The following is a 72,089-nucleotide window of genomic DNA, read 5'->3' as shown; positions in this document are numbered from 1 at the left end:
GAACACTTACAATTCTTCAAATATTTGAGAGAAAACTAGAGTGAGAAAGTAGAGAGAAGTGTGTGTGTGTGTGAAATCGAATGAAATGAGAATGAAATGAGCCTTAAAAAAAATAAAGTGATGGTGAGGGTGGTGATGGTGGCCGACGGTTTGGAGGGTGTGGGGGGGGGGAGACCATTTTGGCCTCATGTGGTGGTGGCATGGTGTGGTCCATTGGTGGTGGTACAAAGTTATGTTGGAATGTTGGGTGGCATGCAACAAAGGATAAGTATTAGTACATAAGCATGCATAATACTTGTCTCATTATTTCATGGACTTAATTATTAATTACATGGGCTAATTAACCCATTAAGTGGTCCACTAAGTTGAGTAGGTTGGGCCATGGAAGTCCATTAAGGTGTTAAGTCCATTAAGGTAACTAGTAAGTCTTAGTAAACACTTAAGCATAATTAAGGAACCATAAAACCAAGTAGTTGTCATTAATAAGTAACAATTATGTTTACGTTGTAGCGACCCGACAAAATCGTCATTGACGGCGCCGTCTACTTAGGTCCCGTTACGTGGTCATAAGTCTTTAAAATGACGTTTAACCAAAATATGTCGCATTCATTTCAAATGTAAAAGTGTTTCAAGTTTACAAAGGTAGTTCCACGACTAGTTACATTACAGTGTTTAACGTACAAATGAAACCTATGCGACACAATTTTGAAAGTAATCCAAAAGATGCTCCATGTATGCATATATACTCGACATCCAATCAAGTATCAAAAAGAGTGCGAAAGCATGTATCACATAGCGTTTAAGGACCTGAGAAAACATATAGAAAACTGTCAACGAAAAACGTTGGTGAAATCATAGGTGTATTAGTAACGTTTATTTTTGAACCACAAGATTTAATATAGTTGATTATCCAAATCGTTTGTATTCCAAAAGTATGTTCGCGAGCACCCAATTATCAAACTTAACTGTTTTGTACCCTGTTACGTAGTGTTAGAACATACACTATACTCGAAAATATATTTCATCTGCTAACGGTAGCGAACCGTCCGAATGAGGCTCGTCAAGCCCATGTGATCACATAATATAAGTTCTCGTTTACACCCGGCAAGTGTAACTAATGATAATTGAATTGAGGATTTTTGTTCAAACTCGCACGTGGAATGTTTGTTTTCATACTTGTGTTCAAAGCATAAAAGTATGATACGTATATGTTTCTCATCCCATAGTTTAAAAGTAAAAGTTGTTGAAAAGGTGGGACTATGATCTCACCTTGAGTGCAAGCGTATAAAAGTACTTCACAAGTAAACGTGTGCAAGAACGAATGCTAGTCTTGACCTAAACAAGTAGGTCGTATCAATAACGGTAAACAGATAGGTCAAAGTGTTCAATTAGTCCTATGGCTCGTTACGACTCGATTATAATAGCATGTGAATCAAATTGTCAAGTTTCATGCAAGGTACAAGTATAAAAGCATGTTAGAATGATTGCATAAGTATTTGGCTAAGTTTGGACAAAAGTCAACTTTGGTCAAGTCAAAGTCAACAAAAAAGTCAACATGTTCGGGTCGGGTCCCGAACTATTTTTCTGAGGTTTTTAATCATATATAAGCATGTTAGAACAAGTTACATGTGAATCGGAGGTGCGTAGCATAGCAAACATTTTTCGAAATTTGACAAAGTAGGTCAGAAGCCAGACACGGCAAATGCCGCACCGCGACCAAGGAGTGCCGCGCCGCGACACTTAACTTGGTCTGGTGCCTGGTCAGTCTCAATTGTTCAAGTCTAAATCAAATCTTCAATTTAGCACAATTCACAAACCGTAAACACTTACGACACGTATCTTATATCGTTGGAAAGGTAATTTGACAAGGAACACAACTAAACACGTTTCATCAATCAAAAACATCATTTGCAATAATTAAATTTTCCAAATTAAATGATCAATTAATGCTCATCATTAATGCTTCAATTTTATAAATGCACAATTATGATTCGGGAATTAAATGCACACATATGATACGCTGTTTCGTAGATAATTACGCATACAATGCAAATAAACATTTACAATTAACATTGCAAAGCATTCAATGCATCAAAGATCACATTTAAGGCCACCAAACCCTAACTAACAATCACAAATTTAACAATTTTGTTTATGAAGCTATTCCATGCCAACCTACATACCAAATTGAAGCTAGTGATGCTAGTAATACATTTAATACATGCACTTTTAACATCTAACAACATTTAAGCAACCAAAACTCAAGATCAAACACACTCATTTCAAGTTTAAGCTAGTTACATCCAAATGACAAGAACAAGCATATAAATCATATATTCATGTTAGACTTGAGCCATAGACACTAATTAACACTTTTATAAGTTAAAAACATCAAGAACAAAGAATCTAGTGATTTTAGAAAGTTACCCAAATGTAATGAAATCGGTATGGTATCGAAGAGGAAGATGCGAGGATTCCAAATATGTAATTTGTTTGGATTGATGCTTGCTCGATTTGAAATAGATGGTGATTCTTTGCTTGAGAGTTGAGAGAATTTGAAAGTATCAAAAGTAGAAAAGGGAGGATGAATGAGTGGATGGAGGAGAAGGGTTGACTAGTTGACCTAGTCACTAGTTTGACCCTTTGGCGACTTTAGTCCTTCGAGTTTAAATTGGGTGCGTGAATTACCTAAACGAAATATTTTAAAACGCGTATTAACGGAAGATGTTACAATTATATAACGGACTTTAAAATAGTTAAACGGAAAGTAAACGGAAAAAGGCGGGATGTTACATTACCTACTCCTTAAAAGAAATTTCGTCCCGAAATTTAAGTAGGCGTAGTAGTCGTTGCTTCATCCTCGAGATCTTGCGTTTCCGAATCCACGAATAAATGAGGGTATTTCTTTTGCATTTGATCTTGCCTTTCTCAAGTAAACTCGGGTCCCCTTTTGGTGTTCCAACGAACCTTGACAATCGGGATTCGGCTTTGTTTTAGCGTCTTGACGGAGGTGTCCACAATTTCAACCGGTTCCTCTACAAAATGAAGTTTGTCATCAATAGTAAGCTCCTCGAGAGGGATGACGACATCTGGTTTGACAAGACACTTCTTCAAGTTTGACACATGAAAGGTAGGGTGAACGGAGCTCAATTGAGGCGGGAGATCTAAACGATAAGCAACGGTGCCAACACGCTCTAAGATTTCGAAAGGACCGATATACCGTGGATTTAGCTTCCCGCGTTTCCCGAAACGGATTACACCTTTCCAAGGTGCGACTTTTAACATTACACGATCACCGAATTGGAATTCAAGGTCGTTGCGTCGTTTGTCGGTATAGCTCTTTTGACGACTTCGGACCGTCCTAAGCCTATCTCAGATTTGAACGATCTTCTCGGTTGTTTCATGAATGAGTTCGGGTCCGGTGATTTGTGTGTCGCCTACTTCGGCCCAACAAAGAGGTGAACGACATTGTCGGCCATATAAAGCTTCGAATGGTGCGGCGTTGATACTCGCGTGATAACTATTGTTGTAGGAGAATTCGGCGAGAGGCAAGTGCTTATCCTAAGCTTTTCCAAAGTCAATAACACAAGCTCGTAGCATGTCTTCCAAAGTTTGAATTGTGCGTTCGCTTTATCCGTCGATTTGTGGATGATATGCGGTGCTCATGTCTAAACGCGTTCCCAACGCTTCTTGTAAAGTACGCCAAAATCTAGAAACAAAACGGCCATCTCGGTCGGAAATAATCGATAAGGGCACACCGTGACGGGCTATGATCTCCTTAATGTAAAGTTGTGCAAGTTTTTCCATGTTGTCGGTTTCCTTCATACCTAGGAAGTGTGCGAATTTGGTGAGTCGGTCAACAATGACCCAAATAGTATCGTAACCGCCCAACGTCTTTGGTAGTTTGGTGATAAAATCCATCGTTATGCTTTCCCACTTCCATTACGGGATTTCGGGTTATTGAAGTAGTCCGAACAGTCTTTGATGTTCGGCTTTGACTTTGGAGCAAGTTAGGCATTTTCCAACATAAGTAGCAACGTCCCTTTTAATATTCGGCCACCAATATTGTTCCTTGAGGTCGTGGTACATCTTATTGGCACCGGGTGAATCGAATATCTTGACTTATGGGCTTCGTCTAAAATAAGGCTTCGTAGGTTCCCATAACTAGGTACCCAAATTCTTCCGGCGAAATATCGGAGTCCGGTTTCTTTAACTTCGAATCGAGAGGTGAGGACGTTCAAGCGTTCGAGAGAGATGTTTTCATCCTTGAGAGCCCCATCTTGGGCTACACGAATTTGACTATTGAGATTGGTGTGGATGGTGATGTTTAAAGCTCGGACGTGAAGAGGCACCGCTCTTTCTTTTCGACTTAAGGCGTCGGCCACTACATTTGCCTTCCCGAGATGGTAACGAAGCTCGCAATCGTAATCGTTTAAGGTTTCAATCCACCGTCGTTGCCTCATGTTTAGTTGCTTTTGGTCGAAGATGTGTTGGAGGCTTTTGTGATCGGTGAAGATAGTACTCTTGGTTCCATAAAGATAGTGTCTCCACATTTTAAGTGCAAAGACAACGGCTCCGAGTTCGAGATCATGTGTCGTGTAGTTCCGTTCATGAATTTTTAGTTGTCGAGAGGCATAAGCAATGAATTTCTTTCTTTGCATCAATACACACCCAAAACCATGTTTCGAGGCATCGCAATATACAACAAAATCATCATTGCCTTCGGGAAGAGACACGATAGGAGCTGTGGTTAGCTTTGTCTTCAAGACTTGAAACGCGGATTCTTGCTCGGTCGCCCAAGTGAGTTTCTTTCCCTTGTGAGTTAACGCGGTTAGAGGACGTGCAACCAAAGAGAAATTTTCGATGAATCTACGATAGTACACGGCGAGACCCAAAAATTGACTTATGTGAGTAGGAGTAGTAGGAGTCTCCTATTTGCTAATGGCTTCGATTTTCGATGGATCGACCTTAATACCTTGATCACTTACAACATGACCAAGAAATTGAACTTCCTTCAACCAAAATTCACACTTGGAGAATTTGGCGTAGAGTCATTCTTGTCTAAGGAGTTCGAGTACGAGTCGGAGGTGTTGTTTGTGTTCTTCTTCGCTTTTAGAATAGACCAAGATGTCATCGATGAACACAATAACGAATTTATCGAGATACGGTTTGCACACGCGGTCCATAAGGTCCATGAACACCGCCGGTGCATTAGTGAGACCAAATGGCACTACAAGAAATTCATAACTACCATAACGAATCCGGAAAGTGGTTTTGGAGACATCTTCTCCCTTAACCCTTAATTGATGATAACCCGAACGGAGATCGATTTTCGAATATACACGAGATTCTTGTAGTTGATCAAAGAGGTCATCAATGCGAGGAAGAGGATATCGGTTCTTAACCGTCAATTTATTTAGTTCACGATAATCGATGCACATTCGTAGGGATCCATCTTTCTTTTTAACAAACAAAATCTGAGCGCCCCATGGTGAATGGCTAGGTTGGATGAAACCACGGTCAAGTAGTTCTTGAATTTGACTTTGCAATTTTTGCATTTTGGATGGAGCAAGTCTATACGGCGCACGTGCTATGGGTGCGGCTCCCGGAATAAGATCGATTTAGAATTCAACCGGACGATGAGGTGGAAGACCCGGTAATTCGTCAGGAAATACATCGGAAAAGTCACTAACAATTGGCACATCATCGATATGCTTCTCATCAGACTCGACTTTCTTAACGTGGGCAAGGATCGCAAAACAACCCTTACGGAGTAGTTTTCTAACTTTAAGGCACGAGACGAGGTTGAGTCCGGTGCAACTCTTATCGCCATAGACAATCAAGGGTTCACCGTTCTTGATAGGAATCCGGATTGCATTAAGCTCGCAAAGAATGTGAGATTTTATTTTGACCATCCAATTCATACCGATTATTACATCGAAACTTCCTAGTTCTATGGGTATCAAGTCAATTTCAAACTCATTTCCCAAGATGTTTAACGTACACCCCCGGTAATATGTGTCGGCACTAAATAGGTTCCTGTTGGCTACCTCAATGGCATAAGTAGTATCTAGGGGGAGTGATGGAGTGGTAAGAGTATGTACCAAAGTCTTGGATATAAAACATTTATCGGCACCCGAATCGAATAAGCAAGAAACATAAGTTTTGTTGAGAAGAAACATACCCATGACTAGTTCATTGTCATCTCGGGCCTCTTGGGTGTTAATGTTGAAAGCTCGGCCGCGTGTGTTGGGGTTAGCTTTCTTCTTCGGACATGCATTTCTAAAATGACCCGTTTGGCCACATTCAAAACAAGCACCCAGTTTTGGTGCATTGGGCCCCTTTTGAGCGACGGGGGCGGCACTTCTACAATCGTTGGCCACATGACCACTTCTTTGGCACCGGTGGCAAAATGATTTGTCACATTCACCATAGTGATGTTTGTGGCATTTGTTGCAAAAGGGTTTATTTCCGCCATAACTTTTCTTGGCGTCAGAAGTGATCGGCTTTTTGGTGAAGTTGTTATTGTAGTTGCTTGATGGAGTGGCTTCCCATTTTCTTTTGTTGCTACCTGACTTATCCTCGGCTTTAGGTGCCGGTACTACGATTTTGTCCACCGTTTCTATCAATTTGCGGGCCATGTTCAAAGCTTCTTGATGATTAGTGGGTTTGGATGACATTACCCCATGTTTGATGCTCTTTGGAAGACCATCCATGTAAAGTTCAACCCTTGAAGACTCGGGGTTCACAAGGTTTGGGCACATCAAGGCTAATTCGGAAAATCGTTGATTATAAGCCTTGAGATCGTTTCCGACCGCTTTTAAAGTTCTTAGCTCTTGTTCGAGCTTTCGGGTTTCTTCACGAGGGAAATATTCGATGATCATCTTTTCCCTTAAATCGGCCCAAGAGAGGGCGTGGGCTTTATCGGTACCCACCGATTGTACGTAAGTGTTCCACCATGTGAGGGTGACACCAGCGAAAGTATGAGTGGAGTATTTAACCTTGTCTTGGTCCTGACAACCGCTTATGCTAAAGACGGCTTCCGTTTGCTCAAACCATCGGGTGAGCACAAACGGTCCCCCAGTTCCATCGAAGGTGTGAGGTTTGCATCCCATGAAAGCTTTATAGGAGCATCCCTCGTTTGAATTACCGGCTCCATTGTAGTTGTTGTTGTTGTGGTTGTTGTTATTGTTGTTGTTGTTGTATGAGTGTCCGGCCATGGCCGCATCCACGGCGGTGGCTATCATTCGTTGTAGAGCTTGTTTGGGTGTTTCATGGCATGGCACACGGCGAGGAGGCATTGTTCCTTCAAAATAGAAGAATATCGTTGATTAGTATTCTCAATAATACTAACCGTGATATGAAATGAGGATAAAGGTAATTTTTTTTCCTTGACTCGCCTTAAATTCTTTATGTCATAATGTCGGAACGTTCATATGAGTCACCGTAATATAATCCCGGAAATTATATTACCCTGATTCATATGTGCATTCGACATTATTTCATATAGTCAAGGTGGCGTGTCAATCAAATTAAACAACGTGAGATTTAGATGAAATAAGAGTAGTTATGAGTAGAAGCGTTCGAGTATAAATGCATAAGTAGTCAAGTAATTCCTACTTCAAGTCTATATGCCGGTTGTAGTCTAGACTCACTAATGTACCCTACTACTCGGGGTTGACACCAATGAACTCTAAATCCCTACAACCAACGCTCTGATACCATCTGTAGCGACCCGACAAAATCGTCATTGACGGCGCCGTCTACTTAGGTCCCGTTACGTGGTCATAAGTCTTTAAAATGACGTTTGACCAAAATATGTCGCATTCATTTCAAATGTAAAAGTGTTTCAAGTTTACAAAGGTAGTTCCACGACTAGTTACATTACAATGTTTAACGTACAAATGAAACCTATGCGACACAATTTTGAAAGTAATCCAAAAGATGCTCCATGTATGCATATATATTTGACATCCAAGCAAGTATCAAAAAGAGTGCGGAAGCATGTATTACATAGCGTTTAAGGACCTGAGAAAACATATAGAAAACTGTCAACGAAAAACGTTGGTGAAATCATAGGTGTATTAGTAACGTTTGTTTTTGAACCACAAGATTTAATATAGTTGATTATCCAAATCGTTTGTATTCCAAAAGTATGTTCGCGAGCACCCAATTATCAAACTTAACTGTTTTGTACCCTGTTACGTAGTGTTAGAACATACACTATACTCGAAAGTATATTTTATCCGCTAACGGTAGCGAACCGTCCGAATGAGGCTCGTCAAGCCCATGTGATCACATAATATAAGTTCTCGTTTACACCCGGCAAGTGTAACTAATGATAATTGAATTGAGGCTTTTTGTTCAAACTCGCACGTGGAATGTTTGTTTTCGTACTTGTGTTCAAAGCATAAAAGTATGATACGTATATGTTTCTCATCCCATAGTTTAAAAGTAAAAGTTGTTGAAAAGGTGGGACTATGATCTCACATTGAGTGCAAGCGTATAAAAGTACTTCACAAGTAAACGTGTGCAATAACGAATTCTAGTCTTGACCTAAACAAGTAGGTCGTATCAATAACGGTAAACACGATAGGTCAAAGTGTTCAATTAGTCATATAGCTCGTTACGACTCGATTATAATAGCATGTGAATCAAATTGTCAAGTTTCATGCAAGGTACATGTATAAAAGCATGTTAGAATGATTGCATAAGTATTTGGTTAAGTTTGGACAAAATTCAACTTTGGTCAAGTTAAAGTCAATGAAAAAGTCAACACATTCGGGTCGGGTCCCGAACTATTTTTCTGAGGTTTTTAATCATATATACGCATGTTAGAATAAGTTAAATGTGAATCGGAGGTGCGTAACATAGCAAACATTTTTGGAAATTTGAAAAAGTAGGTCAGAAGCCAAACACGGCAAATGCCGCGCCGCGACCAAGAAGTGCCGCGCCGCGACACTTAACGTGGTCTGGTGCCTGGTCAGTCTCAATTGTTCAAGTCTAAATCAAATCTTCAATTTAGCACAATTCACAAACCGTAAACACTTACGACACGTATCTTATATCGTTGGAAAGGTAATTTGACAAGGAACACAACTAAACACGTTTCATCAATCAAAAACATCATTTTCAATAATTGAATTTTCCAAATTAAATGACCAATTAATGCTCATCATTAATGCTTCAATTTCATAAATGCACAATTATGATTCGGGAACTAAATGCACACATATGATACGCCGTTTCGTAGATAATTACGCATACAATGCAACTAAACGTTTACAATTAACATTGCAAAGCATTCAATGCATCAAAGATCACATTTAAGGCCACCAAACCCTAACTAACAATCACAAATTTAACAATTTTGTTTATGAAGCTATTCCATGCCAACCTACATACCAAATTGAAGCTAGTGATGCTAGTAATACATTTAATACATGCGCTTTTAACATCTAACAACATTTAAGCAACCAAAACTCAAGATCAAACACACCCATTTCAAGTTTAAGCTAGCTACATCCAAATGACAAGAACAAGCATATAAATCATATATTCATGTTAGACTTGAGCCATAGACACTAATTAACACTTTTATAAGTTAAAAACATCAAGAACAAAAAATCTAGTGATTTTAGAAAGTTACCCAAATGTAATGAAATCGGTATGGAATCGAAGAGGAAGATGCGAGGATTCCAAATATGTAATTTGTTTGGATTGATGCTTGCTCGATTTGAAATAGATGGTGATTCTTTGCTTGAGAGTTGAGAGAATTTGAAAGTATCAAAAATAGAAAAGGGAGGATGAATGAGTGGATGGAGGAGAAGGGTTGACTAGTTGACCTAGTCACTAGTTTGACCCTTTGGCGACTTTAGTCCTTCGAGTTTAAATCGGGTTCGTGAATTACCTAAACGAAATATTTTAAAACGCGTATTAACGGAAGATGTTACAATTATATAACGGACTTTAAAATAGTTAAACGGAAAGTAAACGAAAAAAGATGGGATGTTACATACGTAGCCATAATATCCCAATTATGGCAAAAGTTTAACGTGTACTAAGTTCGTAGCTCGTTTTAATCAATAAGTGACACTAACGGTCGTAAATGAAATCAAGGATCACGTTAAGTAACTAAGTACTTAAAAACATGTTGTAAGGCATTAACGCAAGTAATTAACATAATTAATGATTCCAGAATATAATCTAACACAGTATACACAAATACGCAGTTTCGTGAAAGAAATAAATATAATTAAGAGTCAAAAAAATCGGGTCGTTACATACCGGCTCCTTGGTTCACACTTTGGTGTTACCGGCTATGTGGTTCACACCTCATTTTATAGTGCTACCGGCTCCTTGGTTCACACGTTGATGCTACCGGCTCCGTGGTTCACATCACAATACACGTACCATGATGCCACCGGCTCCGTTGTTCACATTATAGCACACTCGCACACACTATGGCACTTCCGGCTTCGTGGATCATGCCATAGCATACAAATAAATATACTGTATACATACATGCATAAATATCTCACTCACCTCTAGGTGATGATTATACAATCTGCAAGCTTCAAAGCGAAGTACCTAATATATTAAGTACACATTCAATACACCAAACTAGTTGGACTAGACACCAACATTTACCACTTGTGCATTTAATGACCTATTTACATCAAAATCGCCCATTCATGACCAAGACTTATCATTAACCACTAAAAGCTAGTGATTAAAGTCCCATAAGACCAATGATGTTTCGCGAGGTGTATATAAAATACTATTAAATTTTACAAGGAAATACTTATTAAATACGATACAATTTTACACAAGATATTTATTTATTTATAGAATGGATATACTTAAACCTTGCTACAACACTTATAGGCAGTGTACCTAATCGTAAAGTAGTGTAGTTTTTAGTAAGTCCGGTTCGTTCCACAGGGAAATCTTTAAACAAAGCTTAACGCTATATTAGTTTACTTTTATAAAAATACAAATATATATAAGTAATATTATTATTATAAAGGGGGGGGGGGGTTTACAGTTTAATGACCGGTTTGTCGATTTTAAAACTTTAGTCGCAGTTAAAACCAAATGTAAAATATTAAAAATAAATACAAGATTTAAATTAAAGCGTAAAGTAAATAACGATAATGAAATTGCAAATAATAAAAATGCGATAAAATAAACTTGCGATAATTAAAAAGTACGATAATTAAAAGTGCAATTAACTACAATAATAATAAAAATGTGATAATTAGAAGTGCAATTAAATATAAAATAAAGGAAATTAAATATGAAATAAAAGAATTATGCTTATTTAAACTTCCGTAATCATGATGTTTGACGTGTTGATTTTAGTTTTATGCCCATGGGTTAATTGTACTTTGTCCTGGATTATTTAATATGTCCGTCTGGTTTTTGTCCATAACAGTCCATCAGTCATAAATATAAAGTGCGAGTGTCCTCGTCAAATTATCCTTATACCCGAAGTTAAATATTCCAACTAATTGGGGACTTAAACTGTAACAAGATTTTAATACTTTGTTTAATAATTACACCAGGATGTCGACTGAGTGTAACCCAAGGTTTTAATATTTTGTTATCAATTATACCAAGTGTCCTGGTACATAATTTCACCCCTGTTTTAATTATTCTACTGGCTATTAATCCATTCCCGTGTCTGGTTAAATGAACGATTATTCGTACATATAAATACCCCGCCCATCGTGTCCGATCGAGTGTATATGGTAATATATAAATACGTCGAATTATAAGTTTGTATATTAAATTAACAAGGTATTGTTTAGTTAATATAACACCCATTAATAACCCATAGTCTAATTTCCACAAGTGTCGTTCTTTTATCCAAACCTAAATTATGGTACAAAGCCCAATTACCCAATTTTAGTAATTAGCCCAACATCATGATTACTTTGGATTAAATAAGCATAATAATAACTTAGCTACGAGACATTAATATAAAAAGGTTGAACATAACTTACAATGATTAAAAATAGCGTAGCGTTACACGGACAGAATTTTGACTTACACCTTTACAACATTCGCTAACATACCCTTATTATTAGAATTATAATTAAAATTAAAATATAAATTATAAATATATATATATATATATATATATATATATATATATTTTACGATATAGATAGAGAGATGGATGGATATATTGTGTTTTTTTTTTGCGATCAGAATTCGTTTGCTTTTATAGGGATTTTCAAAACTTGGGGCTCCGCGACTCGCGGCATTTTTGGCCTTCAAACTCCGCGAGTCGCGGAGATTGAAATTACAGCTCAGTCCCTTTTGGAGTCTTTCTTGCCGACGGTTTTAAATATAAATATAATATATTAAATAATTATAAGAATTATTTAAATATTATATTATATTTATGTGCATAGTTGACTTGTAATTTTTAGTCCGTTGCGTCGAGCATTGAGAGTTGACTCTGGTCCCGGTTCCGGATTTTCGAACGTCCTTGCGTACAATTTAATATCGTGTACTTTGCGTTTTGAATTTTGTACTCTTGTAATTTCGAGACGTTTCTTATCAATAATTGGAACCTCTTTGATTGTCTTTTGTACTTTTGAGCTTTTTGGTCGTTTGCGTCTTCAATTCGTCGAATCTGTCTTTTGTCTTCACCTTTTATTATTTAAACGAATATCACTTGTAAATAGAACAATTGCAACTAAAAGCTTGTCTTTCTTGAGGAATAATGCTATGAAATATATGTTCGTTTTTAGCATTATCAAATATTCCCACACTTAAGCGTTGCTTGTCCTCAAGCAATATCGTCTTGAAATACTAGAATCACTTCTTTATTCTTCACACTTTGTACATCAGTGATTTCTATACGGTGGTATAAACAATGGTAGTAACGATATGGTTTACAGTCCCACATGACTATAAAAATTTAGATCCATTAAGAAAATTGGATCTTTATGAAAACATTTGATCTTTTGAAAATTAAATCTAGTTTTTACCCTAGATAAGTTTTCCGGAATAACCCTTTACCGGTGTTTGCAAAATATTTTTGTGGGTTTGGTGGGTTTCAGATTTGAAAATTTTAGCTCAAAACTTGCGGTTTTGTGTCACCCACTTGCTAACCTTGTATTTGGAAAGCAACACGTCCAGTTTACTTGTCCCGTATATTACCTTTCGGTAAACTACCGTCCGGTTGTAAAGGAAAGCGTTGAACAAGCAACTGTTAAGGCAATGTCCCCTGACATGCTTTTAATTATGGTCTATAACGTGTCGGACGCAATTACTATCCTTGGTAGGAGCAATAGTAAAGCTCACCCTTATGATTTTTTGGTCTGGCACAAGGTCCTGTCTTTGACCACTATGCAACCACCGTTCTTACGGTTGACACCCAATTTAGTTCAGGTGACCTAATGAATTCCAGGTGAATTCCTAGGATTTTACGTTCAAAGGTAATGAACGCATTGAAAATAGGGTTTTCAGAAAACAAATCGGTTTGTAATTTTTGATCAAAATATTTTCTCGTTCAAGCTCGAGTTTTGATATCATTGAATTCCATGAGTTTGTAATTCTCAATCTTTAAGGTCAATCTCAAGGATTGAGTAATATCAGGCTTAAAAGCTGATTTTTGATCTTTTAAGGAGATTATCCTTTCTGGGGATCTGATTCATTAGTCTTATCCAGCTAATTTGCATGGTGCCCCCCATTGTACGAGATAAATCCTTCTCATGGTTAGGATAAATCTGACCACTTGGCGACCCTGTTTAATGCTGAGGTCCGTGGATTTCCTGCTGATTTTAGTGATGACTTTTCTCGATTTTTCGTCAACCTACAGCTGGTCTGGACGACAAATTCATGACCTAAATCAAGAAGCGCGTGTCTTTTTCGGAAGACTTTACTTCCTTTTAATGATGGAATTGATTCATCGTGTAGATCCATCTTTTCTTTTCTTTCATCGGGTAAAACAGTTTAGTTTAGTTCAAAGCAAAAGTATTTTCAGTTATTTGTTACAGATATATGTGACATATGTTTAAGATAACTTGGTAAATTTTCCCACACTTGGCTTTTATTTTCCTTTTTATCGTCCTCTATTCCATTTTAAATGAATTTTAACATTTTGGTTTGTTTCTCAATTTATGTCCTTTTTGAGGTAACAATAATTTCGGTGTTAAAACCTAGTTTTATCGTTCATAAATATGTATAAACATGATTTTGAGTTCATTTAATTGAAAATTTTGAAAAATTTTACTAGATTTGGGTAGTCAGTATATAAGACTAGGGCTGTTCTTTATTATCAGAGAGCACTAGATTTTAATACAACTACTGCTTTACTAGTATTTTTAATGGTAACCAAGTGTATAAAGTAAAAATTTTAAAATCCGAAAGAATTTAACCCCTTCCCACACTTAAGATCTTGCAATGCCCTCATTTGCAAGAAATCAGTAACAATTTAAATTATTGAGGGTGATTTGTGTGAAAATGATTAAATTTTACCAAAGTTTCCAAATATATTGGCGTTTGTTTGCTGAATGATAAATGGTGCACATCATTTGTTCATTCCGTCTTGTTGTTATTTCACATATATTTTGCATCTTGTCATCAAAATTAGTTGCTTTTGCTGAACTTAATGCCAGTCTTTGAAAATGCGTTGTTTTACCCTGTTGTGTACATAAGATAAACTGCAAACATATATACATATTTTTGAAGTTTGGTATATTACCCCACATTCAAAAATTATTAAAATCTAAGAATAAAAGTTAGACAATTATAAAAACTATTACAATATTAACAAAAGTATTAAACGTATCAATCATTACAAATTACAAAATAAAAAAAAATAAAAAATAATAAGTAGACTAGGGATGATATTGATACCAATAGGGGTTCCAGGCATAACCATAGGTGCTATAGAATGCTTCGGCAGGGTTATACGTAGGATACGGTGGCTGCATCTCTATAGACCAGGGAGGGAAGATGGGTTTCGGTGTAGGAATATAGTTTCTACCTATATGTTGGCAATGAGCTATGATTTGGTTCTGATGAACTTGCCAATCTTCAAATGCTCTCTGTCTAGCATTTTCGTACTCCTGAGAAGCTATAAACCTTTGCATTTCTTGCATCTCATTTCCCCCTCCTACATTACCTTGCTGTTGGTTTCTCTCAACCTGTGGATGTCTACCATGGTATTGTACTGCGGCGTTATTTCGCCTCTTCAAAACTTTCGCACCATGGTATACATTTAAACCTATAGTATCGCGGGGTTCTGGTTCTTCTACTAATAATCCCCCCCGACTTATATCCACACCGACATATTCACCAATCAAAGTAATAAAAATACCACCTCCTATTATGCTATGTGGTCTCATCCCCCTAACCATAGCTGATAAATAATAACCCACACAATATGGTATACTTACAGCGCTTTGTGGGTCTCGAATACACATATGGTAAAACAAATCCTGTTCATTTACCTTTTCCTTGTTCTTACCCCTTTGTGTAATCGAATTAGCTAAAAACCTATGAATTACTCTTAATTCAGCTCTATCTATATCCAAATAAGAGTAATTTCCCCCTTTGAAACGGTGATGGCTTGTCATTTGACTCCACACACCGTGTGTATCAAAATTTTCATCTATCTTTCTACCATTTAGTATCAACCCTCTACAATTGGCAGATGCTAACTCCTCAGGCGTATATATACGTAAAGCCTGAGCCATGTCTAGTAAAGACATGTGGCGCATCGAACCGCCTAACAAAAATCTAATAAAAGAACGATCAGTTAAACTAGCTACCCGATCATTCAACTCTATACTACACAACAATTCTTCACACCATACTTTATATACAGGTCTACGCATGGTGAATAAACGTACCCAGTCATTAAAAGTAGAACTACCATACCTCTGTACAAGTAATTCCCTAATTGGCCCGGCCAATTCTACAGCTTCTAAGGGTCCCCATTCTATGACCCTCGGTACCTCAACAACCTTAGAATGAAGAGTATGGAAACCCCTTTGATATTTTGGATAATCTATCCAAAGTCTGTCAAATCTCAGATTCGGGTGCAACTCTTCCAAGTGCATATCAGAAAAGGTCATGACTGGATGAGGTATATCCTGCTTGTAGTAGTTATCCACCTCCTGTTGTTCCGCATTCTCAGCATGAGCATTGCGAGCTTGGGATGAAGATTCACCCCTTTCAGTCTGCAAAACACATCAAACACAATTTTTGTGCATCCAAATATGCATTAGTGTCAGCAAAATCATCAATCAAAATAATTACAATGACATGATCAATTTATATCAAACTTAAGCTCATTTTCATATTTTCATCAAATCTACACTTTTTCAAATAAGCATATACGAAAATGTTCGCCAAGTTCATAAGCATTCAACTCAAATAACATGTCAAAATAATCATTACTAGCAATTAAACAAGTTTCAAATGGCATTATCTCTCAAAAATCAAGTTCATGAATTTTTAGACTTGAAAAAGTCCACTTTAATTCTCAAAATCATGTTTAGGCTCAAAGTTTGGATCATTTAACTACCTAGACATGTTACACTACTTAATTTAGCAACAATTCATGACAAAAATCGGTCATAACCTGTTTATATCAAAAAGCCCCAAATTTGCTCAAGAACACAAACCCTAGATTACTCTAAATTTGAAATTTAAGGCTTCTAATCATGTTAAATAGCATCAATCTAGGTTATACAAGCATAATACATAAACAATTTAAGCATAATTACACTAAAAAGCATCAAAATCAAATTGGGGAAAAAATGGCTCAAGAACACCAAATTTCGGATTAAATGGTGTTTAGGTGTAGAAATTTACCGTTTTTCTTGAGTAATTCCTAGATAGCATCCTTCTCAACATGATTTTCGTAAAAAATTTGGTGATTAACGGTCAAAAATTGTGATTTTGGGGTGTATTTTTCGTGTATTTTCGGGGTTTATTCGCTGTGTTCTTCGCAGTGTGTTTTTGTGGGGAGTGAACTGATCTGTTTTTACGTTTTATTTTTTTTCTGGGTTTTGGTCCCTCCGCGAGTCGCGGAGATTTCCCCTTCAAACTCCGCGAGTCGCGGAGTTTGCTTTTTTTTTTTTTTTTTATAATCTTTAACTTATAAAACAATTAAGTAATTAATTTTAAAATTTTGTTTCCCTTCTTATTTAGGACGAGGTCATTTCGGATCGATGTCCTAGTCCGTCCTTCGACAAAATTTTAAAATTTGTCTTTTTGTAGCGATTGTTTTAAAAGCTAAGATTTTTGGGGTTTTTTTAATGTTTTTGGCATACTTTAATTCAATAAGATTAAAAATAATGATAATAAAAGTTCTCGTCCCTCCCTCGGGTAAAGCAATTTCGGTTCAAAGACCTAATCTTCAACTTACGACGAATTTTAAAAATCATATTTTTAACTTAATGAGATAAAGTAAATTTTTGTTTTTAAATTCACACAATTTAATTATAAAATTCAAAATTAATATTAAAAATTCACACCAAACTTACAATTTAAAATGCATAAAATTAAAAATTCATATTTTAAAAATTAAAAATTCATATTATAAATTCACACCAAACTTATTTTAATTTTTCAAATATTTACAATTTTAAAAATATTGTTTTTACAAAGTTTACAATATTATTTTAAGATTTATATATTAATTTTAAAAACATGGTAAAAATAAAATTAAAAATCTTTTTGGCTTTTTATCCCACTAAATATTATCAAAAATATGCGCCCCTCTTTTCGGTAAAGTAATTTCGGTTCCAAGACCTAATTTAACTCATGACGAATTTTTGAAATATTTTGGGTTGATTGATTAAAGATATTTATACCTTAAGAATAAACGTTAAATTTCGCAGTGATGTAATAAATTTTTGAATGATATCAATAATTTCGGTCGCCAAACCTAATTTTATTCAATACCAATTTAATACTTTTTAGCGAACAAATTAGCGTTTATTATCAAAAGGTTAAAAATAAAAAAAAATAAAATAAAAACTGTACAGACATACCTGTGAAATAGATTTCTTAGTTATATGATCTATCCCATTCATAAGATAGTCGGTTTAATTGGTTTTCCATAGCTACATAGGCGTAACCTCGAGCATTCAGTGTCTTTTCTTCTAAACATATGAACGGTCCGTCTCTGCATAAAGTAACAAATTCGGTATTTGAATAGGTTTGATTATTTGAACATTTACCTCCATGTGACCATTTTCCGCATTTGTGACATCTTTCTAGGTGTCGTGCTCTTCTTTTCGCTGCGGATTTTGATTTTCCTTTACCAAATTGTAACTTATTATCTTCGCATCTGGATTCTTTTCTAACTCCGTCCATTCTTTCTATGATTACTGATACTAGTTCACTCGGTAGTATGTCATTATTACGTTTAGTGATCAAAGCGTGTAGCATTAGACCATGGTTTAGTTCACAGGCAGTCTTCATTTTGTAAAAACCTAAAAAAATAAAAATTCAGAATGGGGGAAGAAGACTAGTTCTTTAGGGTCTGCTAGGGAAAGACCATTCGGGTTCCATTTTCGAGAACTACATGAAAACAGACAATCTAACTCTAACAGAAATACATATTATCCTTTAAAGACTTGATTCTCCCCACACTTAGTTAGCTGTGGTGTCGAAATTGTGATTAACTTCGTTGTCAACTTCCATCGGATCATGTATGTAATGTTTAACTCTGTGACCATTAACTTTAAATTCATTCCCATTTGAATTTATCAATTCTACTGTTCTGTATGGGAAATCTCTTTTGACTATGAATGGTCCAGACCATCTTGATTTCAATTTTCCAGGAAATAGCTTGAATCGTGAATTGAAAAGAAGAACTCTGTCTCCTTCTTTAAATTCTTTTGAACTTCTGATTCTTTTATCATGCCATTTCTTCGTTCTTTCTTTATAGATTAACGAATTATCGTATGCTTCATGTCTTAATTCTTCTAATTCATTTAGTTGACTTAATCGTAAACGTCTGGCTTCATGTAAATCAAGATTACATGTCTTCAAAGCCCAAAATGCTTTGTGTTCAATTTCTACTGGAAGATGACATGCTTTTCCATAAACAAGTCTAAAAGGTGTAGTTCCAATTGGAGTTTTGTAGGCTGTTCTAAAAGCCCAGAGTGCATCCTCCAATTTAATGGACCATTCCTTTGGATTTGATCCTACGGTTTTCTCTAGAATACGTTTTAAAGCTCGGTTGGTATTTTCAACTTGTCCACTTGTTTGTGGATGATATGCGGTGGAGATTTTATGAGTTACTCCATATCTTTTAAGAACTTTCTCAAGTTGATTATTACAGAAATGAGTACCCCGATCACTTATTAAAGCTTTCGGTGTTCCAAACCTTGCAAAAAGACGTTTTAAAAAGTTGACTACAACTCGTGCATCGTTAGTTGGGAGAGCTTGTGCTTCTGCCCATTTAGATACATAATCAATGGCTACGAGTATATATAGATTATTATGAGATTTTGGAAATGGACCCATAAAGTCAATACCCCAAATGTCAAATACTTCACATACTTGGATGACATTTTGTGGCATTTCATCACGTTGACTTATTTTTCCGGCCCTTTGACATGCATCACAGGATTTGCAAAGAAGGTGTGCGTCTTTGTAAATTGTAGGCCAATAGAATCCAGCTTCATAAACTTTTCTTGCTGTTAGTTGAGGCCCATAATGCCCTCCTGTTGGTCCTGTGTGACAATGGTTTAATATTTTACTGGCTTCATCTCCAAATACACATCGGCGTATTATTCCATCGGGACAACTTTTAAACAGATGAGGATCTTCCCAGAAATAGTGTTTTATATCACTGAAGAATTTCTTTCGTCTTTGGTACGATAATCCTTTTTCAAGGAATCCACAAACTAAGTAGTTTGCATAGTCTGCAAACCATGGAATTTCTTTATAATCTATCTTCAATAGATATTCATCAGGAAAGTTGTCTTGTATGGCCGATTCATTCAGAACTTCTAATTCGGGATTTTCAAGACGAGAAAGATGATCAGCGGCGAGATTTTCTGCTCCTCTTTTATCTCGGATTTCAATATCAAACTCTTGTAAGAGTAAGATCCAACGGATTAATCTTGGTTTAGCATCTTGTTTTGAAAATAGGTATCTAAGAGCAGAATGGTCGGTATAGACCACCGTTTTTGCTAGAACGAGATATGATCGAAATTTGTCAAAAGCAAAGACAATAGCAAGGAGTTCTTTTTCAGTAGTTGTATAGTTCATTTGTGCTCCTTGTAACGTCTTACTAGCATAATATATAGGTTGAAATCGTTTTTCAATCCTTTGTCCTAAAACGGCTCCCATTGCAAAATCACTTGCATCGCACATTAGTTCAAATGGTAGATTCCAATTTGGTGTTATCATGATCGGCGCATTAGTTAGTTTTTCTTTAAGAATATTAAAAGATTTGATACACTCATCTGAAAAGATGAATGGAGCATCTTTTTCTATGAGTTTATTCATAGGAGTGGCCATTTTAGAAAAATCTTTTATGAAACGTCGGTAAAAACCGGCATGCCCTAGAAAACTCCTAACTCCTCTAACATTGGTGGGATGTGGAAGTTTAGCAATTACATCTACTTTAGCTCTATCCACTTCAATTCCTTCTTTTGAAATTTTATGTCCAAGAACGACGCCTTCTTTAACCATGAAATGGCATTTCTCCCAATTAAGTACTAGATTTGATTGTTCGCATCTAATTAGCATTCGTTCCAGATTAACTAGACATGATTCAAATGTATCACCGAAGATTGAAAAGTCATCCATGAAAACTTCCATGCATTCTTCTATCATGTCGTGAAAAATTGCCATCATGCACCTTTGGAAGGTTGCTGGGGCGTTGCAAAGTCCAAATGACATGCGTTTGTAAGCAAAAGTACCATAAGGGCACGTGAATGTGGTTTTCTCTTGGTCTTCGGGTGCTATTGGAATTTGAAAATATCCGGAAAATCCATCTAGAAAACAATAGTAACTATTTCCGGCTAATCTTTCCAACATTTGATCTATGAAAGGTAAGGGAAAGTGATCTTTTCTGGTGGCGTCATTTAATTTTCTATAATCAATACATACACGCCATCCTATTACAGTCCTAGTAGGAATAAGCTTATTTTTCTCATTTGTAATGACAGTCATGCCACCCTTCTTAGGCACGCATTGAACTGGGCTTACCCATGGACTATCAGAAATTGGATAAATTAAACCTGCATCTAGCAGTTTAATAATCTCTTTTTTTACTACATCTTGCATATTAGGATTTAGTCTTCGTTGGCGTTGCACATACGTTTTATGACCTTCTTCCATAAGGATTTTATGTGTGCAATACGAAGGACTTATTCCTTTAATATCATGAATCTTCCATGCAATGGCTAGTTTATGAGATTTCAACACAGAAATGAGTTGTGATTTCTTATTTTCAGTAAGAGAAGACGATATTATTACAGGTAATTCAGATTCACCATGTAAATAAGCGTATTCCAAATGGTTTGGAAGTGGCTTTAACTCTAATTTCGGAGGTTCTTCTATCGATGATTTGTATCGATATCTGTCTTCTTCTTTTAGCATTTGGATTTCTTCTATTGTTGGTTCATATCCATTAGCTATAAGTGTAGCTAACATTTCAGCTTCATCAATTGGTTCATTACCTTCTCCTAAAGAACATTCTCCTGTTCCTTGTAATTCTGGAAATTCTTCTAATAATTCTGCATGTGCATCTATAGTTTGAATATAATAACATGTATCATCTGCAGATTGTGGTTGTTGCATTGCTCTATCAACTGAAAAGGTAACACTCTCATCCTCTATACTTAGGGTCAATTTCTTACCGAACACGTCTATCATTGCTTTAGCCGTGTTTAAGAATGGTCTTCCTAATATGAGAGGAACTTGAGAATCTTCTTCCATGTCCAGAACAACAAAATCTACTGGAAATACTAAAGTACCAACTTTAACTAGCATGTTCTCCATTATCCCTCTAGGATATTTTATTGATCTATCGGCTAGTTGTATGCTTATTCTGGTTGGTTTTAATTCTCCAAGGTCTAGTTTAGCGTATAGTGAATACGGCATTAAATTTATACTAGCACCTAAGTCTGCCAATGCTTCTATTGAACTAAGACTACCCAGAAAACATGGAATTGTGAAACTTCCTGGATCAGATAGTTTTTCTGGTATCTTATTCAACAGTACTGCTGAACAATTAGCATTCATAGTAATAGCCGAGAGTTCTTCCATTTTCTTTCTATTTGAGATTAGATCTTTCAAGAATTTAGCATATCTAGGCATTCCTGAAATCACATCAATGAAAGGAAGATTTACATTTATCTGTTTAAACATATCCAAGAATTTGGATTGCTCGGCTTCAAGTTTCTCTTTCTTCATTTTACTCGGGTAAGGAAGTGGTGGTTGGTATAGTTTAACATAAGGTTTAGCCTTAACTGTGTTATCTTCATTAACCTTTTCAACTACCGGTTCTTTTTCCTTATCTTGATCAGGTTGTGGTTCTTGTGGAGTAGGAATAGTTTCATCAGAAGTTACAGGTATTTTCGGTGGTTTAAGTGTTGTACCACTTCTTGTGGTAATAGCTTTAGCTGTTTCATTCCGGGGGTTAGCATTTGTATCACTAGGTAGACTTCCCGGTTTTCTTTCACCTATTAACCTTGCTAGGTTACTTACTTCTTGTTCTAGATTTTGAATAGAAGCTTGTTGATTTCTAAATGCTTGAGCATTTTGTTCATTGGTTTGTTTCTGAGATGTGAAAAACTGCGTTTGAGTTTCAACTAGCTTCGTCATCATATCTTCTAAATTCGGCTTTTTATCATCGGTTTGTTGTGGTGGTTTGTTTTGAAAATTAGGTCTTTGCTGGTTGTAAGTATTATTGGATACTTGTTGATTGCTAGGACCTTGTTGGTTGTTGTATGGAATATTTCTGTTATAATTCTGGTTTTGATTGTAAATCGGTCTTGGCGGTTGATAATTATTCTGATAATTATTTCCAGGCCTTTGGTTTATGTATGAAATATTCTCTCTTTATTCCATTGTTAATTCAATACTGAGACAATCTTTTGTCAAATGTGGTCCTCCACACTGCTCACAACTAATTCGTATTGAGTGGATATATTTAGTCATCTTTTCCATTCGTCTCTCGACAGCATCTATCTTTGCGGAAATGGAATCTAAGTCATGGCTAGAATCGGCTCTAGCTGCTTTAGATGATCTAACGATATCTTTTTCTTGGTGCCACTCATGTGAGTGGGAAGCAGTGTTATCAATAATTTTGTAAGCATCAGTTTCGGTTTTCTTCATAATAGAACCACCAGCTGCTATATCTATGTCTTTTCTTGTAGTGATGTCGCATCCTTGGTAGAATATTTGTACTATTTGACAGGTGTCTAAACCATGTTGCGGACATCCTCTTAATAACTTTCCATATCTTGTCCACGCCTCATATAGAGTTTCATTCGGTTTCTGTGTGAACGTAACAATTTCTGCTTGAAGTCTTACCGCTTTAGATGCCGGAAAGAATTGTTTAAGAAATTTGTCAACTAAAACGTCCCAGGTATCGATCGCCCCTTCAGGTAATGATTCCAACCAATCTTTGGCTTCTCCCTTTAAAGTCCAGGGAAATAACATGAGATATATCTGTTCATCCTCCACTTCTCGGATTTTAAATAGTGTGCAGATCCTATTAAAGGTACGTAAATGTTCATTTGGATCTTCCTTCGGCGTACCACTAAATTGGCATTGATTAGTCACCATGTGTAGAATTTGTCCTTTGATTTCATAATCTGGCGCATTAATGTCTGGATGAGTAATTGCGTGACCTTGGCCAGTGCGTTTAGCTCTCATTCGGTCTTCCATACTTAAAGGTTCCAGATTCTCCATAATTGAATTTGTTGAATCGGTATCACTAGATGATTCTGATTTAATGGTTCGTTCCTCAACAATCTCTGTTTGAATGATTGGTGGTTCCGGAGGAAAGTTTAGTGGTTCAGGTTCTACGAATCGTTCCTGAATATTCTCCGGATTCTCAATTGTGAGGTCGGGTTCAAAAAATGGATTATCGGAAATTTGAACTGAAGTACTTGGTCGACTGGATGACGATTCTAAAGAGAAATCAACGGCAGTAATATTTGCTAAATGTCTTGATCTAGTTACAGGTGGTGAACGTACAAAAGGTGGTGAACGTCTTGCTCGGTGCATTCACTGAATATCCTATTAGTTTTTAAAAGGAAAGAAAAATTATAATAAGTTATCCAATCAATAGACTTTTCTGATTTTGCCCACGTTTCGAATAGCCAAAAGATGCAGCAGAGGGGCAGGATTCGTTTGGTCTCAATATAATTGAGGACTGTTTGGCTCCAATAACCCGGTCCACGTACAAATCCAACTATTACTACGAACCAGAAAATTTTGATGTCTATCAATTTAACCACTTAAAATAAATTTTCGTAATTTTAAGAAATTTAGATAAGAAGTAGAATAAAAATCTATGTCCTAAAACTAGAATAGCGAGAAATAAGAAAGAAAAAGAGTTCGTCGAAAAAGGTCGAAAAAGAAAAATGGTTGAAAAATAAAAGGTGACGGAAAAATAAAAGAAACTTATAAAAATTAAAAATACTTGACTAACTTAAAATTATAATCGCAAATTGAGATAACTAATTGGAATGATAATTGGTACATAGTAAAAGGTGTCTAAAAATATTAAAGCTTACAGGAAAAACTATATCCCAAATGGAAATAACTTAAAAAGAAACTAAAACTTAAAAAGGCGTCGCAAAATTCTAAAGCACCTAAATCTTAGTCTAAATAAAAAGCACTTAAGGGATTTTACGGCAAAGCCTAAAAATCTAGAAGTAAAAATAACTATGGCAAAAACTAAGTTTAAAACTAAATATGAGCTAAAAATACAAATATTACGTTAAAACGATTGAAAAGGGACAAAATATAAAAATATACAAAATAGAAGAATATCGTTGATTAGTATTCTCAATAATACTAACCGTGATATGAAATGAGGATAAAGATAATTTTTTTTTCCTTGACTCGCCTTAAATTCTTTATGTCATAATGTCGGAACGTTCATATGAGTCACCGTAATATAATCCCGGAAATTATATTACCCTGATTCATATGTGCATTCGACATTATTTCATATAGTCAAGGTGGCGTGTCAATCAAATTAAACAACGTGAGATTTAGATGAAATAAGAGTAGTTATGAGTAGAAGCGTTCGAGTATAAATGCATAAGTAGTCAAGTAATTCCTACTTCAAGTCTATATGCCGGTTGTAGTCTAGACTCACTAATGTACCCTACTACTCGGGGTTGACACCAATGAACTCTAAATCCCTACAACCAACGCTCTGATACCATCTGTAGCGACCCGACAAAATCGTCATTGACGGCGCCGTCTACTTAGGTCCCGTTACGTGGTCATAAGTCTTTAAAATGACGTTTGACCAAAATATGTCGCATTCATTTCAAATGTAAAAGTGTTTCAAGTTTACAAAGGTAGTTCCACGACTAGTAACATTACAATGTTTAACGTACAAATGAAACCTATGCGACACAATTTTGAAAGTAATCCAAAAGATGCTCCATGTATGCATATATATTCGACATCCAAGCAAGTATCAAAAAGAGTGCGGAAGCATGTATTACATAGCGTTTAAGGACCTGAGAAAACATATAGAAAACTGTCAACGAAAAACGTTGGTGAAATCATAGGTGTATTAGTAACGTTTGTTTTTGAACCACAAGATTTAATATAGTTGATTATCCAAATCGTTTGTATTCCAAAAGTATGTTCGCGAGCACCCAATTATCAAACTTAACTGTTTTGTACCCTGTTACGTAGTGTTAGAACATACACTATACTCGAAAGTATATTTTATCCGCTAACGGTAGCGAACCATCCGAATGAGGCTCGTCAAGCCCATGTGATCACATAATATAAGTTCTCGTTTACACCCGGCAAGTGTAACTAATGATAATTGAATTGAGGCTTTTTGTTCAAACTCGCACGTGGAATGTTTGTTTTCGTACTTGTGTTCAAAGCATAAAAGTATGATACGTATATGTTTCTCATCCCATAGTTTAAAAGTAAAAGTTGTTGAAAATGTGGGACTATGATCTCACATTGAGTGCAAGCGTATAAAAGTACTTCACAAGTAAACGTGTGCAATAACGAATTCTAGTCTTGACCTAAACAAGTAGGTCGTATCAATAACGGTAAACACGATAGGTCAAAGTGTTCAATTAGTCATATAGCTCGTTACGACTCGATTATAATAGCATGTGAATCAAATTGTCAAGTTTCATGCAAGGTACAAGTATAAAAGCATGTTAGAATGATTGCATAAGTATTTGGTTAAGTTTGGACAAAATTCAACTTTGGTCAAGTCAAAGTCAACGAAAAAGTCAACACGTTCGGGTCGGGTCCCGAACTATTTTTCTGAGGTTTTTAATCATATATACGCATGTTAGAATAAGTTAAATGTGAATCGGAGGTGGGTAGCATAGCAAACATTTTTCGAAATTTGAAAAAGTAGGTCAGAAGCCAAACACAGCAAATGCCGCGCCGCGACCAAGAAGTGCCGCGCCGCGACACTTAACGTGGTCTGGTGCCTGGTCAGTCTCAATTGTTCAAGTCTAAATCAAATCTTCAATTTAGCACAATTCACAAACCGTAAACACTTACGACACGTATCTTATATCGTTGGAAAGGTAATTTGACAAGGAACACAACTAAACACGTTTCATCAATCAAAAACATCATTTTCAATAATTGAATTTTCCAAATTAAATGACCAATTAATGCTCATCATTAATGCTTCAATTTCATAAATGCACAATTATGATTCAGGAACTAAATGCACACATATGATACGCCGTTTCGTAGATAATTACGCATACAATGCAACTAAACGTTTACAATTAACATTGCAAAGCATTCAATGCATCAAAGATCACATTTAAGGCCACCAAACCCTAACTAACAATCACAAATTTAACAATTTTGTTTATGAAGCTATTCCATGCCAACCTACATACCAAATTGAAGCTAGTGATGCTAGTAATACATTTAATACATGCGCTTTTAACATCTAACAACATTTAAGCAACTAAAACTCAAGATCAAACACACCCATTTCAAGTTTAAGCTAGTTACATCCAAATGACAAGAACAAGCATATAAATCATATATTCATGTTAGACTTGAGCCATAGACACTAATTAACACTTTTATAAGTTAAAAACATCAAGAACAAAAAATCTAGTGATTTTAGAAAGTTACCCAAATGTAATGAAATCGGTATGGAATCGAAGAGGAAGATGCGAGGATTCCAAATATGTAATTTGTTTGGATTGATGCTTGCTCTATTTGAAATAGATGGTGATTCTTTGCTTGAGAGTTGAGAGAATTTGAAAGTATCAAAAGTAGAAAAGGGAGGATGAATGAGTGGATGGAGGAGAAGGGTTGACTAGTTGACCTAGTCACTAGTTTGACCCTTTGGCGACTTTAGTCCTTCGAGTTTAAATCGGGTGCGTGAATTACCTAAACGAAATATTTTAAAACGCGTATTAACGGAAGATGTTACAATTATATAACGGACTTTAAAATAGTTAAACGGAAAGTAAACGGAAAAAGGCGGGATGTTACATACGTAGCCATAATATCCCAATTATGGCAAAAGTTTAACGTGTACTAAGTTCGTAGCTCGTTTTAATCAATAAGTGACACTAACGGTCGTAAATGAAATCAAGGATCACGTTAAGTAACTAAGTACTTAAAAACATGTTGTAAGGCATTAACGCAAGTAATTAACATAATTAATGATTCCAGAATATAATCTAACACAGTATACACAAATACGCAGTTTCGTGAAAGAAATAAATATAATTAAGAGTCAAAAAAATCGGGTCGTTACATACCGGCTCCTTGGTTCACACTTTGGTGTTACCGGCTCTGTGGTTCACACCTCATTTTATAGTGCTACCGGCTCCTTGGTTCACACGTTGATGCTACCGGCTCCGTGGTTCACATCACAATACACTTACCATGATGCCACCAGCTCCGTTGTTCACATTATAGCACACTCGCACACACTATGGCACTTCCGGCTCCGTGGATCATGCCATAGCATACAAATAAATATACTGTATACATACATGCATAAATATCTCACTCACCTCTAGGTGATGATTATACAATCTGCAAGCTTCAAAGCGAAGTACCTAATATATTAAGTACACATTCAATACACCAAACTAGTTGGACTAGACACCAACATTTACCACTTGTGCATTTAATGACCTATTTACATCAAAATCGCCCATTCATGACCAAGACTTATCATTAATCACTAAAAGCTAGTGATTAAAGTCCCATAACACCAATGATGTTTCGCGAGGTGTATATAAAATACTATTAAATTTTACAAGGAAATACTTATTAAATACGATACAATTTTACACAAGATATTTATTTATTTATAGAATGGATATACTTAAACCTTGCTACAACACTTATAGGCAGTGTACCTAATCGTAAAGTAGTGTAGTTTTTAGTAAGTCCGGTTCGTTCCACAGGGAAATCTTTAAACAAAGCTTAACGCTATATTAGTTTACTTTTATAAAAATACAAATATATATATATAAGTAATATTATTATTATAAGGGGGGGGTTTACCGTTTAATGACCGGTTTATCGATTTTAAAACTTTTGTCGCAGTTAAAACCAAATGTAAAATATTAAAAATAAATACAAGATTTAAATTAAAGCGTAAAGTAAATAACGATAATGAAATTGCAAATAATAAAAATGCGATAAAATAAACTTGCGATAATTAAAAAGTACGATAATTAAAAGTGCAATTAACTACAATAATAATAAAAATGTGATAATTAGAAGTGCAATTAAATATAAAATAAAGAAAATTAAATATGAAATAAAAGAATTATGCTTATTTAAACTTCCGTAATCATGATGTATGACGTGTTGATTTTAGTTTTATGCCCATGGGTTAATTGTCCTTTGTCCTGGATTATTTAATATGTCCGTCTGGTTTTTGTCCATAACAGTCCATCAGTCATAAATATAAAGTGCGAGTGTCCTCGTCAAATTATCCTTATACCTGAAGTTAAATATTCCAACTAATTGGGGACTTAAACTGTAACAAGATTTTAATACTTTGTTTAATAATTACACCAGGATGTCGACTGAGTGTAACCCAAGGTTTTAATATTTTGTTATCAATTATACCAAGTGTCCTGGTACATAATTTCACCCCTGTTTTAATTATTCTACTGGCTATTAATCCATTCCCGTGTCTGGTTAAATGAACGATTATTCGTACATATAAATACCCCGCCCATCGTGTCCGATCGAGTGTATATGGTAATATATAAATACGTCAAATTATAAGTTTGTATATTAAATTAACCAGGTATTGTTTAGTTAATATAAAACCCATTAATAACCTATAGTCTAATTTCCACAAGTGTCGTTCTTTTATCCAAACCTAAATTATGGTACAAAGCCCAATTACCCAATTTTAGTAATTAGCCCAACATCATGATTACTTCGGATTAAATAAGCATAATAATAACTTAGCTACGAGACATTAATATAAAAAGGTTGAATATAACTTACAATGATTAAAAATAGCGTAGCGTTACACGGACAGAATTTCGACTTACACCCTTACAACATTCGCTAACATACCCTTATTATTAGAATTATAATTAAAATTAAAATATAAATTATAAATATATATATATATATATATATATATATATATATATATATATATATATATATATATATATATATATATATATATATATATATATATATATATATATATTTACGATATAGATAGAGAGATGGATGGATATATTGTGTTTTTTTTTTGCGATCAGAATTCGTTTGCTTTTATAGGGATTTTCAAAACTTGGGGCTCCGCGACTCGCGGCATTTTTGGCCTTCAAACTCCGCGAGTCGCGGAGATTGAAATTACAGCTCAGTCCGTTTTGGAGTCTTTCTTGCCGACGGTTTTAAATATAAATATAATATATTAAATAATTATAAGAATTATTTAAATATTATATTATATTTATGTGCATAGTTGACTTGTAATTTTTAGTCCGTTGCGTCGAGCGTTGAGAGTTGACTCTGGTCCCGGTTCTGGATTTTCGAACGTCCTTGCGTACAATTTAATATCTTGTACTTTGCGTTTTGAATTTTGTACTCTTGTAATTTCGAGACGTTTCTTATCAATAATTGGAACCTCTTTGATTGTCTTTTGTACTTTTGAGCTTTTTGGTCATTTGCGTCTTCAATTCGTCGAATCTGTCTTTTGTCTTCACCTTTTATTATTTAAACGAATATCACTTGTAAATAGAACAATTGCAACTAAAAGCTTGTCTTTCTTGAGGAATAATGCTATGAAATATATGTTCGTTTTTAGCATTATCAACCAACTAACACAAACTTAGGGTATTTCATACCCTTCTTGCCCAATTAGGTCAACTATTACCCATTTGACCCATTTAAAGCCAAGACACACCATTTGGTCAAACTTGAACCCATTTACAAGTCTTTCACTAACACATATGTATGTTAGTGATCTAACAACATAATTAACACTTACAAATACCAAATCACATGACCAAACCCTAGATTACAAACCTTACGGTTTCCATACATCAATTTAACCCAAATTCAACCATTTAACCCCCAAATGGGTCTTACAAGCCTTAAATGAACAAACCCTAGCCATAAATCAAATTAAACTCAAAACTCGGAGTTAAAACTTACCAACACTATCACAACGTAGCTAGAGACGTATGGAACAACTTTAAAACTTGGACTCGGGTGAGATTTGGCCTTCTTCTTCCCCAAAGTGAGCTCTCTCACTCTAAAACTCTACTTTCTCTAGAATTCAATTTGGTGTAGGTGATAGAGTGTTTAATGAGTTAGGATAAGCTTGCATCAGTTTTTTAAGTCCCCAAACCGTTCACCAAGAAAAAAGACCAAAACACCCCAAAAGATCCCATTAAAACGGGTTAAATTTCTCACTTCAGCGACATAGTCGCGTTCCGCCACCCTATGTCGCGTTTCGCAATGACACATACGCGACAAATAGCTCCAAACGCGATGAGTGGCTCAGGTCATGGGGTTTTCATGTTGTCGCGTCCCAGCCATGTCCATCGCGTATCGCGATAAACCAAATCGCGATATAACACCCTAAAACGCGACAATTTACCAGTAGGATCCCTAAACTCGATTCTTAAGTCATTTAACCACATATGCAACCTGATGTTATGCGAGGTGTATATAAAATAGCTTAAATTTTAGCAGGAAATACTATTAAATACGATACAATTTTACACAGGATATTTATTTATTTAGAGAATGGATATACTTAAACCTTGCTACAACACTTATAGGCAGTGTACCTAATCGTACAGTAGTGTAGTTTTTAGTAAGTCCGGTTCGTTCCACAGGGAAAATCTTTAAACAAAGCTTAACGCTATATTAGTTTACTTTTATAAAAATACAAATATATATATAAGTAATATTATTATTATAAAGGGGGGTTTTTACCGTTTAATGACTGGTTTGTCGATTTTAAAACTTTAGTCGCAGTTAAAACCAAATGTAAAATAATAAATAAATACAAGACTTAATTTAAAGCGTAAAGTAAATAACGATAATGAAATTTCGATAAATGAAAGTGTGATAAAATAAACTTGCGATAATTAAAAAGTACGATAATTAAAAGTGCAATTAAATACAATAACAATAAAAATGCGATAATTAGAAGTGCAATTAAATATAAAATAAAGAAAATTAAATATGAAATAAAAGAATTATGCTTATTTAAACTTCCGTAATCATGATATTTGACGTGTTGATTTTAGTTTTATGCCCATGGGTTAATTGTCCTTTGTCCTGAATTATTTAATATGTCCGTCTAGTTTTTGTCCATAACAGTCCATCAGTCATAAATATAAAGTCCTCGTCAAATTATCCTTATACCCGAAGTTAAATATTCCAACTAATTGGGGACTTAAACTGTAACAAGATTTTAATACTTTGTTTAATAATTACACCAGGATGTCGACTGAGTGTAACCCAAGGTTTTAATACTTTATAACAATTATGCCAAGTGTCCTTGTACATAATTTCACCCCTGTTTTAATAATTCTCTTGGCTATTAATCCATTCCTGTGTCCGGTTAAATGAACGATTATTCGTACATATAAATACCCCGCCCATCGTGTCCGATCGAGTGTAAATGGTTATTTATAGGGACGCCCAATTGTAAATCTTTATATTAATATTAACAAATTATCATTTAGTTAAACAAATATAAAGCCCATTAATAGCCCATAGTCTAATTTCCACAAGTGTCGTTCTTTTGTCCAAACCCCAATTATGGTACAAAGCCCAATTACCCAATTTTAGTAATTAGCCCAACATCATGATTACTTCGGATTAAATAAGCATAATAATAACTTAGCTACGAGACATTAATGTAAAAAGGTTAAACATAACTTACAATGATTAAAAATAGCGTAGCGTTACACGGACAGAATTTCGACTTACACCCTTACAACATTCGCTAACATACCCTTATTATTAGGATTAAAATTAAAATTAAAATTAAAATATAAATTATAAATATAAATATTACGTATATAGATATAGAGAGATTGATATATTGGATGGTTTTTGCGATCAAACTGCATTTGCTTTTATAGGGAATTGAGTCCAGGGGAACTCCGCGACTCGCGGCATTTTTTGCCTTCAAACTCCGCGAGTCGCGGAGTTTGAAATTCCAGCTCACCAGCTTTGGCTTCTTTCTTGCCGACGATTTTAAATATTAATATAATATATATATAATTTTTAAAAATTATTTATATATTATATTATATTCATGTGCATAGTTGACTTGTAATTTTTAGTCCGTTGCGTCGAGCGTTGAGAGTTGACTCTGGTCCCGGTTCCGGATTTTCGAACGTCCTTGCGTACAATTTAATATCTTGTACTTTGCGTTTTGAATCTTGTACTCTTGTAATTTCGAGACGTTTCTTATCAATAATTGGAACCTCTTTGATTGTATTTTGTACTTTTGAGCTTTTTGGTCGTTTGCGTCTTCAATTCGTCGAATCTGTCTTTTGTCTTCACCTTTTAATATTTAAACGAATATCACTTTTAAATAGAACAATTGCAACTAAAAGCTTGTCTTTCTTGGGGAATAATGCTATGAAATATATGTTCGTTTTTAGCATTATCAAATATTCCCACACTTGAGCGTTGCTTGTCCTTAAGCAATATAGTCTTGAAATACTAGAATCACTTCTTTATTCTTCACACTTTGTACATCAGTGATTTCTTTACGGCGGTATAAACAATGGTAGTAACGATATGGTTTACAGTCCCACATGACTATAAAAATTTAGATCCATTAAGGAAATTGGATCTTTATGAAAACATTTGATCTTTTGAAAATTAAATCTAGTTTTTACCCTAGATAAGTTTTCCGGAATAACCCTTCACCGGTGTTTGCAAAATATTTTTGTGGGTTTGGTGGGTTTCAGATTTGAAAATTTTAGCTCAAAACTTATGGTTTTGTGTCACCCACTTGCTAACCTTGTATTAGGAAAGCAACACGTCCAGTTTACTTGTCCCGTATATTACCTTTCGGTAAACTACCGTCCGGTTGTAAAGGAAAGCGTTGAACAAGCAACTGTTAAGGCAATGTCCCTTGACATGCTTTTAATTATGGTCTATAACGTGTCGGACGCAATTACTATCCTTGGTAGGAGCAATAGTAAAGCTCACCTTATGATTTTTAGGTCTGGCACAAGGTCCTGTCTTTGACCATGCTATGCAACCACCGTTCTTATAGTTGACACCCGATTTAGTTCAGGTGACCTAATGAATTCCAGGTGAATTCCTAGGATTTTACGTTCAATGGTAATGAACGCATTGAAAATGGGTTTTCAGAAAACAAATCGGTTTATAATTTGATCAAAATATTTTCTCGTTCAAGCTCGAGTTTAAATATCATCGAATTCCATGAGTTTGTAATTCTCAATCTTTAAGGTCAATCTCAAGGATTGAGTAATATCAGGCTTAAAAGCTGATTTTTAATCTTTAAGGAGATTATCCTTTCTGGGGATCTGATTCATTAGTCTTATCAAGCTAATTTGCACGGTGCCCTCCCCATTTTACAAGATAGATCCTTCTCATGGTTAGGATAAATCTGACCACTTGACGACCCTGTTTGATGCCGAGGTCCGTGGATTTCCTGCTGATTTTAGTGATGACTTTTCTAGATTTTTCGTCAACCTACAGCTGGTCTGGACGACAACTTCCTGACCTAAATCAAGAAGCGCGTTTCTTTTTCGGAAGACTTTACTTCCTTTTAATGATGGAATTGATTCATCGTGTAGATCCATCTTTCTTACAGTAAATCAGGTAAAACTTTTTATTTTAGTCCAAAGCAAAAGTATTTTCAGTTATTTGTACAAAAATATGTGACATATGTTTTGAATAAATTGGAGAATTTTCCCACACTTGGCTTTTATTTTTCCTTTTTGTTCTCCTCCATTCCATTCTTAAATGAATTTTAACATTTTGATTTGTTTCTCAATTTATGTCCTTTCCGAGGTAACAATAATTTCAGTGTTAAAACCTAGTTTTATCATTCATAAATATGTATAAACATGATTTTGAGTTCATTTAATTGAAAATTTTGAAAAATTTTACTAGAATTGGGTAGTCAGTATATAAGACTAGGGCTGTTCTTTATTATCAGAGAGCACTAGATTCTAATACAACTACTACTTTACTAGTATTTCTAATGGTAACCAAGTGTATAAAGTAAAAATTTTAAAATCCGAAAGAATTTAACCCCTTCCCACACTTAAGATCTTGCAATGCCCTCATTTGCAAGAAATCAGTAACAATTTAAATTATTGAGGGTGATTTGTGTGAAAATGATTAAATTTTACCAAAGTTTCCAAACATATTTGTGTTTGCTTGCTGAATGATAAATGGTGCATATCATTTGTTCATTCCGTCTTGTTGTTATTTCACATATATTTTGCATCTTGTCGTCAAAATTAGTTGCTTTTGCTGAACTTAATGCCAGTCTTTGAAAATGCGTTGTTTTACCCTGTTGTGTACATGAGATAAACTGCAAACATATATACATATTTTTGAAGTTTGGTATATTACCCCACATTCAAAAATTATTAAAATCTAATAATAAAATTTAGAAAATAATAAAACTATTACAAATCCAACATAAGTATTAAATGTATCAACATTACAAATAATAAAATAAATAAAAAACTAAGTAGACTAGGGATGATACTGATACCAGTAGGGGTTCCATGCATAACCATAGGTGTTATAAAATGCTTCGGCTGGGTTATACGTAGGATACGGTGGTTGAATCTCTATAGACCAGGTAGGAAATATGGGCGATGGAGTAGGAATATAGTTTCTACCTATATGTTGGCAATAAGCTATGATTTGGTTTTGATGAACTTGCCAATCTTCAAATGCTCTATGTCTAGCATTTTCATACTCTTGTGAAGCTATAAACCTTTGCATTTCTGCCATTTCATTTCCCCCTCCTACATTACCTTGCTGTTGGTTTCTCTCAACCTGTGGATGTCTACCATTATATCGTACTGCGGCGTTATTTCGCCTCTTCAAAACTTTCGCACCATGGTATACATTTAAACCTATTGTATCTCGGGGTTCTGGTTCTTCGATTAGTAATCCCCCCGAGTTATATCCACACCGAGATATTCAGCAATCAAAGTAATAAATATACCACCTCCTATTATGCTATGCGGTCTCATCCCCCTAACCATAGCTGATAAATAATAACCCACACAATAAGGTATACTTACAGCGCTTTGTGGGTCTCGAATACACATATGGTAAAACAAATCATGTTCATTTACCTTTTCCTTGTTCTTACCTCGTTGTGTAATCGAATTGGCTAAAAACCTATGAATTAATCTTAATTCAACTCTATCTATATCCAAATAAGAGTAATTTCCCCCTTTAAATCGGTAATGGCTAGTCATTTGACTCCATACACCATGCGTATCAAAATTTTCGTCTATCTTTCTACCATTTAGTATCAACCCTCTACAATCGGCAGATGCTAACTCCTCGGGCGTATAGTAAAGACATGTGGCGCATCGAACCTCCTAACAAAAATCTAATAAAAGATCGATCGGTTAAACTAGCTACCCGATCATTTAATTCTATACTACACAACAATTCTTCACACCATACTTTATATACAGGTCTACGCATGTTGAATAACCGTACCCAATCGTTATAAGTAGAATTACCATACCTCTGTGCAAGTAATTCCCTTATTGGCCCGGCCAATTCTACAGCTTCTAATGGTCCCCATTCTATGACCCTAGGTACTTCAACAGCTTTAGAATGAAGAGTATGCAAGCCCCTTTGGTATTTTGGATAATCTATCCAAAGTCTGTCAAATCTCAGGTTCGGGTGCAAATCTTCCAAGTGCATATCAGAAAATGTCATGACTGGATGAGGTATATCTTGTTTGTAGTAGTTATCCACCTCCTGTTGTTCCGTATTCTCAGCAGGAGCATTGCGAGCTTGGGATGAAGATTCACCCCTTTCAGTCTGCAAAACACATCAAACACAATTTTTGTGCATCCAAATATGCATTAGTGTCAGCAAAATCATCAATCAAAATAATTACAATGACATGTTTAATTTATATCAAACTTAAGCTCATTTTCGTATTTTCATCAAATCTACAATTTTTCAAATAAGCATATACGAAAATGTTCGCCAAGTTCATAAGCATTCAACTCAAATAACATGTCAAAATAATCATTACTAGCAATTAAACAAGTTTCAAATGGCATTATCTCTCAAAAATCAAGTTCATGAATTTTAGACTTGAAAAAGTCCACTTTAATTCTCAAAATCATGTTTAGGCTTAAAGTTTGGATCATTTAACTACCTAAACATGTTACACTACTTAATTTAGCAACAATTCATGATAAAAATCGGCCATAACCTGTTTATATCAAAAAGCCCCAAATTTGCTCAAGAACACAAACCCTAGATTACTCAAAATTTGAAGTTTAAGGCTTCTAATCATGTTAAATAGCATCAATCTAGGTTATACAAGCATAATACATAAACAATTTAAGCATAATTACACTAAAAAGCATCAAAATCAAATTGGGTATAAAATTGCTCAAGAACACTAATTTTCGGATAAAATGGTGTTTAGGTGTAGAAATTTACTGTTTTTCTTGAGTAATTCCTTGATAGCATCCTTCTTAACATGATTTTAGTAAAAGATTTGATGATTAACGGTGAAAAATTGTGAATTTGGGAGGTCTTTTTCGTGTATTTTCGGGTTTTATTTCGCAGAATTTGTGGTGTGGGGATGGGGATACTGATCTGTTCGATCAATATATATTTTTTTTCTGGATTTTTCATCCTCCACGAGTCGCGGTGGATTTCCCTTTCAAACTCCGCGAGTCGCGGAGTTTTTTTTTTTTTTTAATATATATCTTATACTAATTAAAACAATTAAGTAATTAATTTTAAAATTTTGTTTCCCTTGTTATTTAGGACGAGGTCGTTTCGGATCGATGTCCTAGTCCGTCTCTCTACAAAATTTTAAAATTTGTCTTTTTGTAGCGATTGTTTTAAAAGGTAAGATTTTTGGGTTTTTTAATGTTTTTGGCATACTTTAATTCAATAAGATTAAAAATAATGATAATAAAAGTTCTCGTCCCTCCCTTGGGTAAAGCAATTCCGGTTCAACGACCTAGTCTTCAACTTACGACGAATTTTTAAAAATCATATTTTTAACTTAATGAGATAAAGTAAATTTTTGTTTTTAAATTCACACCAACTTAAATTAAAAATACATAAAATTCAAAATTAATATTAAAAATTCACACTAAACTTAAAATTTGAAATGCATAAAATTAAAAATTCATATTTTAAAAATTAAAAATTCACACCAAACTTAATTTAAAAATTCATATTATAAATTCACACCAAACTTATATTAATTTTTCGAATATTTAAAATTTTAAATATATTGTTTTTACAAAGTTTACAATATTAATTTAAGATTTATATATTAATTTTAAAAACATGGTAAAAATAAAATTAAAAATCTTTTTGGCTTTTTATCCCACTTTAATGAATCAAATATTATCCAAAATATGCGCCCCTCTTTTCGGTAAAGTAATTTCGGTTCCAAGACCTAATTTAACTTATGAAGAATTTTTGAAATATTTTGGGTTGATTGATTAAAGATATTTACACCTTAAGAATAAACGTTAAATTTCGCAGTGATGTAATAAATTTTTGAATGATATCAATAATTTCGGTCGCAAAACCTAATTTTATTCAATACCAATTTAATACTTTATAGCGAACAAATTAGCGTTTATTATCAAAAGGTTAAAAATAAAAAAAAACTGTACAGACTTACCTGTGAGATAGTATTCTTAGTTATATGATCTATCCCATTCATAAGATAGTCGGTTTAATTGGTTTTCCATGGCTACATAGGCGTAACCTCGAGCATTCAGTGTATTTTCTTCTAAACATATGAACGGTCCGTCTCTGCATAAAGTAACAAATTCAGTGTTTGAATAGGTTTGATTATTTGAACATTTACCTCCATGTGACAATTTTCCGCATTTGTGACATCTTTCTAGGTGTCGTGCTCTTCTTTTTGCTGCGGATTTTGATTTTCCTTTAACAAATTGTAACTTATTATCTTCGCATCTGGATTCTTTTCTTACTCCGTCCAATCTTTCTCTGATTACTGATACTATTTCACTCGGAAGTGTGTCATTATTACGTTTAGTGATCAAAGTGTGTAGCATTAGACCATGGTTTAGTTCACAGGCAGTCTTCATTTCGTAAAAATCTAAAAAAAATAAAAATTCAGAATGGGGGGAGAAGACTAGTTCTTTAGGGTCTGCTAGGGAAATACCATTCGGGTTCTATTTTCGAGAACTACACGAAAACAGACAATCTAACTCTAACAGAAATACATATTATCCTTTAAAGACTTGATTCTCCCCACACTTAGTTAGTTGTGGTATCGAAATTGTGATTAACTTCATTGTCGAATTCCATCGGACTATCTATGTAGTGTTTAACTCTGTGACCATTAACTTTAAATTCAATCCCATTTGAATTTATTAATTCTATCGTTCCGTATGGGAAAACTCTTTTGACTATGAATGGTCCAGACCATCTTGATTTCAATTTTCCAGGAAATAGCTTGAATCATGAATTGAAAAGAAGAACTCTGTCTCCTTCTTTAAATTCTTTTAAACTTCTGATTCTTTTATCATGCCATTTCTTTGTTCTTTCCTTATAGATTAACGAATTTTCGTATGCTTCATGTCTTAATTCTTCTAATTCGTTTAGTTGACTTAATCATAGACGTCCAGCTTCATGCATATCAAGATTACATGTCTTCAAAGCCCAAAATGCTTTGTGTTCAATTTCTACTGGAAGATGACATGCTTTTCCATAAACAAGTCTAAAAGGTGTGGTTCCAATTGGAGTTTTGTAGGCTGTTCTAAAAGCCCAGAGTGCATCCTCCAATTTAATGGACCATTCCTTCAGATTTGATCCTACGGTTTTCTCTAGAATACGTTTTAAAGCTCGGTTGGTATTTTCAACTTGTCCACTTGTTTGTGGATGATATGCGGTGGAGATTTTATGAGTTACTCCATATCTTTTAAGAACTTTCTCAAGTTGATTATTACAGAAATGAGTTCCCCGATCACTTATTAAAGCTTTCGGTGTTCCAAACCTTGCAAAAAGACGTTTTAAAAAGTTGACTACAACTCGTGCATCATTAGTTGGGAGAGCTTGTGCTTCCGCCCATTTAGATACATAATCAATGGCAACGAGAATGTAGAGATTATTATGAGATTTTGGAAATGGACCCATAAAGTCAATACCCCAAATGTCAAATACTTCACATACTTAGATGACATTTTGTGGCATTTCATCACGTTGACTTATTTTTTCGGCCCTTTGACACGCATCACAGGATTTGCAAAGAAAGTGTGCGTCTTTGTAAATTGTAGGCCAATAGAATCCAGCTTCATAGACTTTTCTTGCTGTTAATTGAGGCCCATAATGCCCTCCTGTTGGTCCTGTGTGACAATGGTTTAAAATTTTACTAGCTTCATCTCCAAATACACATCGGCGTATTATTCCATCTGGACAACTTTTAAACAGATGTGGATCTTCCCAAAAATAGTGTTTTATATCACTGAAGAATTTCTTTCATTTTTGGTACGATAATCCTTTTTCAAGGAATCCACAAACTAAGTAGTTTGCATAGTCTGCAAACCATGGTATTTCATTATAATCTATCTTCAATAGATATTCATCAGGAAAGTTGTCTTGTATGGCCGATTCATTTAGAACTTCTAATTCGGGATTTTCAAGACGAGAAAGATGATCAGCGGCGAGATTTTCTGCTCCTCTTTTATCTCGGATTTCAATATCAAACTCTTGTAAGAGTAAGATCCAACGGATTAATCTTGGTTTAGCATCTTGTTTCGAAAATAGGTATCTAAGAGTAGAATGGTCGGTATAGACCACCGTTTTAGCTAGAACGAGATATGAACGAAATTTGTCAAAAGCAAAGACAATAGAAAGGAGTTCTTTTTCAGTAGTTATATAATTTGTTTGTGCTCCTTGTAACGCCTTACTAGCATAATATATATGTTGAAATCGTTTTTCAATCCTTTGTCCTAAAACGGCTCCCATTGCAAAATCACTTGCATCGCACATTAATTCAAACGGTAGATTCCAATTTGGTGTTATCATGATCGGCGCATTAGTGAGTTTCGCTTTAAGAACATTAAAAGATTTGATACATTCATCTGAAAAGATGAATGGAGCATCCTTTTCTAGGAGTTTATTCATAGGAGTGGCAATTTTAGAAAAATCTTTTATGAAACGTCGGTAAAAACCGGCATGCCCTAGAAAACTCCTAACTCCTCTAACATTGGTGGGATGTAGGAGTTTAGCAATTACATCTACTTTAGCTCTATCCACTTCAATTCCTTCTTTTGAAATTTTATGTCCAAGAACGATGCCTTCTTTAACCATGAAATGACATTTCTCCCAATTAAGTACTAGATTTGATTGTTCGCATCTAATAAGCATTCGTTCAAGATTAGCTAGACATGATTCAAATATATCACCGAAGACTGAAAAGTCATCCATAAAAACTTCCATGCATTCTTCTATCATGTCGTGAAAAATCGCCATCATACACCTTTGAAAGGTTGCAGGGGCGTTACAAAGTCCAAATGGCATGCGTTTGTAAGCAAAAGTACCATAAGGGCACGTGAATGTGGTTTTCTCTTGATCTTCGGGTGCTATTGGAATTTGAAAATATCCGGAAAATCCATCTAGAAAACAATAGTAGCTATTTCCGGCTAATCTTTCCAACATTTGATCAATGAAAGGTAAGGGAAAGTGATCTTTTCTGGTGGCGTCATTTAATTTTCTATAATCAATACATACACGCCATCCTGTTACAGTCCTAGTAGGAATAAGCTCATTTTCTTCATTTGTAATGACAGTCATGCCACCCTTCTTAGGTACGCATTGAACTGGGCTTACCCATGGACTATCAGAAATTGGATAAATTAGACCTGCGTCTAGCAGTTTAATAATCTCTTTCTTAACTAAATCTTGCATATTAGGATTTAGTCTTCGTTGGCGTTGCACATACGTTTTATGACCTTCTTCCATAAGGATTTTATGTGTGCAATACGAAGGACTTATTCCTTTAATATCATGAATTTTCCATGCAATGGCTGGTTTATGAGCTTTCAACACAGAAATGAGTTGTGATTTCTCATTTTCAGTAAGAGAAGACGATATTATTACAGGTAATTCAGATTCACCATGTAAATAAGCGTATTCCAAATGGTTTGGAAGTGGCTTTAACTCTAATTTCGGAGGTTCTTCTATCGATGATTTATATCGATATCTGTCTTCTTCTTTTAGCATTTAAATTTCTTCTGTTGTTGGTTTATATCCATTAGCTATAAGTGTAGCTAACATTTCAACTTCATCAATTGGTTCAGTTCCTTCTCCTAAAGAACATTCTCCTGTTCCTTGTAATTCTGGAAATTCTTCTAACAATTCTGCATGTGAATCTATAGTTTGAATATAATAACATGTATCATCTGCAGATTGCGGTTGTTGCATTACTCTATCAACTGAAAAGGTAACACTCTCGTCCTCTATACTTAGGGTCAATTTCTTACCGAACACGTCTATCATTGCTTTAGCCGTGTTTAAGAATGGTCTTCCTAATATGAGAGGAACTTGAGAATCTTCTTCCATGTCCAGAACAACAAAATCTACTGGAAATACTAAAGTACCAACTTTAACTAGCATGTTCTCCATTATCCCTCTAGGATATTTTATTGATCTATCGGCTAGTTGTATGCTTATTCTTGTTGGTTTCAATTCTCCAAGATCTAGTTTAGTGTATAGTAAAAACGGCATTAAATTTATACTAGCACCTAAGTCTGCCAATGCTTCTATTGAACTAAGACTACCCAGAAAACATGGAATTGTGAAACTTCCTGGATCAGATAATTTTTCTGGTATCTTATTCAACAGCACTGCTGAACAATTAGCATTCATAGTAACGGCCGAGAGTTCTTCCATTTTCTTTCTATTCGTGATCAGATCTTTCAAGAATTTAGCATATCTAGGCATTCCTGAAATCACATCAATGAAAGGAAGATTTACATTTATCTGTTTAAACATATCCAAGAATTTGGATTGCTCGGCTTCAAGTTTCTCTTTCTTCATTTTACTCGGGTAAGGAAGTGGTGGTTGGTATGGTTTAACATAAGGTTTAGCCTTAACTGTGTTATCTTCATTAACCTTTTCAACTACCGGTTCTTTTTCCTTATCTTGATCAGGTTGTGGTTCTTGTGGAGTAGGAATAGCTTCATCAGAAGTTACAGGTATTTCAGGTGGTTTAAGTGTTGTACCACTTCTTGTGGTAATGGCTTTAGCTGTTTCATTCCGGGGGTTAGCATTTGTATCACTAGGTAGACTTCCCGGTTTTCTTTCACCTATTAATCTTGCTAGGTTACTTACTTCTTGTTCCAGATTTTCAATAGAAGCTTGTTGATTTCTAAATGCTTGAGCATTTTGTTCATTGGTTTGTTTTTGAGATGTGAAAAACTGCGTTTGAGTTTCAACTAGCTTCATCATCATATCTTCGAAATTCGGCTTTTTATCATCGGTTTGTTGTGGTGGTTTGTTTTGAAAATTAGGTCTTTGTTGGTTGTAAGTATTATTGGATACTTGTTGATTGCTAGGACCTTGTTGGTTGTTGTATGGAATATTTCGGTTATAGTTCTGGTTTTGATTGTAAATCGGTCTTGGCGGTTGATAATTATTCTGATAATTATTTCCAGGCCTTTGGTTTATGTATGAAATATTCTCTCTTTGTTCCATTGTTAATTCAATACTGAGACAATCTTTTGTCAAATGTAGTCCTCCACACTGCTCACAACTAATTCGTATTGAGTGTATATCTTTAGTCATCTTTTCCATTTGTCTCTCGACAGCATCTATCTTTGCGGAAATGGAATCTAAGTCATGGCTAGAATCGGCTCTAGCTGCTTTAGATGATCTAACGATATCTTTTTCTTGGTGCCACTCATGTGAGTGGGAAGCAGTGTTATCAATAATTTTATAAGCATCAGTTTCGGTTTTCTTCATAATGGAACCACCAGCTGCTATATCTATATCTTTCCTTGTAGTGATGTCGTATCCTTGGTAGAATATTTGTACTATTTGACAGGTGTCTAAACCATGTTGCGGACATCCTCTTAATAACTTTCCAAATCTTGTCCACGCCTCATATAGAGTTTCATTCGGCTTCTGTGTAAACGTAACAATTTCTCCTTGAAGTCTTACGGCTTTAGATGCAGGAAAGAATTGTTTAAGAAATTTTTCAACTAAAACGTCCCATGTATCAATCGCCCCTTCAGGTAACGATTCCAACCAATCTTTGGCTTCTCCCTTTAAAGTCCAGGGAAATAACATAAGATATATCTGTTCATCCTCCACTTCTCGGATTTTAAATAGAGTGCAGATCCTATTAAAGGTACGAAGATGTTCATTTGGATCTTCCTTCGGCACACCACTAAATTGGCATTGATTAGTCACCATGTGTAGAATTTGTCCTTTGATTTCATAATCTGGCGCATTAATGTCTGGATGAGTAATTGCGTGACCTTGGCCAGTACGTTTAGCTCTCATTCAGTCTTCCATACTTAAAGGTTCCAGATTCTCCATAATTGAATTTGTTGAATCAGAATCACTAGAGGATTCTGATTTAATGGTTCATTCCTCAACAATCTCTGTTTGAATGATTGGTGGTTTCGGAGGAAAGTTTAGTGGTTCAGGATCTATGAATCGTCCCTGAATATTCTCCGAATTCTCAATTGTGAGGTCGGGTTCAAAAAATGGATTATCGAAAATTTGAACTGGAGTACTTGGTCGACTGGATGACGATTCTAAAGAAAAATCAACGGCGGTAATATTTGCTAAATGTCTTGATCTAGTTACAGGTGGTGAACGTACAAAAGGTGGTGAATGTCTTGCTCGGTGCATTCACTGAATATCCTATTAGTTTTTAAAAAGGAAAGAAAAATTATATAAGTTATCCAATCAATAGACTTTTCTGATTTTGCCCACGTTTCGAATAGCCAAAAGATGCAGCAGAGGGGCAGGATTCGTTTGGTCTCAATATAATTGAGGACTGTTTGGCTCCAATAACCCGGTCCACGTACAAATCCAACTATTACTACGAACCAGAAAATTTTGATGCCTATCAATTTAACCACTTAAAATAAATTTTCGTAATTTTAAGAAATTTAGATAAGAAGTAGAATAAAAATCTATGTCCTAAAAACTAGAATAGCGAGAAATAAGAAAGAAAAAGAGCGTGTCGGAAAAAGATCGAAAAATAAAAATAAGAAAGAAAAAGAGTGACTTATAGAACTTAAAAACACTAGACTAACCCAACCTTATTACTATCACTAACTTAAAATTATAATCGCAAATTGAGATTACTAATTGGAATGATAATTGATACATAGGTAAAAGGTGTCTAAAAATATTAAAGCTTACAAGAAAAACTATATCCCAAATGGCAATAACTTAAAAAGAAACTAAAACTTAAAAAGGCGTTGCAAAATTCTAAAGTACCTAAATCTTAGTCTAAAGAAAAAGCACTTAAGGGATTTTACGGCAAAGCCTAAAAATCTAGAAGTAAAGAAATAACTATGGCAAAAATTATATCTAAATACGAGCGAAAAAAATACAAATATTACGCTAAAATAATTAAAAAGGGACAAAATATAAAAATATACAAAAAGTTGTAAAAAGTACAATTTTTATAAAAATATTATTTTTATATTATTTATTTTATTAAACTATTAATTTTATAATTTAATTAAACTAATTTAACTAAATATATAAATTAAATAAAAAGAAACTTAAAACTAATTATAATAATAATAAGTAATTAGGGTTAATATTAATAATAATTAATAATTACCCCGTATTTAATGCCTGATTAGGGTTTCTGTCGGCGTGTCAGAGTGTCTCCGCGAGTGAATATAATTCATGAATGTAGTGATCTTTAGGAAGATAACACCTGCTAAAGCTTTACTTGAATTCTGGTATGTTAATTTCAGAATGTGTAATTAAATTTGTATGAAAATGATTGTGTATCACAGTGAAGGCAGTGAGTATAATTAATGATTTATGAATCGAAATTGAAGAATGTACAGTGTATTTATGTGAAATGTAAATATTTCTCGGGTATTACCTACCCGTTAAAATATTTTCACAATTAACAGCTTTTACAATCTTTATGAAGATATACGTTCATATATGTATTCTTCAGATATAATCATGGATTTAATGAGTTAATATATATTAAACTCATTTGATTTGCGGTTTGGAACGAGAGTAAATAATCTCCAAAATCTTAGAGATTTCATAATTGTTGCGAAATATTTCGCTAATGAAGTTATGAATCAATACATTCATCGTTATACTTGATTTATTATGAAATGGAGTTTATTGTGCTGAAGCAGTGATTAACAATTGTTAAGTCATTAGCGAAGGGTGTACATCATAGCATATTAGTGATATGAATTAACCAAGTAGTACATAATAGTTGAGATTCTCACGTAATTGCTTAGTACGACAAGATTTATTATTGTTCTAAATCATATATATATAAGGTATACATATATAATTCTTCACGAAGAATGAGTCAATACATCTTAACTCTTTATTGCTAATATTCCTTGGTATCTATGGGGCGTATCATGTTGATGTTTGAGGTACTGAGTGTGTTGTTGAGGCGGGGGATGCGAATGTTGTTGTTGATGAAGCTGATGCTGTTAGTGGTGATGTTGATGGTACTGGTGGTGATGCTGGTTATGCTGCTGGTGCTGCTGCTGGTGTTCGTAGGTTTCGCACCAGATTTTCCAGAGCCACTACTCGAGCGCGAAGCTCGTTGACTTCTTCTATTATTCCGGGATGATTGGTGGTTGGAACAAGGGGGTGAATAAGATCTAGAATCTTCGATATTATATATTCGTGACGGGATACCCTGGAAAGAAGAGAGAAAATGGTGTTTCGGACTGGTTCGCCGGTAAGCGCTTCAGGTTCTTCGCCAAGAGGTGAATTCGGTTGGTGGAAGGGATCACCTTCTTCTTGTCTCCATTGATTGAGTCGGCTACGAACCCATCCCCAATTCATCCAGAATAGATGATGGCTGATTGGTTCGTTTGTTCCGGTTACGCTGCCGTGGGAGCTTGAAGAGTTTGAGAAATTCATATTATATGTTTGGAATAGGGTTTGATATGAAATGGGTATTGAATACCGAATGATATATTCGTCTCCTTGAATACGTATTTATAGCAAAAAGATTTCCGTAATTTACGGAGGAAATTTAGGATAAGTGGTAGACAAAGTTTATAGACATGATAATATATGATAAGATATGATGTGTCATCCATTTATGTAATAATGGTGGTATGACGTGTTGAGATTTGTAACCAGATATTGATTAAAGAATTTCAATTCGTATACTGTGATAACCCAATAATATTTTCTGGTTCGCAAACCGATGCATAAAGGCATAAGATACGTGAGTGTTTGAAGTAGTAGCAGGAGCTTGTGGACGAACCGTTATCTTCAATAACATATAGAAGTTTGATAAACTTGATAGGTCATAAGTTTGAAAAAAAAAAAATTAAGTGGAATAAAGATGAATATGATATAAACGAAACACTTTATTTTATTAAGAACAAGGCTTTAAACAAGCCTTCTTATTACACGATTCGGGGATAGAAATAGTTTAAGGCCTAGCCTTTGCATAGATAGAAAATAACTAGGAAATATTAAGATTGAAGTAGTCTTCATATTTCTTCTTCTCGTCCTCAACCTCCTTCATAAACTTCTCAAACTTGTCGTTCTTCTCCTTTTGTTCCTCATAAAGATACTCGATGTTATCATAAAGATTGGAAACATCATTGTTGATTACATGGTACTTGTGGTCCCTCATAGAAAGTTGATTATTCACGCGGTTTTCCTCCATCTTCAATCTAAAGTCAACATCTTCTCTTAGGTAGGAGAGATATTGCTTCCCCCATCGGGCATTTCTTGTAAGGGTGCAAACCAAAGTCCCACATCGGTCATGGGATAAAACAAATGTATGTATATAATCTATTTCTTTAGCTCAGCATTTTCCTTCATGAGCTTCTTGATCGCTAGGTCTTTTTCCTTCATTTGAGCATCGATCCTTGCAATATGGCGAATTAGGCCTTCGGTAGTTCTTCGCAGATTCATGATCTCGTACTTGGCATCAACTTCATCGTAGGAAGGAGATCGGGATCTTTTCTTTGACGGGCTAGTTTCTTCAAGACGTTTCCTCTTGTCTTTATTTCTTGGGGTTGGATAGTATTGAGGAGACCCATGTGAATCAAGATTAGTATTTGGGCTATAATTTGGTGATGGAGGACCACCAAAGCCATAAGGTGGGCTTTGGACTGGTCTTTCAGTGGAAGATCTTTCAGTATCTTTTTCGGTTGGCTCGAAAAGATTCATTTTGTTCGCTTGATGAGAATTAGACATCCAAATATTAGGAAAGAGATTTTGATTAGAATCTTTAAGTCAAGTATATTAAAGCATAATCGTTAAGATTATGGAGCAATCCTAAGTGCTTTAATTCTAAGGCAGGAAAGGTTATAGTTTCCTAGATTGCTAAGGCACCCTAGCTAACAAGTAAGGCACACATAAAAATGCAATCCTGGTTCTCTATAACAGCCTGGTTATGCTCTGATACCAATCTGTAACATCCTCCCAATAGGGTCTGGAAGGAACGTCACTATTATCAAAACATACCAACATATTATAATAAACGAGAACAATACTAAATGATGAATTTAACTTTAATGAGTACGCAGCGGAAAATGAAATGTCGTTACAATGAAAGGAATAACAATATTGTAAATGTTCACATGCAGAAGTAATAAATGCGATATCTCTTGATCCTATGTCCAAGTAGCATCACATAAGCAGTAAGTATAAGAGCTTGAATCAAACAGCACCTGAGACAAAACATGCTAAAGTGTCAACCAAAAAGGTTGAGTGAATTTCATAGGTTTAAAAAAAAGTTTGTCGTTGTTTTAGACCACAAGATTTAGTTTGTAAAGTTGATCTCCCACAGGATCAAAAAGTTATGCCAATGCGTGATATTTAGACTAAACGTTCAAGTTTGCCCCATGACAAGTTGTGTCTGTCCTTGTCGGTTTAATTTCATTATTAAGTAATACAATGACTTGGTCAAATGTATCGGGGACGTTACTCCCGATAGGCCTACCCCCAATAATTAAGCATGCCGCAGCAATTAAAAATATCACTGTAGGGACTTAGTCGGACATAGCCGGGTATAGCATAGTTTAACAGTTTGGTACTTGTGTCTAAAGTGTAAAAAGCAAAAACAGCATGTGTCTCACCCCAAGTAAAAGTAAGTAAGTTTGCTAGCAAATAAAGAGGGGCTATGAATTCACCTTAGTAAGTAGAGAGAGTTATTCCTCGGAATAAAGAGTTGAACGAGTGAGCGGGAAAGTCAACCTATTGACATTTAAGAGTAGTTAAGTGTTTTGCCCATGTTTAAGTTTAAGTATGTGTTTAAGTATAGTTTGTTTTACTAAGTTTCTATTCCTAGTAAGTTACTATTTTTATAAAGTTTCCATTTTTAGAAAGTTTCTTATTTTACTAAGTTTCTATGACTAGAGAGTTTCTACTTTTATCAGTGTTTTCCATTTTAGGATACTTGCCGCATTAGATAAGCTTCCAATCACCCCTTTCCCTTCGAATGGCTAATTTAGATCTAGGGGCTTGAGCCATAGGACCCTTTAAATCGGAAATCCAAACCCTCTGCCTAGAATCTCATAGAAACCATTCGTCAAGAAAGTTCGAAGATCTATACATCTCTAATACATATCCCAAAATGTTTTTATGTTACAATATAAGTAGTAGGTTATAGGTGCTAGTAATAGTAATAGTGTATACATGTTATTTATTTTATTTTTAATTGCATATAATTTATAACATTATTTACATATTTCGGCAAAAATAATAACCGAAGTAAAAAGTAAAAAGTAAAAAGTAAAAAGTAAAAAGTAAAAAAAATAAAAAGTAAGAAAAGAATACTTACTAGTAGTAATTCTTCAAAGAGAGAATGAGAGAAATTTTGGTGTGAGTTTGAATGAGAAATGAGGGGTATTTATACTTGAAAAAATTAGGTAAAAAGAATAAAATAATTAAAAGAAAAAGAAATATTTAATTCTTAATGGGATTTTAAAATTAAAAAGTATTAAATGTTAGGTCATGGGATAATGCACAAAATAAAATAATAAAAGTAGTTTTTCCATTAAAATTTTTAATTAAAAAGTAATTTATTTATTTATTTATTTATTTATTTATTTTTTATTTATTTTAAGGATTTTTTTTATGTAAATAAACAAATTTATTTAATGTTTTTCCATGAATAATTGTCAATAATATTTTATTTTTATTTTTTTTATTTTTGTTTTATTTAATTAATAAATACAAATTTTGCATAAAAATAATAAATAATTCGATATTTTGTATTTTTAATAATAATTATGATTTTAATTATTAAACTATAGTTTTAGTAAGTTTGTAAATATTATTACATTTATATATAATTGGATTTATTATATAGTTAAATATATAATACATTAACTAAATAATAAAAGTGATACAAAGTTTATATACTTAGTTAAATTATGTCAAATTATATAAATTAATAATATATTATTTATTTAAGCGTACATTGTTGACTAAAAATTACTATTCGGTCAATATTTAATTGTATATAACAACCCTTAATACATATAGTCAGACATATAACCCTAGGGTTAATTCAGTAATTTAGAAGTCGAAAAGTGAGGGTTGTTACACTTAAACTGTAACAAGATTTTAATACTTTGTTTAATAATTACACCAGGATATCGACTGAGTGTAACCCAAGGTTTTAATACTTTGTTAACAATTATACCAAGTGTCCTTGTACATAATTTCACCCCTGTTTTAATAATTCTAGTGGCTATTAATCCATTCCCGTGTCCGGTTAAATGAACGATTATTCGTACATATAAATACCCCGCCCATCGTGTCCGATCGAGTGTAAATGGTTATTTATAGGGACGCCCAATTGTAAATCTTTATATTAATATTAACAAATTATCATTTAGTTAAACAAATATAAAGCCCATTAATAGCTCATAGTCTAATTTCCACAAGTGTCGTTCTTTTGTCCAAACCCCAATTATGGTACAAAGCCCAATTACCCAATTTTAGTAATTAGCCCAACATCATGATTACTTCGGATTAAATAGGCATAATAATAACTTAGCTACGAGACATTAATGTAAAAAGGTTGAACATAACTTACAATGATTAAAAATAGCGTAGCGTTACACGGACAGAATTTCGACTTACACCCTTACAACATTCGCTAACATACCCTTATTATTAGGATTAAAATTAAAATTAAAATTAAAATTAAAATATAAAATATAAATATAAATATTACGTATATAGATATAGAGAGATTGATATATTGGATGGTTTTTGCGATCAAACTGCGTTTGCTTTTATAGGGAATTGAGTCCAGGGGAACTCCGCGACTCGCGACATTTTTTGCATTCAAACTCCGCGAGTCGCGGAGTTTGAAATTCCAGCTCACCAGCTTTGGCTTCTTTCTTGCCGACGATTTTAAATATTAATATAATATATATATAATTTTTAAAAATTATTTATATATTATATTATATTCATGTGCATAGTTGACTTGTAATTTTTAGTCCGTTGCGTCGACGTTGAGAGTTGACTCTAGTCCCGGTTCCGGATTTTCGAACGTCCTTGCGTACAATTTAATATCTTGTACTTTGCGTTTTGAATCTTGTACTCTTGTAATTTCGAGACGTTTCTTATCAATAATTGGAACCTCTTTGATTGTATTTTGTACTTTTGAGCTTTTTGGTCGTTTGCGTCTTCAATTCGTCGAATCTGTCTTTTGTCTTCACCTTTTAATATTTAAACGAATATCACTTTTAAATAGAACAATTGCAACTAAAAGCTTGTCTTTCTTGGGAAATAATGCTATGAAATATATGTTCGTTTTTAGCATTATCACAACCAAGTATAAACGTTCTAAAGATCAAATACATACCTTGGACGTGTACGATGGAAACGGGATGTTACAATTTTAAAAATATGTAAATACACCCATTATTCCCATTATTGTAAAAAAAACCCCGCTATTAACACTCGATTACTCATTTTTAAAAGTAGTCTGTTTAAATTTTTCAAAATACGTTTGATTTCGGTTAATGTCGGTTAAAGGGTCAAAATTAGATTTGTTTATCAAAGTCGTTCGAAGTCAAAATTGGTCAACATTTTAACATGAATTTAAACCAGAATTTTAGAGTTTTTGAAAAATATAAAAGATTTTAGACTATTATCTTAAAGTTTATTATATGTTTATGAGTTCTATATTTACACATGTATTTTAAAATTTGATATTTAAATGTATAAAATATACGATCCAATTAATTTTAGATTTACCGATTACTCTTTCTAATGCCCCGCCTTTACCGATTACTCCCCAAATAACCAGTTTTGCAACCACCTTGAATACACATACTGCTATAAAATTTTTAGTGGAAAGTAACTTTTTATATATAAAAATTCTACTCCATAGCTTATTTACATATTAACTAATAGACAAAAGTTATGAATAGTTCAAGGGGCATTTTTGACTTTTTACCTTTTTTATTTTATTTTTAATTTTAACTAAATTTCATTTTACCAACAAAGGCCCCCACACTTTTTTGAAAAATTCAAATCGACCCCCCAAACAGGGGGTAAAGTGTCAAATAACCATTTTCATAAAAAATCTTAAATAAACTCCACCCAAATATTCAACGGGTCATATCTTCTCGCTCGCAACGAGTTAAATTTTTTCGACACCATCGTTAAACTCGAAATAATTTTAGGAACACAATGTCACTAGCTATACGCAAAACGGACGCTTTTTAAAAAACGATAAATATTTGGGGTACTTTTCATACACGTTGATTTTGCGTTAAATTTTTAAAAGTCGACAATTCCATAGCGAAACGCGGAGATGCACATATATTGTTAATTTAAAATAACATTTAAATCTCTCACGGGTTATACCTTTTAGTTCGACTCGAGTTGCGCTTCAACGACATCATCGTTAGCCACAAAATAATTTTACTAAACGCAATAAAATATATTAAAAATTGAACCCTCGGCGCGAAGCGAGGGTTCAATAACTAGTATTAACTAATAGACAAAAGTTATGAATAGTACCAGGGGCAATTTCGACTTTTCACCTTTTTTTAATTTTAATTTTAACTAAATTTCATTTTACCAACAAAGGTCTCACATTTTTTTTTTTGAAAAATTCAAATCAATCCCCCAAACAGGGAGGTAAAGTGTCAAATAACCATTTTCCATAAAAAATCTTAAATAAACTCCACCCAAATATTCAAGGGTCATATCTTCTCGCTCGCAACGAGTTAAATTTTTCCGACACCATCGTTAAACTCAAAATAATTTTAGGAACACAATGTCATTAGCTATACGCAAAACGGACGCTTTTTAAAAAACGCTAAATATTTGGGGTACTTTTCATACACGTTGATTTTGCGTTAAATTTTTAAAAGTCGACAATTCCATAGCGAAACGCGGAGATGCACATATATTGTTAATTTAAAATAACATTTAAATCTCTCACGGGTTATACCTTTTAGTTCGACTCGAGTTGCGCTTCAACGACATCATCGTTAGCCACAAAATAATTTTACTAAACGCAATAAAATATATTAAAAATCGAACTCCCGGCGCGAAACGAGTATTAAATAACTAGTTAGTACTATAATCCAGCTAAACCCCATCAGTTCACCACAACAAAACCAACCCACTTTACCTTTTTATACCCACGCCCAAATATTCATATATTCTTACATCCACCGTCTTCTTATTCTAACTTTAGTCACCTTCTTCTCAAACACTTTCACATTTGTAATTCATTTCTGTTGCTCATATTTCAATGGCTAGTCTTGGTGATATTGGTGTTTCTGCACTTATTAACATAATCACAGCTTTTGCTTTCTTAATAGCTTTTGCTTTACTTAGAATCCAACCCATTAATGACAGAGTTTATTTTTCTAAATGGTATCTTATTGGTGCAAGAAGCAGTCCAAGAAGTAACAACAATAATGGAAGTTTTAATGTGGGTAAATTTGTAAATCTTAATTACAAGACTTATCTTACTTTTCTTAATTGGATGCCTCAAGCTTTAAGAATGAAGGAACCTGAGATTATTGAACATGCTGGCCTTGATTCTGCTGCTTTTTTGAGGATTTATGTTCTTGGGTTAGTTCAAGTTCTCATTTTTTTTTTTTTTTTTAACATTTTGTAGTTAAGGTATTTATTTAAGAAAAGCTTAAGTTGTGAAATTTGGGTTTTAATGCTTTTTTTAGATGGTTTTTAAATGTTGGCTGTTTTTTACTGGGTTTTTGTTACCATTAAGATTTGTTAGTGATAAATAGGTTATTATGATTAATATTTGTATTAAATTAATAATATTTACTATTTGATAGTTATGAATTATTATTGTTTTTATTTATTTATTTTTTCTGCAGATTAAAGAACAGCTCGCGAAATTTTGGGGTCTTAATTTTCTTGAAACCTGGGGTTATTTTACTTGTTGCCGTTTTAAGAAATTTGGGTGCTAATACACGTTTTCATCATTTTTTTTTCTCAAATAGCGTAAAAATTCATATATTGTGTTTAATTGCTCAAATGGATGTTTGCTTATTCTGGATTCTAGCTGAGTAGCCTGTTTCGCATTTGTCTTTTTTAAGAAATTTTGGTACTATCAAGTCTTTAACTTAACTAGTAATTTACTTATTTTGTTAAATCCTGACATTAGACTCTAAATATTGTTTGGTACAAACATGTTTTTGATGTCTGTTACAATACATAAGACATACGAATACACATTTAATGTTAGTAGGTAGTCGGTGCAATTAATGTAGTTAGTTGGGACGGTGCAATTAATGTAGTTAGTTGGGTTGCTGCATTTATTGGGCAGTAAGGTCTTGTATCTCGGGTCTATAAATATCCTCGTTGTATCTTGTAAATTTGTATCAATTAAGAGAGATGAAATTACAGAGAGTTTAGATGTTCGTAGATGTTAAATTTCATGGTATCAGAGCGTACCTGTTATCGTTTGAGTCTATAGTCACCACTGTCATCACCATCGATCGTCACTGTCAATAAAAATTGGCCACTTTGATGTCATTTTCTGATCTCACCACCCCCGCCAATCGATTCAGAAGTTCTCGAATAGCAAACCCTGAAATTTAATTTGAACCCACACGCGCGCCGTTCTCCGTCGCACTCCGTCCGTTCACCGGCGCGTGAGAGCGCGTGTATCACTGTTCACCGTCGATTGTTTAGTCCGAGTGTCTCTCTCTTGATTCCGATCACCTTTCAGGTTGCTCGCCGAAGGAGAAGAAAAAAAAAAAAAGGTCGGCTGTGTTTTTTTTTTCTTTTGGTAGAAACTCAAACTTTCTGGTACTCTCTCCTATTATATCCACTTAGCAAGTGGAGTTAGATATTTATATATATTTCTATTATAGCTTTGCTAGTGGACCGTTATTTGCAAAAGTCAAAACTTCTATTATTTATTTATATCTTTTATTTAATTTTATTTCTGAGTTAAAAAAAAAAAAAAAAAAATGAGCGATGAAAAGAAAATAGATGGTAATTTAAGCGATACTATCCCTATTGCAGCCCGTTTGACCGACAATAAACTTAATGGGTCTAACTTCTTTGAATGGAGTAAGACAATCCGTGTATATCTTAGGAGCATGGGAAAAGCTTCTCATCTTACTTCCGAACCTCCTAAAGATGATACACGGGATCTGTGGCTACAAAATGACGCCAGACTCTTTCTTCAAATTATGAATTCCATTGAATCTTCGGTTACTTCGTTGGTAAATCATTGTGAGTATGTAAAAGAGCTTATGGAGTATCTCGATTTTCTATATTCTGGGAAGAGCAATATCTCTAGAATATTTAATGTGTGCAAATCTTTTCATTGCGGTGAACAACACGATCGATCTTTAATGGCTTATGTTATGGAATTTAAGAAAACATATGAGGAGTTTAACTCTGTGATGCCTTTGAGTGCTGATATTAAGACTATGCAGACACAACGTGAGCAAGTAGCGGTCATGAGCTTTCTAACTGGTTTACGACCAGAACATGATGCTATTAAGTCCCAGTTTTTGAACGAGTCTACAATTCCCTCTCTTCAAGAAACATTTGCTCGTGTCCTCCGTCACGAGGATGTTAAAACACCTCAAGTTTCTGAGCACAACACTGCTCTTGTCAGTCGTGGAGGATTTAGAGGAGGAGGGAGGTCTCGTGGAGGCTATCGAGGAAGTTATCGAGGAAGTTCAAGAGGAGGCCATACTGATAGAACAACGGAAGAACCCACTAATTCTGGTGTGGAGTGTTTTTATTGTCATGAACTTGGACATACTAAACGATTTTGCAAGAAATTGCAAACTCAAAATATGAGGAATAATCTTTCAGCACATGCTGCATCTTCAACTGTTGCAAATAGTGAATCTGTGAAACCTACTACTTCAACCGCTGCTTTTGCCGAAACAGGTAATGACACGTGTCTCTTATCATCAGCCTCCAAATGGGTCATTGATTCTGGTGCCTCAGATCATATGACAGGTAATAACCATCTTTACTCTGACTTCAATACACACTCATCGTATGTCACAATTGCAAATGGTACCACCTCCCCTGTTCTTGGTTCCGGCACTATCAACCTCACCCCATCTATATCTTTATCATCCGTTTTGTGTCTTCCTAATTTCTCATTTAACCTACTATCCGTCAGCAAACTTACTCGTGACTTAAATTGTGTAGCCTTACTGTTTCCTGACTCTTGTATCTTTCAGGATCTCTCGACGAAACAGATTATTGGTAAAGGACGGGTATCTGATGGACTTTACATACTTGAAACTACAACAAAAATTCCCCGATCATTAGTTTGCTCAAAGTCATCCTCTCCTCTTATGATGCATTGTCGGTTAGGTCATCCTTCTTTACAGAATCTGAAGAAACTATGTTCTAAGTTTTCCGGTTTATCCTCTTTATATTGTGAGTCTTGTCAGTTCGCTAAGCATCAACGAGTCCACTTAAGTCCTAGAGTCAATAAGCGGGCTGCGTCCCCATTTGAATTAGTACATTCTGATGTTTGGGGTCCGTGTTCTGTGACATCAAAATCTGGTTTTAAATATTTTGTTACTTTTATTGATGACTACTCTCGTGTTACATGGCTTTATTTAATGAAAAGTCGCTCGGAAGTGTTTAATCATTTTTGTTCCTTTGTTGCTGAAGTAAAAACACAATTTCATACTTCTGTTCTAACTCTGAGAAGTGATAACGCAAAAGAATTTCTCTCAGAGTCTTTTAAATCATATATGCTACAAGAAGGTATCCTGCATGAGTCATCATGTGTTGATACACCAGCACAAAATGGGGTTGCGGAACGGAAAAAATAGACACCTTCTTGAGGTGGCCCGAGCACTATTATTTCAAATGAATGTTCCAAAACCTTTTTGGGCTGATGCCGTATCAACTGCATGCTTTCTTATAAATCGCATGCCGTCTGAAGTTCTTAATGGTGATATTCCATATAGTATTTTATTTCCTAAAAATCCTTGTTTCCAATCGAGCCTAAGATATTTGGTAGAACTTGTTTTGTTCGAGACACCCAACCTCACCTAACCAAATTAGATCCTAAATCTATTAAGTGTGTCTTTCTAGGATACTCTCGTCTTCAGAAAGGGTATAGATGCTTTTCACCAACTCTCCAACGCTATGTTGTTTCCAGAGACGTCACATTTCAAGAAGAATTACCGTTCTTTCCTACAACTATTTCTCGCAATCATGAGGAGAGTGATGACTTATTGAGATATAGCATGGAAGTTCCCACACCAGATCCCACACCAGATCATACACCAGATCCCACACCAGAGCCCACACCATCAGAACAAACTGACCATTTTCAATATATATACAGTCGACGACCCCGTCCTACATCAGTGCCCGCTCCTGAGCCACAGTCATCGTCGGTAGATCCTCTCGGTGAGTCACCGAGTAATGTTTCTAGTGATATTCATGATACCCAATCTTCCGATTCTGATTCTGATATACCGATTGCTCTTCGAAAAGGTAAACGTAAGTGTACTTATCCTATTGCTTCCTTTGTCTCTTATGATAAATTGTCCGTCTCTTCTCGTGCTTTTGTTGCCACTTTAGACTCTGTCTCCATTCCGAAAACTGTTGGTGAAGCTTTGGCTCATTCTGGATGGCGTGCTGCTATGATTGAGGAAATGAATGCACTCGATCATAATGGCACCTGGGCATTAGTTAACTTACCTGTTTCTAAAAAGGCAATTGGTTGTAAGTGGGTCTTCACGGTAAAGGTTAATCCTGATGGTTCTTTGGCACGGTTGAAAGCTCGTTTAGTTGCTAAGGGATATGCTCAAACATATGGGGTGGATTATTCTGAGACCTTTTCTCCTGTTGCTAAACTCACATCTATCAGACTATTCGTTTCTTTAGCTGCTACATATCAATGGACACTTCACCAACTTGATGTGAAAAATGCTTTTTTACATGGAAATTTGCAAGAAGAAGTCTATATGGAGCAACCACCTGGGTTTGTTGCTCAGGGGGAGTCTGGTAAAGTATGCAAATTACGAAAAGCAATTTACGGTTTGAAGCAATCTCCTCGTGCCTGGTTCGGAAAATTCAATGCGGTAGTTAGAAACTTTGGCCTAAGAAGAAGTGCATATGATCACTCCGTATTCTTCGCTTCATCAAACTCTGGGTGCATCTTGCTTGTTGTTTATGTGGATGACATTGTAATTACTGGGAGTGATAAAGAAGGAATTCACAAGTTAAAAACATTCTTAAGTACTCAATTTCAAACGAAGGACCTTGGTCCTTTGAAATATTTTCTCGGTATTGAAGTCTCTCGAAATAAAAGAGGTATTTTCTTATCTCAGAGAAAGTATTGCCTTGATGTGCTCAGTGATTCTGGGATGATTAATGCAAAAACTTGTGAAACACCAATGATACCTAGTGTAAAGTTAAAAACTGACGAAGGAGAACTTCTTATGAACCCAGAAAAATATAGAAGGATTGTTGGCAAGCTAAATTATCTTACACTCACCCGTCCTGATATTGCTTTCCCGGTGAGTGTTGTTAGTCAGTTCTTGTCATCTCCGAGAACCTCACATTGGGATGCTGTCACTCATATCTTAAAGTACTTAAAAGGTACACCTGGTCGTGGTCTTTTATACCAGAATCATGGTCATCACACTATTGAGGGATTTTCTGATGCTGATTATAATGGTGATCCTGCAACTAAACGCTCTACAACTGGTTATTGTGTCTTTGTTGGAGGAAATCTTGTATCTTGGAAAAGTAAGAAACAAAATGTGGTATCTCGTTCAAGTGCGGAATCTGAGTATCGAGCCATGGCCCAGACAACTTGTGAACTTATTTGGGTTCGTACCTTCTTAGCGAGATTGGTTTTGCTCAGTCCGAACCAATGAATCTGTGGTGTGATAACAAAGCAGCTATTCATATTGCAAGCAACCCCGTTTTCCATGAAAGGACCAAACATATTGAAGTTGACTGTCATTTTACTCGAGAAAAGTTAGAAGAAGGAATTATTCAAACACCTCATATCAAAAGTAATGAACAGTTAGCTGACTTATTCACCAAAGCATTACCTAGAAATTGTATCCGTCAGTTTTGTGACAAGCTGGGCATGATCAATATCTATGCTCCAGCTTGAGGGGGAGTGTTACAATAAATAAGACATACGAATACACATTTAATGTTAGTAGGTAGTCGGTGCAATTAATGTAGTTAGTTGGGACGGTGCAATTAATGTAGTTAGTTGGGTTGCTGCATTTATTGGGCAGTAAGGTCTTGTATCTCGGGTCTATAAATATCTTCGTTGTATCTTGTAAATTTGTATCAATTAAGAGAGATGAAATTACAGAGAGTTTAGATGTTCGTAGATGTTAAATTTCAATGTCTAAAACACCTTTGATAATGGTAGTACACTTGCCAAAATTGCAAAGAAAATAATGGTTTTTGATTAATATAGGACATCCAAATATGGAAATTGTTCCGTTAACAATGTTTACGTATTGATTCGTTACATTTAGCTCTTGATCTACCTATAGACCACTTGAATTAATGATTTGTACTATTATTGTTGATAACTATTGTTCAATAAAAAATTCTACTGTAATTTTTATTGATATTGCTTCATATTATGTTATCACAATATATGGGAATCTTAAGCTTGGAGTTCTTATTTTTATTATCATTCATTTATGACCCATAAAGCCATGTGGCTATGCATATCTCCCTTTCCACCTGGCCCAATTAGCTCTAGTCTTTTGATTAGTAGGACTGATCTTTAAGAAGTTGATAGTGCACATCGAAAAGTATCATGCACAGGTGGTCAAATGGGCAGATTAAGCATGTTAAATAGTGGGTCACAAAGGTCAATCTTTAGAATGGATCAGGTTGGGTTGACCCGTAACTCTTCCTTTCTTTATTTAAACAATTAATGTATTTAAATGTAAATGAAGAAACTAGATTTATATATCATTGCTACTATTTATTTGTTACAGAGTGTTATGTTTGTAAAAAGCAGTTTATTTTAGTTGACTTTCAACCATTTCCACTAGTTTGACCCCTTTCACTAATTCACTGTTTTAGCTGTTTCTTTTTATTTGGCCCTTTTGACTTGTTATTCATTTTATTAACTTAATAGTATCTAACTTAATTGCAGCTTAAAAATTTTCGGTCCAGCTGCGATTGTAATATTCTTGGTTCTCATTCCTGTTAATGTATCTGGAGGGATTTTGTTTTATCTAAGTAAAGAATTGGTCATCAGCGACATTGATAAGCTTTCGATATCAAATGTTCAACCAGAATCTCCAAAGTAAGTTTACATATCATTATTTCTATCATATTCTATGAACTTGATTGCATACAAAGAAGACTTCTGTACCGTATATGAGTATATGGTATGATACATAATCATAAGGTACTATAATATACAAATATTTTTTCGGGCCACATACTTTACATTGTTGGAAAAAGACCCTTTTGATTATTGAGCGTCATCGCTTGTATCTTCTGATTTTCAGATTTTTTGCTCACATATTTATGATGTACGCATTCACGTTTTGGGCGTGCTACATGCTCTACAAGGAGTATGATTTGGTGACATCAATGAGATTGAACTTTTTGGCTTCCAAAAGTAGGCAGGCTGAGCAATTTACGGTATGCGACATTTAGTTGTTTTTGCCAACCCCTTTATACTTTAAAGTTGACATTACTTAATTCTATTATGATTGAAAACATTCATAACTAGCTGATTAGTACTAAATTCAGTAAGAAGCATATATAATACAGAAAGTTCCTAGAACTTCTTTATTATATAAACTGTGTAGCTTTTTTTTTGTGTGTGACAAATTTCAAGATCTAAAATTTTTAATTCTAAGAGGTTATTATTGCAGGTCCTGGTAAAAAATGTGCCTCGTGTCCCTGACCGTTCTGTTTCCGATACTGTCGACCATTTCTTCAAAAAGAATCACTCAGCTCACTATCTTTGTCACCAGGTACCATAATATATATATATATATATATATATATATATGTATGTATGTATATATATATATATATATATATATATATATATATATATATATATATATATATATATATATATATATATATTTTTATTTTTTTTTGCATATTCATATGGATCCATATGTGTACATATAATATGCACGGTAACCATGATAAGGTTTAATATTTACTCAGGTTGTGTACAATGCAAACAAGTATGCAAGAGCAGTAAGGAAAAGACAAAAACTGCAAAATCGTTTAGACTACAACCATCTTAAGTTTGAGAGACATCCAGAAAAACGTCCAACAAAAAAGGTAGCTCTTTTGCACTGAAATCTTGTACACTTATATTGCAAACAAATACAAATCTAAACCATCTTAAGTTTCGGCTAACCTGACCCAAATCAAAATTTTCATAATTAAACGTGTTGAAAAGAGCACATCTAATATATAGCATCACTTATGAAATTTCTAACTCCAAATGTCTGAAATCTCAGATGGGCTTCCTTGGACTTTGGGGCAAAAAGGTAGATTCCATAGAGTACTACCAGCAGCAGATTAAAGAGCTAGACGAAAAGGTGTGTTGCTACTAATCACTTTAGTGTTCTATTATCTCTATAACTCCATTCATTCCTGGTGCCTAAATACTCTGACTTCCAAGGTCAAATGGGCTGAATTTAACAGCTATATATCATAACTGATCTTTTTTTTAAGTTTGGGGTTCATCCATATCTAAACATTCATTAAATTTTAAAAACATTATCTGATTTGGTTATCAATTTGTAATATGTACAAAATGAATCCATATATATAGTTTTAAATATAAAGTCAAAGTTTTAGTTTTGGTTTTAGACTTTTAGTCATAAGATAAACAAACTTAGACTTACAATGAGGTACTTTTTACAGCTCCTTTTTGATATTAGTTGTTTTTGGGATTTAAACTGGGACCAAACCATCTTTTATTTGATGGTAATCTAGTACGAATGGGAATGTATGTTGTGTGTTTTTATTGCTATTAGCCTTTTCTGGTTCTTGAATGTATGAAGTGCATTTTCGTTAATTTTTTATTCAGTTAACAGAGGAGCATCAGAAAATTGTCAAAGACCCAAAAAGCATTATGCAAGCTGCGTTTGTATCGTTCAACTCTCGATGGGGTGCAGCCATATGTGCTCAAACACAACAAAGCAAAAACCCGATTATATGGTTAACCGATTGGGCCCCTGAACCTCGCGATGTTTACTGGAAAAATCTTGCTATTTCATTTGTTTCTTTGACCATTCGTAAACTAGTTATATCGGTTGCAGTCTTTGCTCTAGTGTTCTTCTACATAATACCCATTGCATTCGTTCAGTCTCTCGCCAATCTTGATGGTCTTGAAAAAGTTGCTCCCTTTCTTCGACCCCTTATTGAATGGTACATATTTTCTTGATTAAAAGTGGCAAATATTTAAAAAAATATTATTTTTCTTGCTTCAATCTGAATGGCTTATCACTAGCAGACATTATTATATACATGTTAATTGTGATGATTATGGAATGTGTACAGGAGCCTTTTTAAGTCTTTCCTTCAAGGTTTTCTTCCTGGACTTGCTCTTAAGATTTTTTTGTGGCTTCTTCCTCGTATTCTTATGACTATGTCAAAAATTGAGGGGCACGTTGCGTTTTCTGAATTGGAAAGGAGCACGGCTGCAAAATACTACTTTTTCATGTTGGTGAATGTCTTCTTAGGGAGTATTGCGACCGGAACAGCCATTGAACAACTTCATTCTTTCCTAAATGAATCCCCTACACAGTAAATTTTCTCTTCCTATAACATAACATACATACCTACTTTCAAGAAAAAAAAGTATATTTACACCTTTTTAGATGTGGCAAAATGGGCCGGTGAAGCGGGTTGGGTAATAATTTTAGTACGAGTCATGTTAAACAAAAGCTATGTTCCAATGATTTCTTAACAATTACTCCATGTTTTATAGGATTCCGAGGACGATCGGGGTATCGATTCCAATGAAGGCTACTTTTTTTATAACATATATAATGGTTGACGGATGGGCAGGAATGGCGGGAGAGATTCTTCGGTTGAAACCTCTGATCATGTTTCATCTCAAGAATACGTTACTTGTGAAAACTGAAAGGGATAAACAAAAAGCAATGAATCCTAAAGGCATAGATTTCCCTGAAGCTATTCCTTCACTTCAACTATACTTTCTTATGGGTGCCGTGTACGCTGTAGTTACTCCGATCCTTCTTCCTTTTATACTCATCTTCTTCGCGTTTGCATACTTTGTTTATCGTCACCAGGTAATTCTTGCTCATTTTCATGGCTTTGAATTTGCAATTTGGAACACTCTTTTAACTTTATGAAATCTCAAAAGTTAGTTGTTGATGTTTGACTATAGTGAAGGCACATGCAAACAGAATTTTATACATTCCAAATAATCCGACTTTGAATATCAAATAATCACTTTTAAGATGCACATACAAACAACGTTTTTTTTTTTTTTTTTTTTTTTTTTTTGTCGGTATTGAGTGTATATGCATTTTTGTTTTTATAGTATTTACTATAATATACTAATACTATTGCAGATAATAAACGTTTATAATCAACGATACGAGAGTGCTGCTGGATTTTGGCCACATGTTCATACTCGGATAATAGCGAGTTTGATTATATCTCAACTTCTTTTGATGGGACTTCTTAGCACAAAAAAGGCTGTAAATTCTACTCCGTTACTTGTCGTGTTGCCAATTTTGACCCTGACCTTCCACAAATACTGCAAAAGCCGATTCGAACCTGCTTTCCGAAAATACCCTCTTGAGGTAGGTTCTTATCCATCTTATTCTAAAATAGAAAAGAAACATCTTTAACAACGTTAACGATTAGTTGTAGGCTTGGAAATTGTATAGTTTTTTTTAATGGATCTCATTTTAGTACATACGAGTATATGTTTTCGTGTGAATTTCAGGAAGCGGTGGAGAAGGACACACAAGATGAAGTTACCGAGTCTGAAGATGACATGAAAGCATACTTATGCGACGCCTATTTACATCCGGTTCTACATTCATTTGAAGAATTTGAACTATTTGAGCTAGGAGTTGACACTAACCGAGCTAAAATCCCAAGTCGACGACCCACCAAGCTTGTTTCACATTCCCCTTCATCTCTAAATGTACAAGAAAACGAAGCGTCAACTAAAATGCAGCAAGTTGAACTTGTAGTGGAACAACATGAGAGTCAATATTCACATCATCATCATAAGACATCGACGCTTGATGTGGAGATGACGCATCACTGACCTTCCACTCCTGAAATAGAGTCTGACCATTGACTAGATGTAGCAGCTTCCTTAACCATGGCTAACCTGACCGTGTTTTTGAAATACATTTAGCCGTAGAATTGGTGTATCCAAGAGTTCTGAAATAGAGTATGGATTACTGTATCAAAAGTGTAAACCAGATATGTATTATTGTAACTCATGTTTTCTTAAATTATATTTTCATATTTACACTTTAATGTTTGCTCACATGCTCACCTAAAACTCCTTTTTAGATTTGCCACTTAATATGACAACCACAAAGTTGTTTATTCATCTCCCTTTACCCAAAAAAAAAAAAAAAAAAAAAAATTCACTAAATTTTCCTTTTGTATTAAAAGTTTGATTCATTTATAAAACTTCACCGGGTAATATACCCTTTACCCAAAAAAAAAAAAAAAAAAAAAAAAAAACTTCAGAGTAGTGTGTGTAACCCATGACTATAACTGTAGAAAAACACGGGGTGTGTTTGGTTTGAAGAATATCTGTTTTTATTAATTCAGAGTACAGTGTAACCTCATCAATGCGAAAACTTGTTTAGAATCGTAGTGATCTGTCTCTCTTAATGAGATGTCAGAAGTTCGACTCTTGTGGAGTGCAACATTGCACACATGGTTGACCATTTACCCTTAAATATGCGGGGCAGTAGTGGAGGGGGTTTTACCGCTCATGCCCTCGGATTGGGCCGGGTTTTCTTCTGAGCAACAGTTGGGGGCGGGTTATGCAACTGAAGGAGATGAACGCGTGGATGGTTAAGTACCCTGCTGTTAAAAAAAAAGAATTTGTTTTTTTTTTCTTTTTTTTTTCCTCTTTATACCTAAATTGGATTGGATTGGATACCCAACGGCTGATGAGATTTATAAACCCAGTCTCCCATTAAGTTGGGCCGTTGGGCCACTAATATTCGGTTTCGAATAATTGTTCTGTTCTTTGACTTCTATCATTGATCATTGACATGAATGTTGACTTTAATAGGTCAAAGCAACTCATTCTCATGATCTCATCTTATTGATCTTCATAAATCTTCTCACATCCACACGATTGTTTCCCAAACCAGATGACAAAATGCATTCTTTCAATCATCTTCACTCACAATTTCATCAATGGCTGCTACATCCTCTGTTTCGTGGAACTATTTCCCCAAAAACCGCCATCAAAATTCAACTGCATTCTCCAATGGATCATGCCCTATTTCTTCATTACTCATATTCAAGAAAAAATCAACAATCAAGGCTGAAAAAAATACCCAAATTTCTGGTCCAGTTATAGTTCATAGATCTCCGTGCAAGTTTTTGCAAATGAGTACGCCAAGAACTCAGTCTAGTCGGATGGTTTTGCTGAAATCTGCAGGCTCAGATAGCAGCAGCACCATTACTTCCAATATACTGCAAACTGTATGTGAAAATGCCTCACTGAATATATATATATATATATTTTTTATTGTTTTGGCAGTAACATTTTATTACAATAATAATAGATAATAGATTAATAGTAAGATCGTAATCTTATATACATAATGTAATTGCAGTTAATTTTGTTCTGATTTGGTCTTTTTAAGTATATGTTTAATGACTTATGTTCCATTATGGATGTTAAAAAAAGGTTTTGGGGTTATTTTTGTTACATTCTAGTGATGGTATAGCAATGTATATAGGTTTGTGATCGATTTTTAGTAATTATATTTGATAATAATGTCCTTACCTGGTAATCATTTACTCCATTGCTTTAATTAGACCAATTTGTAAGTTAGAGATAGTTAATTGGTATAGTCAGTAAAAAAGATTATGTGGCAAGCCATCTCATGCCAACTTTTTTTAAAATTTAGTTAAGTGAACGAATTGAAAGTCAAATAATGCGAAAAAATATATTCTTAATGACCAAATAGGAACAAAAGTAAGTACCATGACCCACATGGAGCATTTACGTGATTTGTTTATATTTTGTACAATTTCCTTTTTTTTGTGTGTTTAGGTATTATGTTTAAAAGGTGTTTGTGTTTGTAGGTATTGGGAGTAGTACATTTGATTGTTTCACTTGGGATCATATTGGCAATGGATAAATACTTGAAACAGGCTTTTGTTGCTGCTGCAATTAAGTTTCCAAGTGCTCTTTTTGGGATGTTTTGTATATTCAGTATTCTTGTTATTCTTGATGTAACTGTTCCAGCAGCTGCAAATGGTTTGGTAAAATTTTTTGAACCTGCACTTCTGTTCATTCAAAGATGGCTGCCTTTGTTTTATGTCCCTTCTTTGGTTATTTTGCCTCTCGCTATTCAAGATATCCCTGCAGCTTCAGGGGTCAAGATCTGCCTCATTTTAGGTACCTCAATGTTTTCATTTTTGCTTCTTCATATCTATTTTAATCCAAACTTGTTGCAGATATTAAATGAAATACCAAATAGGAGGGTGGATATTATGTTAATTAAGTTGGTGTATTTTAGCCTTTTAGGAGTTGGACAAAATGCTATCAGTTGTCAGTGTATATATAAATATAACCAAGATCGTTATTAATATACCATGCTTACTGCTCATTATATAGGACACAACAAATAGATACATTTGTATTTTGGATTCATATTTGATAACCAAATGACGCGTTTGCATATGCAGTTGAGACCAGTGGATACAGTCTGTATTTGAAATTTTTTCACCCCATGTTTACAACTTGGCTAAATTGTATTGATTCTAGAAAGTTTTTTTTTTATAGTAAAGGACTATTCTGTGAAAAATATTGAACACGTCATAATTTTTTGATGAAAAAAGAAAAACGAAAAAAAGGCGAGGCAATGCACATTGTGTGTACTTGCACATTTTTCTTGCAAATAGGAATGTGTCATAGATTTATTGTGCAGCTAAATTGGTTGTTGACAAGATGTAGTAATCTTTCATCATAATTGTAGAGGTGAAAAATGAATTGGTGATGCGGGTAGGGTTATAGGTTATAAGATCATTGGGGTGAAAATATGTGAGTTTTTTTTTATGTGATTGAAATCAGCCTGGTTGGTTTGACCCAAAACACTTACTACTTAAGAACATAAATTTTATTATAGATATTAATATGTCAAATATGAACACATAAATAAATTTATAATCCATATCAACATTAGTGTGTTTTGTGCTTAAGATTAACACTTTGGGTGACTTTTGGCCCACATGACCCGTTAGAGATAGACGTAACCTGAATTGACCCATTTATATGTAACTTAATGTGACTTTTTCTTTGTTTCATACAGTTGGAGGGTGGTTAGCTTCACTTGCAGTTGCAGGATATGCAGCAATTGCTGTAAGAAAAATGGTTAAAACAGAAATGATCGATGCTGAACCTATGGCAAAACCTTCTCCTTTTTCTTCATTGGAGATTGTTGCATGGAGTGTAATTTCTGTTGCGTCATTTGTTGCGGCCCTTAAGTATCCCGAGTTACTCGGAACCAATGCGAGAACTTGTTTGCCATTCTTGTTAGGATCTACTGTGTTAGGCTACATAATTGGTACCGGGTAAATCTTGTTTCCCTGTAGCATAAATCGAACAGATGAAAATTGTGACCTTTCACTCACACATAGTTTAATTTGGGTTACTTTTTATTTCAAATGGGTCAAACAGGTTAAAAGTGACCCAAGGTGTATGGGTTTCTTCTTGATTGTTTCTTTTGGTTGATTTATTGCTATTAGGTTACCATCTGGTCTGAAAAAGGTGTTTCATCCAATTATATGTTGTGCATTAGCAGCAGATTTTGCAGCTTTTGGTTATGGATATTTTTCAAAAGCTGGACTTTTTCCAATTCTTGGTACATATTCCAACTTAATTCTTGTTTATTTGCGTTCCTTCATACATCACGTATTGTTAAAATTGCTAACCAGCGTTGTTTCATCACTAATGGTGTAAATATGGTCGGATCAGAGTATTCTCTAATGGGTCGAAACAAGTATACTTTTGCATGGGTCAAATCGGGTCATGTTTGGCTTACCACGAAATACCATTTGTCCACAATTTTTCTAATTTATAAACGATTAGTGTGGCAAATAAGATTAGAGTATATTTATATTATATATATACACACTAATTTAACTTGTTGAACATGTTGCAGATTTACAAAGTGTATTTTGTTACTATTTTGTTCTTGCTTTATGTCTAATTTTTTTGTGTTAAACTTTTGAAGGATATTACCTTACTAAAGTATCTTCCAATCCCGGAGCTGGTGACATTTTAATGGGCTTTCTGGGATCCGTTATTCTCTCTTTTGCCTTCTCAATGTTCAAACAAAGAAAGGTAAGTTACAAATAATTAATGTTAAAAGCACAACATTATAAATACTCTGTTATGATGTATATTATAAGAGTGATTGGTTTTCAAATGATGGTTTCATAAATACCTTATATACACATATATATCTAGTTAGATATGAAGAAACTTTTGTGTTTTTGAAATTACCTTGCACTGCTGGAATAAAAAACTTGCAAATGCCAAAAAGAAAAAATAAAGTTCTATATTACTAAAGGTAAAATAAACCAATATTTTTGTAAATGAAAGTCAAATCCTTCATTCATTAGATTTGCACGAAACTTTTTGGACAGAAAATGTTTTGACAACTAAACAATTTACTTCCTTTCATCTTGTTATATTTTTAGCAGATTTTGAGTTTGTATACATTACAAACATACAGATATAGTTTAAATTTTCATGATGTACTAAATGTTTATATCTAACTTGCCCTAAATTTTGCACCATTAATTAATGTCTTTGCAGCTTGTTAAGCGACATGCAGCCGAGATCTTTACATCTATCACCATAGCAACTTTATTCTCTTTGTATTCAACTGCACTTTTGGGCCGACTTGCTGGGTTAGAACCAACTTTAACCATATCGATTCTACCAAGATGTATTACTGTTGCCCTTGCTCTCAGCATTGTCTCACTTTTCGAAGGTTTGTTGCTCATTGTTGAACACATTCTAGCCCTAAATCATGCTCGGTTCATCTACATGTTTATTAAATGTCATATGTACTTATTGTAGGTGCGAATTCATCGCTTACTGCTGCTGCAGTTGTATTGACTGGTCTTATCGGTGCAAATTTCGTACAAGCAGTTCTTGATAAACTAAAATTCGATGATCCTATTGCTCGTGGAATTGCAACCGCATCTAGGTATTGTTTGTATTGGCCCATTTGTTTGCCTTTTGAGCTGATTTTGTTGATTTGACTCGTTTGAGATAAGGTTCAACCCAGTTTCTAATCATTAGTAAAATGGGTTGAGATTACTACCTATAGTCTTGACCCATGTTTTGAACCTAATCTTGAACTTTGGATGGATGATTGGTTGCAGTGCACATGGATTGGGAACTGCAGCATTATCTGCAAAAGAGCCCGAGGCTTTACCATTTTGTGCGATAGCATATGGTCTAACGGGTATTTTTGGTTCACTGGTTTGCTCGGTTCCACTTGTCCGACAGAGCTTGCTTGCTATCGTTGGCTGAACAGGATCAGTCGATTTCTCTTGTGTAATGCTTCATTAATTTCTGTGAATGTGTACGTACAAAGTATTGTATTTTAGGTCCAAACTTATTGATTTATGGTTTCATTTGTTTATATTATCTCATTTTTCTACATTCTATGTATAATAAGAATTTTCATTTTCTCTTTATTGTGATGTGATGTTCCTTTGTAGACTTTTGGTTTTAAAAAATATATATTTTTGTTGAAAATGATTTATCTAATGGAATTATTGATTTACTAGGTAATGTTTCAACAACCATACTTAATCATGATTCATCTAATGGAATAATTCTTTTACTAGAGTAATGTTTCAACAACGGGGTATGAAGAGGTAAGACGTAAACAATTATGCCTCTAGTCGAGCGTGATGACTGCTTCCATTAAAACTACTAGAGTAATACTTGGACAACAATATACTGTTTTAAATTTTGATAATGTTCAACCTGTTAGACTCATTTAACCATTTTTCATGCAAATACGAAGGGAGGTGATTCATACATCATCATTTTAAATTTTTAAAAAACAAAACACTATTATAAAATAATCATAGGAGCACATGGTAATTAGGCCGATCATAAGTGACAAGACTAAAAGACAAAACATGCATGTAATAATTACGCAAAAACTGTCAAATTCGAAAAGTAAATTATGTTAATTTACGTATGCAAAGAAAGCAAATAATCTAAAAGACTACATTTTGTTCAGTTCATTTTATTCACAACAACAAAACTCAGTTTCACAAAAGTGATGTATGAGGAGGTAAAATGTAGATTCCTCTATCCTAGAATACAGATAAATCATTTCTCCACCCAGAGTGAAACATCCATGAGTAGAGAAAGCTCTACGTCTTAATCTTCTATCAAGATTGTTTTCAAAAAGGATCTCCGACTTATAAGTAGGTAAAAAAAATTATTGATTCGCCATAAAAATTGTAAAATCAAATTTCCATAGGTTTTAAAATCTGTCTGAAATTCAATTTAAGCTTTAAGCGGGTCAAGTTGTTAATAAATCGATGATTCTGTTCATTTTATTCATACGGAATGTATATATATATATATATATATATATATATATATATATATATATATATATATATATATATATAGGGGTAGGATCAAGAGGGAAGTAACCAATCGGGGGGAAGCGGGGGGAAGCAAAAACTTTATTTTTTCGTTTTTTGAAAAAACCTTGTTCACGAACATTATAGATGGGATGAAAATATGAACATTTAGTAGAGACACTTTGTGATAAATGTTTTTATTTTGGCGGGAAAACGCTCGAAGAAGTAATATATAACAATTATCGTGTTTTTCGAGCTTATTTTGAGGTTTTAGCTATTGGGGTTTAGATATTAGGGTTTATAGGGTTTAGGTATTAGGGTTTAGAAATTTAGGGTTTATGGTTTAGATTTAGGGTTTAGATTTAGGATTTAGATTGAGTTTTTAACACAAACGGTTTAGGGTTTAGGGTTTAGGGTTTGGTGTTTTGGGTTTATGGAATAAACCCAAAACACCAAACCCTAAACCCTAAACTCTAAATCGGGCTAAATTTTACTTCACAAAACATGAAAAAAAAACGTTCATATTCTTCAAGAACAATATTATCTTCAATGTTATTTTTGTCGATCGTTTTCCCGCATAAACAATAACATTCATCACGAAGTGTCTCTTCTAAATGTTCATATTTTCGTGTGATCTTGATGAC

The 72,089-nt window shown here is 34.4% G+C and overlaps 2 protein-coding genes across 2 annotated transcripts; both read left to right on the top strand.

The window, feature by feature from the left end:
* Positions 1-53,872: 53,872 nt before the first annotated feature.
* LOC139878334 (CSC1-like protein At1g32090) lies at positions 53,873-64,879 on the top strand. Its single transcript, XM_071865364.1, has 11 exons — positions 53,873-54,198; positions 60,740-60,892; positions 61,101-61,236; positions 61,473-61,574; positions 61,780-61,899; positions 62,082-62,162; positions 62,657-62,997; positions 63,130-63,375; positions 63,560-63,884; positions 64,170-64,403; positions 64,550-64,879. Exons 1-11 carry the CDS (start codon positions 53,873-53,875, stop codon positions 64,877-64,879), a joined length of 2,394 nt encoding a protein of 797 aa, XP_071721465.1.
* A 1,121-nt stretch (positions 64,880-66,000) lies between these two features.
* LOC139861250 (plastidal glycolate/glycerate translocator 1, chloroplastic) lies at positions 66,001-70,533 on the top strand. Its single transcript, XM_071849575.1, has 8 exons — positions 66,001-66,291; positions 66,901-67,216; positions 68,130-68,391; positions 68,566-68,681; positions 69,054-69,163; positions 69,641-69,818; positions 69,908-70,037; positions 70,216-70,533. The coding sequence occupies exons 1-8, from the start codon at positions 66,001-66,003 to the stop codon at positions 70,364-70,366; spliced, it is 1,554 nt and encodes a 517-aa protein (XP_071705676.1). The 3' UTR covers positions 70,367-70,533.
* The last annotated feature ends 1,556 nt before the right edge of the window (positions 70,534-72,089 follow it).

The sequence above is a fragment of the Rutidosis leptorrhynchoides genome, chromosome 1, assembly GCF_046630445.1.
Source record: "Rutidosis leptorrhynchoides isolate AG116_Rl617_1_P2 chromosome 1, CSIRO_AGI_Rlap_v1, whole genome shotgun sequence".
In the NCBI taxonomy this organism is placed as follows: Eukaryota; Viridiplantae; Streptophyta; class Magnoliopsida; order Asterales; family Asteraceae; genus Rutidosis; species Rutidosis leptorrhynchoides.
The sequence above is the reverse complement of the archived record's forward strand: the minus strand, read 5'-3'. Positions and strand labels throughout refer to the sequence as shown.

Excerpts from the sequence above, each read along its gene's own strand:
- LOC139878334 (XM_071865364.1), top strand. The coding sequence starts at position 53,873 with ATGGCTAGTCTTGGTGATATTGGTGTTTCTGCACTTATTAACATAATC. Across the intron at positions 61,900-62,081 it reads AAAAACGTCCAACAAAAAAG|ATGGGCTTCCTTGGACTTTG; the intron begins GTAGCTCTTTTG and ends CTGAAATCTCAG. Across the intron at positions 63,885-64,169 it reads ACTTTGTTTATCGTCACCAG|ATAATAAACGTTTATAATCA; the intron begins GTAATTCTTGCT and ends ATACTATTGCAG.
- LOC139861250 (XM_071849575.1), top strand. The coding sequence starts at position 66,001 with ATGGCTGCTACATCCTCTGTTTCGTGGAACTATTTCCCCAAAAACCGC. Across the intron at positions 68,392-68,565 it reads GGCTACATAATTGGTACCGG|GTTACCATCTGGTCTGAAAA; the intron begins GTAAATCTTGTT and ends TATTGCTATTAG. Across the intron at positions 69,164-69,640 it reads CAATGTTCAAACAAAGAAAG|CTTGTTAAGCGACATGCAGC; the intron begins GTAAGTTACAAA and ends ATGTCTTTGCAG.